Source organism: Hippoglossus stenolepis, chromosome 12 (assembly GCF_022539355.2).
Source record: "Hippoglossus stenolepis isolate QCI-W04-F060 chromosome 12, HSTE1.2, whole genome shotgun sequence".
In the NCBI taxonomy this organism is placed as follows: Eukaryota; Metazoa; Chordata; class Actinopteri; order Pleuronectiformes; family Pleuronectidae; genus Hippoglossus; species Hippoglossus stenolepis.
This window is the reverse complement of record NC_061494.1, coordinates 22,914,908-22,986,808: the sequence shown is the minus strand read 5'-3', so window position 1 is coordinate 22,986,808 and position 71,901 is coordinate 22,914,908. Positions and strand designations below refer to the sequence as shown.

General features: G+C 43.8%; 2 protein-coding genes across 3 annotated transcripts; one reads left to right on the top strand and one right to left on the bottom strand.

The window, feature by feature from the left end:
• The first annotated feature begins 6,650 nt into the window (after positions 1 to 6,650).
• LOC118119235 (protein FAM161A) lies at positions 6,651 to 9,736 on the top strand. Of its 2 annotated transcripts, none has more exons than XM_035172997.2 (4): positions 6,651 to 6,980; positions 7,724 to 8,001; positions 8,166 to 8,315; positions 8,691 to 9,736. In XM_035172997.2, the coding sequence occupies exons 1-4, from the start codon at positions 6,873 to 6,875 to the stop codon at positions 9,475 to 9,477; spliced, it is 1,323 nt and encodes a 440-aa protein (XP_035028888.2). In that variant the 5' UTR covers positions 6,651 to 6,872; the 3' UTR covers positions 9,478 to 9,736. The 2 variants fall into 2 exon arrangements, with proteins under 2 accessions (XP_035028888.2, XP_035028887.2); XM_035172996.2 differs by having other exon boundaries at positions 8,163 to 8,315.
• Positions 9,737 to 15,536: 5,800 nt separating this feature from the next.
• Positions 15,537 to 65,066, bottom strand: LOC118119526 (contactin-associated protein-like 4). The gene is made up of 25 exons (XM_047342476.1): positions 64,943 to 65,066; positions 64,443 to 64,773; positions 52,799 to 52,909; positions 46,593 to 46,786; positions 43,543 to 43,690; positions 40,730 to 40,933; positions 35,935 to 36,110; positions 35,171 to 35,317; positions 34,222 to 34,489; positions 33,625 to 33,771; positions 33,347 to 33,518; positions 29,785 to 29,891; positions 28,585 to 28,704; positions 28,282 to 28,482; positions 27,763 to 27,925; positions 26,945 to 27,072; positions 26,422 to 26,592; positions 24,841 to 25,059; positions 23,488 to 23,727; positions 22,680 to 22,907; positions 21,470 to 21,603; positions 20,785 to 20,872; positions 19,580 to 19,795; positions 18,037 to 18,108; positions 15,537 to 16,725 (listed from the first exon to the last, which is right to left on the bottom strand). Exons 2-25 carry the CDS (start codon positions 64,525 to 64,527, stop codon positions 16,526 to 16,528), a joined length of 3,939 nt encoding a protein of 1,312 aa, XP_047198432.1. The 5' UTR covers positions 64,528 to 64,773; positions 64,943 to 65,066; the 3' UTR covers positions 15,537 to 16,525.
• Between the last annotated feature and the right edge of the window lie 6,835 nt (positions 65,067 to 71,901).

Here is a 71,901-nt window from a genome sequence, read left to right as displayed (position 1 = left end):
GGATGGATCCAGTGGACGTCACATGTACGACATAATAAACCAAGGTTGATCTGATCAGTTAAAGTTTTGTTTTGTTACTAATGATCTTTGCATTAGAATTATTATTTCCCCTCGTGCATGTATTACTTCTCTGTTTGATCAGTGTTTCCCTCCAACTGCATCTGCAGCTGCATCTCTATAAGGTTATTTAACACCTGCTGCTTCCACCACAGACTGTGACAGTCCAATGATCCTCATCCAGCTTCCTCTTCTGATAAAAAGAAGCCTTTGGTATATACAGTATGTACCAAATATATATAACTGCTTCACTTTCACAGTGAGTTCACTTTTCCCTTGACTGTTAGTGGAGTTTTTTATGATTCACAGATGTTGAGGTTGGACATGAAAGTGGGTGAAGTTTGGTCGGAATGAACCTAATGTAGGTCAATGAAAACCGTGAAGCCACAAACATTCTTCACCGGCTCAAAGTAGGAATCACTTTGCTGATTCAAATCCTGTCGTTTAGTTTGGTTCAAAGATTCATAGTCACTGACTCACTTTTTGTCGACCTGAGTTAATTAATGTACTGTGATGATCATTCAGACTTTTCAGGAGGCTTTGGAGAAAACTAAACTTTAAGATGTTAGGTTTCCTGATGCTGTGAACGAAGAATTTCCTTCTGCGTTCTTCATACGTGAAAAAGTAAACTCACTTGTCTAGAATTCATGTCTGAAAATGGTTCTGGAGAAAGGAGAATACGCCCTAATATTCAGATTCAGTCCTGTAATGAAAGAATCCAGATCACAATCAGGACGTGCTTGGTTTTCAGTGAGTGCTGCAAGCAGAGGCTCTCTCTCCCTCTTCTCTTATCACTGGTTATATGTTCAAACCACCAACAGGGTTATGTTGGTTTTAGTGGAGCAGGCAAAAGGCATTGTGGGAAATGTGGCAAACAGCCACCGAGGCAAGAGATAAGCCAGAAAATGCAAATGGCTTGTTCCAAGAAGATTTCCTGTAATGCATTAACCATTAGAGGAAAACACAATGGAGTATCAGAGAATGTGTGTGCTATTTAATCAATAAACACACACCACACACACACACACACACCACACACACACACACACACACACACACACACACACACACACACACACGTATCTCCACCCTGACTTGAACAGTGTGTAGCTGAATGTGTGTGTCTTCATCCAGCAGGACGTCCTCACATGTCCCCTCCGGTACAGTTTGCCAGGGAAGGTCAGAGGGATCATGTTTCTAAACTTACTGTAGATTTTCCTCTCGGGGACTTTTTCAAAACAACGTCTCTCGCACACGTCACTCGTCAACTCTCCTGCAGCCTCACAGGCCGTTAGCGTTAGCGTTAAGATTAGCATCGGATCCTGTGGCCGAGCTGAATGTCACGTGATGTTTACGGAGCTAAAACACAGAGACAAGCGGAATAATTTCACATAACCTGATTACACAGGTGATTAGTTTCGTTTTTTGACGATGAATTCTTTAAATATTTAAAATGTTTTCTAAGGGAAGGGAAGGGGAAGTTTTCAGACACGTTGCACACACATGAGCTCTGTACGCTGCAAGTTCAACACTTCATTTGCTGCAACCAATAATGGAAAATAAATCTTTGTCGTCCACCTGTGCTGAAATGCGTCTTTGGCCGCAGAGCGGAACACATGGTGTGATAAGATGTGTGAAAACAAAAAGGCACATGACACAGACAGTTCACACATTCAGACAAAATCCCCCATGGCTGGAAAACACGAGATCAAATCAACAGATACAACAAATGAATGAGCCTGTAGTGGTACACGTCTGAAGTGTAACCATAGCATGTACATCAAAATGATTTGATTGGTGCTGAAGACAGAAGAAAAGATTATTTAAAGATGTTGGAGAAGCAAAGTGTGTGAAGGGTTTTTCAATGTAATTAAGTTTCTTGGGCTCTAATATCACCTTTTTCTGGAATTGATTTTCCAATCTGGACCAATCCAAGCTGCTCTCAGACATGTCCGGACATTTTTCTGGAATTTGCCAGCGGGGCCTCGTACCTTGAGAGACCAAAATGTCTGAGTCAGTTGCTCCGCATATTTTCCAGAACGTCTCCTGCCAGCCCCTTTGTTAAATGTCTCACTGAGCAGGTTCTGCAGGAAAAGGTCCACAGAATTCACAGAGAGCGAGTGGACGTGTCGATGACATTTCTAACAGATGCAAAAAGAATACAAATATCTCTAGAAAGAGAGGAGCCATACACGATTCAAGAGCTTTTTGCTATAAGGCTCAACACCAGCGTCAATGTGCTGTAAACCAAACCACGTCATTTAGTTTGATAATCTCCTGCCGTGTTCTTCACATGTTTATTCTTCAGGAATTAAAGTTCGTTTTCCAGACTCCAGATTCTGTCTCAGTTTAAATATTTCAGAATCATTCAGAGTCTTTTTCAGGGAGTCGTCTGACATATATTTTGAGGCTAAAACTCCGTGCACACCCTGACATTACACTGGTGTTTCTACCTTGTCTGAACACATTGCATCTCCTCTGTCTTTAGGGCGGGAGCCATGTTTGTGTGGGTCTTATATTTAGGCTGCCATCAGCCTCCCAGTCAAAGCCCAGGCTGTGCTGGAGAAGTGGTGAGAGGAAGTTAATGAGCGGGGCTTGTTGACGAGAGGGTGGGGCGGCCCTCCTGAAAACAAACAGGTCGGGAAGTGGAAGGTTTTTAGTCGAGCTGCTCCTGCTCCGTGTTTCCATCACACACACACACACACACACACCTCATGGTCTAACCCCTGGAGGTGATGTGAGGTGAGGGGGGGTTTCCTCCTGAACACAGGCCTCTGTGGTCGTGCTGCTTCTACGTAAAAGGGTTGTGGCTGTGAAGATCAAAGCTTATTGTAGCTTGCACAGAGAAAATAAATGAACTCAGCGGAACTTACAAAGCGACGCGACACGTCTGCAGCTAATGCAGAAGTTTCATATCTTCACTAGACTCAAGGAACAGAGATTAACGACACCACTGTCTGTGTGGAAATCATTCATTTCATCACTTGAGATTGTGGCAGATGCAAAAGACCAGAAATAGTTTTATTAAAGCACAAAGAACAAACCAGAAAAAGTGAAACACAGGGAACTGTGGGCTATTAAGAGACAAACAGCCGAAGCAGAGTGAGGAGCTCAGAGACTTTATGAGGAGGAGGAAGGTTCATTGACCTCAGGTGAGACACGTTGGAGAAGGTTCACACAATCTGGAGCTGGACAATCAGAAACAGACACAAACACATATTTAAAATAAGAAATAGACACAAAAGTGAAGAAGCTTCAACATTAATTCTCTGATGCTTTTTGTTATTTTTGAGCTATGGATAAAAAACATTCCAGATTATTTATGTAATTATAGTTTCAGCTTCACAAGAGTCTAGTTTATGCACATTAGAAGTGAGCAGGTTATTAAAGACACACGTTAAAAAGAGTTCAACGAATAAGAAAGAACATTTTAAGTTAAATGAAAAAGAACGTTTGTTGTTTTCTGGAGAATCTTTCAAACCTGAGAACAAACCACAAATATGACGTCATCTTTATGATCTGATTTCTTGGCTTTAACTCCGACCTTGGCCAGAACTTTCCAGGAGCCTTTATCAAATGGCTGTAATAACCATAAACTCGAGTGTGTTGATGTAAGTGTTGTGTCTTGTTTGTCGGCTGATTAATGAAGCAGCAGGTGGTTTGTGTGCGTTGGTCCTGAAGTGCCGCGGCCTGTTTCTGGATCTTCAATGCATTGCATCATATGAGTTTTGTTTTTTGAATTAAATGACGAACGCTGCAGATATCTGGATGTTTAGTAAACCCCAGGAAGCAGAACCAGGGCTTTGTGCCGCCGCTCTGTTTCTGTGCAGAACGGCCAAGCTTGTGATAACTGTTTACTCAGCCCCACTCCGACCGAACACTGCCACTATTCATCCCACGCCAACACACTGAGGAGCCCAGTGGAAAACTGGACACACACACACACACACACACACACACACACACACACACACACACACACAAGCAGGCAAACAGAAATATCAGAAATATGAATTTCACTGGAAACAATATGATGTAAACACAAAGATTTCAATGTATTGATGGACAATGAGCTGTTTCTCACTTGTGGACTGAACCATGTTGTCCTAACTGCAGCTCTGTGACCTGTCCAAGGTGTTTCCCTCTCTTCCCAGTGCATGCTGGGATATTGTTTATTCTGCCAGTGACTTCTAAACAAGTGTAATCTGTTGTAAAATTAAATTATCGCATGTATTTTGACAAAACAACATTGTTTTCTTTGTTTTAATCGAGTACAACAAATGTTTTCATGTTTAGCTCTCCCAGACACACACACACACACACACACACACACACACACACACAAAGGGGCGTCTGTGTGTACACGGGAGGAAGTGGAGGGAAAGTTCAACGAACTTTAAGAGCAAGGTGTTCTGAGAACTCGATTCCAGAAAAACAAGCGTGTGAGACGGACAAAAATAGAAACCTGTGAAACTTCTGCGTTAAAATATTCAACTTCAAGTTTAGATTGAAAATGTCTTAATGATCATTGCTCAGAATAATTTATGTCTGTTTAAAAACTAATGAAAAAGCTTCTATAACATCAGATACAAACTTAAACCTTTCAACATGACGTCGATAAAACAGGTGATTATAACAATATCACGTTGAAATGTACTTTTCATGTTTATTTTTGACAAACTGAAGAAGTTTCCTGTTTCCTCACGTGTTTGATAGAAATAGAACCAACAAGTACAGTGGCTCCATCTTGTGGACGGATGTTGTCTGTTCTGGTGTCAACTAGAAATGGAAGCTGCTTTCAATGAGACTTCAGATAAATCTTCAATAACAACAACAAAACATTCAATTCTAGAAAACCCCCGATCTGAATTCACAAGAAATTCAATATGAACTTAGAATTAGGAAAAAACATGAAAAAAACATTCACATTGTGGGTAAAATATTATGTTTGAGGTGAAAATTAAAGTACAAAAATATTGACAATTTTATTTGTAGTCATGAAAGATCTGATCTCAACACGTCAGCAGAGAAACATCTGGACAGGACTGAGCTACAGAAAAACAGATGAATAAATCCACCTATGTGACATTATGCATTTTACTAATATAAAAGCTGTGGTCTCTAACCTGAGGCTCAGGCCTTGTTGTAGGAAAGAAAGGAAACATCTGCTTTTTAGACACAAATCACACAAGGACAAGGAAATATCCATGTTTTTGGTTGAAGTACGAATAGTTCACGACACGTTCAGTAGGACGAGGACCTCTGATGAAAGGTCACAGGCAGATATTCCTCCGTTTCCCTGCTCTGCCTCCTGCTGCCTCTGTGTCTTAGGCAGATGGATGTGAGACGGAATAGGAGGAGACAGGAGACAGATGGGGAAACGTCCTGGTGGCACGAGGTGAGGACTCGTAGCGACAGGGGCTGACAAACCTGAGTAAACGGATTAAATCAGTTGGAAGTGCTCTCCCTCTCCAGCTTTATCCGAGCAATCCCCCCCAAAATCTCAGGGCTGAACTGAGGCCGGGCTTCATTTCACTGGAGCTCAGGCGTTAGCCACCACTCACAGATTAGCACGTGTGTTGTTGGTTGTTCACATTTTTCTCTATTTTGGTGTCATGCACACAGAAAAGCCCAAAACCCTCATGGGTGACTCCAAAAGTAAAACTGCAGCGGTCCATCAAATATCTTACAGCTCTGTCTAAAACAAAAATGTGGTTTTCTTTCTTTAGCATCGCAAATAAAATCTGCCGCAAATTTTTTTTCACAATCGTCCAATCGAATGAAATCAGCACAAAATGAGGATGTTTAAAAAGAATAAAATCCCTTATGTCAGTAAAACAAAATAATGATCCTCATTTCTGCCGAGCTCACACATCTATATCCTTTTAAATTGTTCTATATTCATACTGCTATAGCACCGGGTGGAGCAAATACAACAGTCTCCTTGAATCCAGGCAAGCTGCACCAGATTCTACACACTCATTATATCAGTCCCTGAAATTTGCCAGATTTGATTTTGATCAAGTTACATGAGATATTCCCTGGGAAAATTATGAGAAGCTCACAAAGTAAAATATGTCCGGTTGTTTTTGTGTCTTCTTGTTTACAACAAGCAAACACACAAACATGCAAAGCAACCAAAGAACTGGAGCGAGACTCATTCAACCACATTTAAATCCACCACATCCAGATTTATTTGGATCTGTTCCAAATTGCACACAGTCAGAAATATCAGATCTGTCCTGTAGTTTTCTATCTTACAAAGAAACAAATCATTAATCAAACTCACAGGGATGAGAACATGAACGTTTGCAGAGGTAATAAAATATTAGTAGGAAAAACAAATTTACATGAATCTACATATGTTGCAAAGTATTTCATATAACACACGAGTTAAACCTGGAGGTAACTCCTATGATTCTCTGTATTACACTGTGAATATTTGCACTTTGTTTTCCTGCTGCAGCCGTTTCCCCCTCAACAGGTGCAGGACTCAGTGGATCAGCCCTCGTGATGAGTTTAAGAAAGTTAATCTGTAAAACAGATTGTGAGCGTTCACACCGACTCACATTGAATCGTGTCTTTAGGTGAAAAGCCACTGGACCATATGGACCATCTGTCAGACAACTGAGGAATCACAACTCCTCCAGATGATAAGAGGATAACGCTCTCAGTCTGTTTGTGTGTCTGTCAGTGAAGTGTGTGTTAATCTGGTGTCCTGCACTGACTCGGAGGTGTTTCCTCTGCAGCACAGACTGAGGAGTCAGAGGAGGAGAAGCAGGAGCTCGACTGTTTTTAAATAACAAGTGAAGAAGATGTCAGTGATGCACCGATCAGCCTCTCTGGAAAACAAGGAGTCAACGTCTCTGCGTGGAGACGATGGAGACGTCTTCTTCATCAGAGACGAGGACTGCACCAGTGAGGTGAGACTGAAAAGACACAAAACTCTTCAAATATATAAACTACATCGTTATCGATATATGGATAAATATCAACAGCCTGTAATTCAGCATTGAAGAGATTTAATGAGAAGTGATCACTTCTGATTGTAGAAAACAATCCAACACTTCCTAACAATTCTTTATTGCATCTTGTACATTATTTATAATGTATTAGTTACATGCAGAAGTTGGAGAATTGAATAAGTTTACATGAATCCAAACTGTTTTGCAAGTTTTTGTATTTTCTCTCTCTCCTAAAGTCGGTGGTTCACATCATTTATAACCACGTGAAATAAAAGCATTGCATGTTGTGCACTGTAAGCCTGGTTTTAGTGAACTGTACTAACACATAAAGGAAATAATAATAACAGTAATACATATAGAAAAAGTTGTCTTTTAGTACTTTAATACTATATTATTTCCTGTAAGTATTAATTATTAAAACCTGGTTTGACATTTCTAATGTAGAAATATCTATGAAACCATTTATAACAATTAATTATCTTTCACATACTAACTGTTAATATAATAAAAGTTAAAATACAGCATCGTTATTTTTAAACATTTACCACAGTAAAACGAGATGTTACGAAACATGTTTTCACCCTTACAGCATTATACTATTACTTATAACTCATTTGTTAGGACTTTATGTTTTATTATGTTTCATTACTACTGACTGCATCCACCAGATGTCATGATGCTCCCACCTTCTCCCTCTTCAGGAGTACGAGCTGGACTCAGAGAGCAGCGAGGAGGCAAGAGGAGGAAGAGGAGTCCGCAGCTCCGTGTCCCTGGAGATCTACGGCCTGCAGAGGGAGCAGCAGGTTCACTTCTCCAACCTGGAGTACTACAGGAGGCTGGAGGAGCTGAAGAACACCCACCTGAGGAACATGGCCGAGCTGGAGAGGATGTACATCAGTCAGGGCCGAGAGTGGAGAGGAGAGGAGGAGGAGGGAGGAGGTCCGGCGACTGGGAGGAGAGAAGACAGACAGTCCTTCAGGTTAGATAAGATGATACATGAAGACAAAAACTAATTTGTTTGAGAAAATATCTTACATTGAAATTTGGTCAGTTTTCCAAAAAAATATAATATTTGTAATATATATATTTATGTTTAGATGGTTAAAAGTTGTCCCTGGTATCTCACCTGTGAACGTGCAGCAGCTGCCCGGCCAGGACCCTGCAGAGGATCAACTCTCAGGAGGAGCTGGACTTCCATGACACGTCGAGTGGCTCTGACCAATCAGAGGACAGCATCGGGGGGGTGGACACTCAGAGACGAATGTCCCCCGGCCAGGAGCGAACCTTCAGGAGGTCGGTGAAGAACATCAGCAGACGAGTTCATGAGTTAAAGTTCAATCTGGTTAAAGTTAAGGTCATAGAAAGAGAATCTGTTAGTCCTTTGTTAAAATAGTATAATAAAAGTCCCTCCGCTGAGGAGACAAATGATCTTAAATATCTTTTTGATTTGTCCTTCCTGAGGAAAGTGCTCCTCCTTCCTGACGGCAGGATGTTGAGGGTCTGCCAGGACGACCTTTGACCTCTGAATGGCTCTAACTTGATAAATTCAAGTTACTGTCCTTCGACAAAGACTATTGGCTCTAACTGTTGTTGTGGAAGCACAGAGGAGGAGGCAGAGAGGAAATGCTTCTGTGCCGTCTCATTTAATTCTCCTCTGTTTCCTCCCAGAGACGTCCTGCTGATCCCACAGGAAATGATGAACCAGAAGCACTTTCGGTTCCAGCCCAAGGCCTCGTGTCCTCAGCCGAGGGGACGACTGACCCATCGATCTGGGGTCAGAGCTCGGTCCAACTCGAAGGTCACCGTGCCCAAACCCTTCCAGATGATGCTGAGGGAGGAGGACCGCAAGAGGCACAAGGTGCGGACGCGCTCAGAGGTCGATCTGGAGAACACGCTGCTGAGACGGGAGCTGGAGGAGCTCAGAGAATGCCAGAAACAGTTCAGGGCATCACCTGCTCCAGCGCACATACACCTGCCTCGCTTTGAAATGACCGGCCGTCGCCTCACTCAGCGATCCATCCCACGCAGCAGCAGCAGTGATGACGTTCACCGTGACTCCAAAATCAACCAGGCCTCTGCTGCAGTCTCGCCACAGCCCTTCAATTTCCTGGAGAGGGAGCGGAGGAAGAGGGAGGCGAAGATTGTGGCAGAGCTGGGGAACGTTGGTCAGAGAGAGGAGCGGCAGGGCTTCAAGGCCAGGCCCATGCCCACCTCAGTGTACGGCACCAGACACAGAACCAGGTCCAGGACCTCAACCAGCCAGCCCCCGTCTCCTCGCTCACTGGAGGCCACCGAGGCCCAGAGGGATCCAAACTCCCACCTGGAGCAGGAGGTGCTTCGGTCCAAGTCAGACTCCTGCACTGACTCCTCCGAGCCTCAGAGATGTCCGACCTCCAGACCAGCGAAGAAGCAGATCCAGGTGTCCATCGAGATGGTGAGGGAGGGGGGGGAGTGACCCCCTCAAAGCTGCCGCCTGAAACATCTGCTCACATCTGCAGCCGGGCGGCCCAGAGCCGACGCTGCCTGACCAGAGTGACGGCATCAGACTGGGAGGGGTCGTTCAGGAAGCAGCAGAAAGGGAGAGAAGCTGTTTAGTGGTAGTTTTATTATTTCGTCTCTTTCTCTGTCATTGTAAACTAAACAGTTTTGCTTCATGCTAGAGCCCCCCCCCCCCTGTGTATATATCAGTACATCATTAAACACTGTATACGACAGAAAACTGGGTTTTAATGATTTCTCATCCAAACATTTTATCCTTTGTGGGTCACAGGGATCAGGGGAGAGGCCTGTGTGTGTGTGTGTGTGTGTGTGTGTGTGTGTGTGTGTGTGTGTGTGTGTGTGTGTGTGTGTGTGTGTGTGTGTGTGTGTCGCCAGCGTATCCCAGGGCCACCACACAGACACACAACCATTCACACTCACAGTCACATCTACTGGCAATTTAAAGTCTCCCATTAACACAAGCTGTTTGTGTTTCCAGCCGAAGAAAAACCACGCAGGCTCAGAAAGGCCGGCGTGCACCAAGCCACAGAAATCACCTCCTGCAACTTCACAAGGCGCTGAACACACACACACACACACACACACACACACACACACACACACACACACACACACACACACACACACACACACACACACACACACATAGATTGCACCTGTGTGGAAGTTGATTCTACTGTTAAGAGCGATTTACCATCTTAATTGAAGTCAATTAAAAAGGGGATCAGCCCAATCAGCCGTGTCACATCAACAGGGAATCCAGGATCTATATCAGCTTCTCGTAATTACAAGGCATCGATGTGAATCAGCGTGACTTCCTACATTCACGTGAAGAGGCTCAGCGGGCGAGAGGAGACGAAAGGAGGGAAACTGTGTTCAGCTGTGGGTTCAGATGAGAGGAAACGAGATCGTGTGATCTTCATCCAACCTGAGGGACAACTGGTCAAACCCAGGAGACAATACACACAGGAGGCAACGATCTGCATCTCGCACACAGACACACACACATTGAAACGTGAAAACTGCGGTGTAACACCAGGAGCTCATCCACAGCGTGTTCGTGTGTGGACGTGAACCATTTAATATGTGTATCACTCCTGTGTGAATCTGAGCTCGTGTTTCCGTGCGAGCTTTACGATGTGTTTGATCGTGGTTCTCTCCGAGCGTAGAGAAGCGCGTGAACAGGATAAACGTGGCGTTTGATGGGCGGCTGCCACATCTATTGATCTGCTGATTGGTTCTGAGGGTGGGATGTGATCCAAACAGGCTTTAACAGCAGCCTGCAGAGGATCCCGCTCAACTGCTGCTGCTGCCGTCGTCTTGTAAAACCCGACTAATTGGATTTCACTGGGAAACTTCAAACATATCAAAGCCTCTCCCATGTTTTCTGTGGGTTTTTATATTCAGTGTTGTGAAGTTAATTGCCATTGACTCAGAGAAATGCTCATTTCAGCTTTAATTAGCTGCTAATTGTAACATTCTGTACCGACGACACTCCGCCCAGCGGGCCAGGCTGCTTCGAGCGTCCCGGCTTCTGCAGCGGGCGAAGACGTGCTGGGGAAAATGTAAAGTGGTGATTTGATCCTCACGCTAATTGTGAGAACAGGTTTTCTAATATTTTGCAGAGATTGTTTCGTCAAAAACGACAGAGAGATCCTTACAGCACCATATGCTTTGTGCTTTACCGTCCCAGCCTCTTCTCGCTCGTTTAACTGGGTCCATGTGCTTCTTTCCAGCAAAGCACCGATTCACTGGGATTCACTTCCCACATCAACGAAACAGTCTCAAAGAGTTTGGGACGTGGCACCAGTTTATCTGTGTGAAAGTAAAAAGAGCCAGAATGTGTCCCCACAAATAAAATGTCTTTCTCAGAGAAAGGAGAAAAGCAGTGTGGAGTGATTAGTGCTGAGTGCAGGCAGATGTGTTTCCTGCAAGAGGAGGAGGAGGCGGACGAGGACCAGGTTTTCCTGATGTCTCCTCTGAGGGGGACACTTCATCTAAAGCTTCACACGCAGGAAAACTGAGGCTGTTTTACCTCCAGGCGTTCTGACGTGTCAATGAAGTGCCAAAAGCTGACAAATAAAAAGTTGTTTTCTGGATTTGCTGAAATCCGTCACTGTCCTGCAGAGTTCAAGTCTCTGGAAAACAATCATCCATCACTGCCTCGGCTCGCTGGATGCCTGCCTCTGACCTTGAGCCAAAAACAGCATTACTGATGTATTACAGCAACTGAGACTGAATAATTACACCGGAGAGGAGAGGACCTTTAGCTCGGGGTCCTGCTCGCTCATCCACGCACATAAATATGGATGGAGAGGTGTGAACTGACCACGGCCGCCACCGCAAAACAGATTAACTGTCAACAACACCGTGCAGGTGCTGATTATGTTTTTCTACGGAGCCATTTATAAAACAACATGAAAAACTGCTAATTGGAGCGTAGATACTTTCATTTGTTTTTATGGATTTAACTATTTATCACGATAATAAAATGTGAAAAGTGGAGAAAGTCATGTGAGTGACAGGTTCACAGATCAATGAAAGAAACACACAATCCCTCAGGAGACGCTGCAACGCTTTCTTTCAAGCAGCCAATACTCAAGTACGTGATATAATATGAAACTTTAGCTTTGATGCCATCACCCGGGTTCTGTTGTGTCTCAGTCTGTCGGCCGGGTCATGTTGTCTGTCGCCCAACGTCAGCTGGTGTTGGTCTCAGCTTTGATATAAAACAAATATCACATGATAATATAAAAGATGCAACACCTCTGTCCTTCTTTTGTCTTGTGGACAAAATGGACGAGAGCCTAAAGTTGTAAAATAGAAAATGTGGCCCGGATATGAACGTGTGACAGTTTGGACCAAATCTGTGCCAAACAAACGACGCTCTGTGGTCGAGGTGTTTAATTCATGATACAGAAACAGGAATCAAGCATCTTTGATTTAGTTGAATGAGATTTATCTGGTGTGATGTAGAACATAGAGAATCCACGTGCACAGGTCGTCACTACATCTTTTATAAATCTGTAGGGAAACTTTCACACGTCTCTGCTGAGCTGCGACAGGCAGTCGTACATGGAGAAGCTCATCTGGGTTTTATATAGATCCATTTAAAAATGCATTAATCATATTCCCCAGGTAACACCATCTCTTGAAAACGTGGCTCCATCTTTAATTCATAAGTTTTGCTCCCTGGTTTCTAACTTTGTGCTCACGTTGTCCTTTTGCAGAGCAGCAGTAACAAAAGTAATAGTTTTAATGCTTTAATTCACTCTTCAATGTGTTTGAGAGAACGAACAACAGCAAACAACAGATAAAAAGACGTCTTTTAAAATATTGCTGTGACCTCAGACTTATTATTCCAGTTCTGTAATATAGAAAGATAATGTTTGTTTGTAAGAAATTAATATTTCAATGCATCCAAATCCACTTAATGGATGAAAACAGGCTTTTTAAGTGATGGACTCTCCAGAGAGGTTGTGTTTAAAAGCCGTCCTCAAGAATTGTTATTATGGCTTTTACAGATTGTCTCCGCCTCCTCTGGGTGTGTTCACTCATCCGTTCTCCATCAGGCTGCTCAGTGTGATCTCAGTTAGTAACAGCTCCGTCCAACACTGTCAGTGAAACGGCTCTGACCTCGTGAATATTCCCTGTTGGGGATCATTGAAAAGCACAGGACTTTAAGAAGGGCCAGTTACATTAACCCTGAATAAGAAGAGTGTGTAAAAAGGAAGGAAAGTGTGAGGAAGCAAAGTGAAAGAGGACAAACAGAGTCCCAGCAGATATTAATTATGTATTAACGCAGAAGCTGCAGTTTCATTTCACTCTGAAAACAAACAAATGCAGCAGATGTAGAAGTTCAGAAATTCATCAGCAAATCCTGCAGGTTTGCTTCACGTTGATATCTGCATGTGTTCTCTGGAACTATCACAGTGTCGCTCTCCTGCTTTGAATGAAGTCGTATGAAAGGTAAAACCGTTTCTGTCTTTCCCCCCCGAGCGATATGCGACGGTGTGGGAGTTTGACCGGAGCAGTTGGCCCTGTGGCCTGTCGGCGGCTGACCCCTGACCCCTGCTCGCTGGCTGTCAGCCGGGCTGTTTAGCGGCCCCGGGAGCTCCGGGCGAGGCTGCTCAGACTGTGACACGGCAGCAGCACTCGGCTCAGACGTCTCTTAACATCAATAAATATCACATTCATATTCCGGACGCATTTGGCTGCGTGATTATGATGGATGCTCGGGCGATGCAGAGCCAGAGGTCTGAGCTGTTGTTTATGATCCTCCGGTGACTCGTGGAGCTGTTTGTGTTCGTGCCGCTGCGCTCTCATGAGATCTTTAATCAAATAGCAGGCGGCTTGTAATTGTCAGGACCACATAGTGTTTGTAAAGAAAACGCAGCGTCGCAGCAGCACAAAGCACAAAGCTCCACTTGTTCTGAACAGGGTGTGAAACTCAGTCCTGATGTGCTAGAAAGCTGCGAGATGCATACGTCCATGAACGTTAGGAGCAATGCGTCTTTCAGGTTTGTGTGGTCAGGAGAAAATCTTTATTCAACCAGAAGTATGTCTGTGCAATAACAACATGCCCTGGTTGAGGTGCACAACTGAAGATATGTCCCTCACATCTGCTAGTGGTCGCTAACATCTGCTAACATCTGCTAACATGTACTGGTGGTTGGCAACTTGACCAGAAGACCTTCAAACAAGGGATAATCACCATCTTGTTCTATTTCAACCTCAAATCTTCAGTCCTGCAATGTTCTCACATTTCTCTGAGACCAGAGTCTGAAGCTTTTCAACCCAAACCTGGTCCAGAGTCTTTTATTATGATTCAATCTTTCTTTCGTACCCTGAGAGACACAGTTCTTGATTGGTAGATACTCTATTCTGAAAACTGAAAAGGACGAAAATGTACTTTAAACTGGTGATTCCAATTAAAAGTAAATAACCCTACTGGTGCCTGCCCCCCCACACAGATCCTGTTTCACAGCCTCATAACGAGTCTCTCATCCCAAATGAAGCCCACGGTTCTGGTGTCTCTTCTCCCATTATGATCTAATTTTAATAAAATCATTTACGATGGCACACTGTCTCGGTCCAGGTTTTGTTAGACCAACATAATACTCATTTAATTGTCTGTGCTTCAGATGAGTGATGAGTGAAAACCACCTCGACTCGTGATCTGAGTCGTTCTCCTCTGTCGCGGCTGCAGCTCGTGTCCTTACAACAAGTCGTCTTGTCATTTTCCCCGATGAGCTGTGATTTGATGCACGGCTGCGTCCCTCTCTGTAAATAACACCTGCAGACAAGCACCCAGCGGCTGTCACCAGGATCACCACGGTCCTGTAGTGTGTGTGTGTGTGTGTGTGTGTGTGTGTGTGTGTGTGTGTGTGTGTGTGTGTCTGTTTGAGCCTAGCTCGGCCTCCAGCATCACGAAGCAGCAGCGGGAGAAGTTATCTCCTCTCTGCAGACAGATGCATATTAATATCCATCAGACATGACACACGGAGAACAAAGGACCGATCCACTGCCAACTTTTCACAGAAGGAACTTTACGCTGATTAGATTTGTTGTTTCAGCCTCATTTAGCAGAGAAATAATTCAATCAGACATCAAGTTCCTCAAATGACGACGTGGGAGTTTTTCTCAGATTAATAAGGATTTTCTCAGGCTGTCAAACAATAACACGAACTCTCTATATTTGAAATTTATTGTAAGTCTATTTAATTTATTGAATACTTGCTGTATCTTAAAGAGCTCCTGGTTATTACTGACGGCTCCCCTAATGTGAAGCCAAATCGTCTGGATCGCCATCTGGTGGCTGGCTGCAGCATTGCTCATAAACCCGGCCTCCTCCATGTTAGCGGATGGAACACGGACCAAACAAAAAAGTCAGAGTACACGTCAGATACATTTTTTTCAAAGATCACACAAATGTTTTGTGTTGGTTTTTCCAGTAAGTTTGGAAAAGCACAATTATAATTCAGGTCCAAGGAAATAAAACCACTCCAGAGAAAAAAAGATTGATCATTTTATTTTTTCACTGAAAAGAAAAGTGTTTGTTACTAAAATATCTGTACAAAATTAAACTGGAACTCATTGACACAACAGGAACGCTGCAGATCGTTGTGATGAAGAAGAGAAACCTCGACGGTGGGAAGCACGAAGATGGACGACAGCTAAAGCATCTCAATCGCCCCCTGGTGGCTGGCTTCTGTATAGGTCATAAAACCCGCCTCAGCCATGTTAGTGGATGGGACATGGACAGAAGTAAAAAGTCAAAGTCGCATTAAATGATTCAATGGCAACGTTTGTGTCCGGGTTATTTTAACTTCATTTCTTGATAGTGAGAGGAAGTAGAGATGTGTCGTCCATCTTTTTAAATGTTTATTTTGGGAATGACAAGACTGGAATTTTTTGTACCTGTCTCACAACCAAAAGAGAAACCAGGAAAAAGATATAAAGGGAAAGAAATATAAGTTTGGCTTCAAGGTGAGAGAAGATATTTGAGAAAATGAGAAATGTTCAATGTGAACGGATACGTTTGGATTTTTGCCCCAATTCATCCAACAAGTGCAAAGAGCATGAATAAAAAAACAAACTAAAGATGATAAACTATAAATTAAATCCTGCTTCAACTTCCGAACATCTGACAAACACTGAAAATATCAAACATTCATTATCTGTGTCAGAAAATGCTTTTAAAAGATCCCGGACCCACCAGAGCTGTTTCACACCAACGTCATTTAACAGTTTCAACATCTCAGTTACACAGAAAATTTATATAAAGTCATAATTTTTACACGTTTGTATATTTACAATTGTTCAACTCATGATATTCAACACTTTGACTTTTTGTGCGTCTATTTACAGTCTTTACAAAAATACAACCACAGACGCCTCCTGTTTGCTTCCTCACGTCTCGGGCTCAGTTTTTTAGTGCAAAGGACCGAAGCTTGACGAGGCGTCCCCGTCTCCGTCCGTCTCCTCGTCCTCCGACTCCGCAGCTAAATGAAATACTCCCTCTGGTTCTCACTGGGGATGTTGTGCGAGCTGGTCTGGCTGCTGAACGGCAGCTCGGGGCTGTCTTCAGGTTTGACTGTTTTTATTTCCTGGCTCTGACACGTCCCCCCCCGCCGCCCGTAGAGGAGTCTGGCCGTTACGGCTAACGCAGACACCGCGACAAAGATCACCACCGCTATCACACCTGCACAGAAGAGGAGGGAGACGTTACCGGAGCTCGGCAACGAGGACGTTGGACATCCTTCACAATTTAGATCAGTGTTCGTTAAAAAGCAAGAGAATCAAAACCATGACGGGACTTATTAAAGCCCAACCAACAGAAAGAAATCTCTCCTCAACCCCTCAGTAAACTCTCAGTCAACTACCAACACGGCACAGTTGGTTGCATTAGAAGTTAAAATGTAGCCGAGGAGGCATTGACAGTAATTAGAGCCTGAAGCAACACAACACAACTTCCTTTTAACCTTAAACCAGCAGCTTCACAGTGAGACGCTGAGTTCACTGACTTGGGACGAGGAGAATGTTTCCTCTCTCGTTCCCACTCCTCATCCTGAACGTCTGTTCCATGTAACTGTGAGTGGGTTCGATCTCCGGTGAGAGGAACTGACGGAGAGTCACAGCTTCGAGAGTCAGAATCAGGTCCAAGAGTGAAGCTGAACTGTAGATTAATTGTGTTATAATCTGTGGAAAGAAAACTTATCTCCTGTCTGCAGGAGTGTGTGTCTGTGTGTGTGTGTGTGTGGCATTTGAACTGTGTGTGCACAAAATGTTTTCAATGAGTTTAAACACGCGTCTCATGAACCCGAGACTGAATCAAACAAACACAAAGCAAACTTCAGCCCTGCTCAATTGAATGGGTTCTTCCCTGGCGTCTTTCTACCAAACAAACCAAACCCACCGACAAACGGACGGAGGTGAAAACATCGTGTGTCTGTAACTGTTCCCACTGAAGAAGATTACATCACCGTGGGACTTTGTAAAATGCTTGTTTTCAAACGGTGTAAATCAGAAGCCGAGAAGCCGATAGGAGGCCGAGCACCTGCTCCACACAACAAACTGGGAAGTGGCCAAACAGGTACAGAAAACAAATTGCTTCTGCTCCATCATTAGTGCTGCGGTCTGTTCACTCTCTGCAGGCTCCCAGGGCAATTCCAGCTATTAGAGGGTCTCTGCACCGACGTTAGCTAATAAAATAAATGGACGGTCTTTGTGCCTGGAGAATAACGTCATTTTTATTCCAATTAGTTGTGTTTGCTTTTGTGCGCTCAGACGCGGTCGTGCTGCGTGAGGGACGGCTCAGGGGCTTTTAAGGCTTTTCATTTACACAGCGTGCGGTTCAGCGTTTAGACGTTACTTCAGTGTGAGAAGTTCTCCTGCTCTCAGACGTAGGGAAAGAAAGAAAAGAAACGTAAGTTCAACTGAGTCTCAAACTTAAACTGAAACGTCCTCACTGCTTTCTCTGCGTGACTGATGATACCGGCGGTGCTGCAGTTACCTCCAATTAAAGCTGAGTCCGTCCTCATGGCGTTGACTAACGGCTGACCTGTCTCCACGGGTCCAGACTGACCTGCAGCACAGAGAGAGACAGACAGAAGACAAGGGAAACGAGGAGGTGAGAAAGGAAAAGACAAGAGGACGGAAACAATCCTGTGAGCTGCTTCTTCAGCTTCCTGAACAGAACCACGGCTCAGTTTGATCTGGACCAAAACCACCTTGAGGAACGTTTCACACCTGATATTTGGTTCAGTCCTTTTGGATCTAAAGCATCTGAGGTTTCTGACAAAATATGACTTTTACTATTCCCTGTCCACTTACTTCTTTATATTCTTTCTGCTACATCAACATCAAAACACCCACATTTGATAAAACTTAAGATTCAAGCGGCGCCGAGAGAGAAACCTATTGGTTTTCCTGTTGTTTCCCGACTTCCTTGTGTTTCCTGTTTGGCTCCAGTCTCTGTTTCCATGTTGTGTGTGAATGTTCTGGTTCTGCTCTTCCGCCTGAGCCCCTGCAGCTGATCATCTGAATCATTGCTGCGAGCCACTGCAGCGGAAAACCCCGGCTCTGGAACCTCAGTGGTCCAGATGCCTGAACCTCGTTGATTCTCAGCCTCAGGTCCACAACCTGCCACGTCCACGTGTCTGTCTGCTGCTGCCTGTTCAGATTGATGATTCCCAGTCTGCTCTGCGCTGCCAGCTGCAGCCCGGCGTCCCGCTCTGATGCCTGCAACACACTGACGTTCCCATCTCCCTATAAACCAGGTCCAACCCTCAACCCTCTCCTGCCAAACCACGACCAACTGGGACTCAGGCTGCAACCAACTGGCCTTTCTGGTCCTGGAGCTTTTGTTTTCCATGTTTGTCTGAGTTTGTCAGTCATTTATTGTGAAAATTAATGTCTGGAAACTTGCTTGAGGAAATTCATCAGTGTTTTTAAATCAAAGTTTTGATTTGAACATGCAGAAGAAAACTGCGGCATTTAGAAAACCAATTAAGTCAATGGGCTAAACACAGAAAACTTCCATCATGGTCCATTTAACAGCAGAGAGTTTTCTATGAGACACACGCTTGACATTGTAAAAGCCGACGAAAGACAAAAACTAAAACTTCTGACATTGCAGAGCTGAGCCTGAGCGTCGGAGACGTCCTGAACCTTTTACTGTGCAGACAAAACATCCACAAATATCTGTCCTACTGGTTTTAAAGTTGAAGTGAAATTTAAATCCTCTTCACTTGACTGATTATGAAGCTTCACACAACACAGTTCTTAAACCGAGCCTCTGGGAGATCTCTTCCCCTGACGCCAGTGGAGTGACGTTTGAGAGGCAGAATTATGACGAGACAAACTGTAAACGTTTGTGGAAAAAGGTCGAACAGCACCGTGAATGTTGAGTTTTTTAACAACTTCTTGTTCAATTTACTGTTAGCGTGCAGAATTTACTTTTCTTCTCGTGTTGGCGGCTAAAACCAAACATCTTCGGGTTCATCCTGAACTTTGGGCCGACTGCAGTCAGCAGGAAGAGCTAATTTCCCTCTGACCTGATTGGTGATGTGTGGTTTCTGCTGGATGGGGATTTGTTGAAGTGGAGCCGCAGATGGACGGGACCAGCGGGCCGGTGACCGTGACGGGGCTGGTGTCCGGGTGGAGCAGGGCGGCCTTCAGAGGGCTGATGGAGTTGAAGAGGACGGCGGAGAGGCAGCCGGTGAAACCCAGCGAGCCGAGCCGAGCCAGCTCCGGATCCATCTCCCCGGGGTCTGCAGAGAAAGACACAGCACATTGTGGATATAATATGCATGAAACATTTTGTACTTGTCTAATTTGACCTAAAAAAAGCCTCGTATCATTGGTTCAATCAAGAAACGCTGATGAGGACGGACTCGACGTTTTGCAGTGGCCGTGCTACACCCGGGTCAGGAAGTCCCAGCGCCTCTCGTCTCATTAACAACCTTTTTCTTAGTCTGTCTCCGAGGACACAATCCATAAAGAAAACACAACTAGGTCATGACAAAGTGAATTACGCTGCTGTCATGACTCCGCTACACATCAGATCTGTGTCACAGGCACAGCAGACGGTCAGGAAACAGGAGCACAGGTATAGAACTGTCTCACATGTTTTAAAATCAATTTCCAGGTTTAATACAGTAAATAATCAGTCTATCCTTCACACAGTCTTTAAATTTTGTATCAGAGCAACCTGAGGTATGTTCTTTACCATATCTGGCCAAACTTTAGAGTTCAAACACATATGGAAGTACGTGTATTTGTTCTGTAGCTATATCTAGAACAAATACAGTACCTGGTCTGTTAAGTTTGGCAAAGTTGTTGTATAAACATTATCTTTAAAGAAAGACCAGTCTGATAAAAGCAACAGTACAAGCTGTGTATAATGAGCCGTGTCCTTAACGTCGCCTCAGTGTTTAAACCAAGTGGTGCATGTGTTGCATAGACCTGGATATCAAGACCTTTTGTGGTCATATGACAGGAACGTCCAGTAAAACACCTTCTGTAAGAAATCCTGCGTTCGCTGTCAAATAGAAGCTTTGCATCTGTATTTGTGAAATATTGTTTCAAGGTCACGCAGAGCCCTGACAACATGGCCCCAGTGAAAAGCTGTGTCTCGTAATCTCATCCCGTTGTTTCCGTCAAAACAAATGTGTCGTGATTTGATGAATGAAAATCCAGATGGGTTCAGATCCCACTGCAGCTTGCAAAGTCCCCGGGCGTTCGATACCCTCTCACTCACGGTGCACTCTGCCAAGAGTCAGCAACCTGATGCCGTTGAATTCCACGTCAGACGTCAGGTTGAAGTCGTCTTCGGTGTCCTGGTCAATCTGAAGGACAAAGAACCCACATCACAGTTAGAAGCTCAGAACATAAAACTACACGACAGAAAACGATAATAATTTGAAAAAGAACCACATGTTTTAAGAGGTAAAATATACTTTAGTTTTTCTCCCCATGATTTTTAAACCACTGATTTAACCAAAAGTAAACATAAACAAAGATGGATAGAATCTCATGGTCTGGTGAGTGGACCTCAGATGAGAATAATGTGGATATAACAGTGTCCTGCTCCCTGATATTAGATGTTCAGAGGTCTTGAATGAGCTGCTGAGAACAGTTGTGTATCATCAGCGTACAACTGGAGCTTAAATGCAGATCATCTGTGAATCAGGTGCCTCGAGGTTACACTCTAACTCAGCCCAGCAGGAGAAGGAGCATGTGGAAAGTTTGGAGGAAAAATCTCCCTGAGAGTTTTGCCTGCAGCTCAGGCTTCATCATGTCTGAATGTTTCCTGCAGCTCGTCGCTGCCGTCTCCTCGTTGCTTCTCCTTCTGGTCGCTGGAGTTGACAGAAGCTGCTGAGAACGTCAGGCTGACTCATCTGAGCAGAACAGTGCAGCCTCTCGTGTGTACGTGTGTTTGTTACCTGCACAGAAACAGCATCTGCCCGTCTGCTGATAGTAACCGTGTGGAGATGCCCGTTGGCGAGGTTCCTCGCTTTGCTCCTCAGGATTTCTGCGTCTCTGCTGCTGTCGAGTCTGTAACGAACCTCCAGCTTCTCTGAACACACAACAATCAACAAAACATCACACTGGCTTTCTGATTAACAAATTAACCAAACATTTGTGTTGTTCACTGATTAAATACTGTAATTATCCACTTTTTAGTTTTCTGTAAAAAAAACCCACACCTGATTACATTTAGTAAAAGCAGAACTATTGAAATTGTCTTTCTTTGCTAAATTTGTCATCTATTGCCATCTATGTCAATAGAAATGTATATTAGTAAGTATTAATATGTATTAGGCGAAGTCTGGATGTTCCAGGTCAACAGCGGCTGAATAATAAACTGAAAAGAATTCAATATTTAGAAAATTAGGGCCAAATGCTGCCAATAACTCCGCAGAGAATCAAGTTAATTCATTCGATTTTCACGGGTGAGAGGGTTTCTGATGACTAATTCAAACGAGCAGATCTTGAATAACAGCCGTGAATGTGTGTGTTCTTCATGAGGCCACAGAGTAATCTGAACAGTACGGAGGAGATTGTTTGTATTGTTTGCATAATTCATCGTTTTTCATCCGTGCTAATTCTTTTTTTTTTTACCACTTAGCATTTGCAAGAGGAGGAGAGACAAAGCAGAGTGACACAGAACCGACAGATTCCACCGAGTGTCAGCGAACATGAAAGATGGAGAAAGACGGTGACGGCTCAAATTTCCACTTCTAAAAACACGTCTCTGTTTTCTAACTGAAGTCTTTATAGTTTCTGGAACAAGATTTGAACGGAGGACAACTTGTTTATAGCTGATTCGATCACAGCAGTCCTCCAGCTCTCAGATGAATTCATATTCATGTGAACCATAACCTTAAAAACTCACCACGGCAATAAAACTCCCTCAAGTCAAACTGAATATTTGTTCAACTTAAATGAACGAGGAAACAGTATAGTGGGCGTTTAACAGATGGAAAAAATATTTGCACAGTTACACGTCAATGCAATTCATAGATTGTGATTCTGTTTTGATTTGCTTTTGAATTTGCACTGGTTAAGAATATGCAGCTGTCATAATACTGACCTCTGGACAGGGACAAATAAGTGATTATTAAAATCACGACAGAGGTAAGTGGAGCTCACCGTGCTTGTCGAGCAGCAGAGCCAGGTACTCGCTGTGGGAGGAGCTGACGTAGAGCAGCAGCGACGGACTCTGGCTGGTCCTGAAGCTCAGGGAGATGTTCTCTGCTCTCAGGGTCACGTCGGAGTAGATGGAGGACGGCACGCCGCTGCTCCTGCTCGGCCCGGTCGCCGCCTGCTCCTTGAACGTGTAGCTGATGGAGGTGCCCGCCTTGAAGCTGGCTGAGACCTCTGCAGGGGGAGGTGATATCACAAAGTTTGAGCTCAAACTGGAGCAACAACCAGGTGCGTTTAAAGGGACTTGAACCGAACCCGAGAAACACGTGATACAAGAACACAAGGGCATTTTCTAACATGACAGCGAGTAATTTCTTACCCTTTTATCAGTATTTTCTCAAAAGAAATGTATATGTTTCTTATCATATATATGTTTAAAAACTAGATGGTTTAAAAAGCCTAAAGTACAATTGAAGAAAACCTCTGTTGTTATATGGATATTAACTCCAGTGTTTTCCTTCAGTTTAGCACAACACAAGTATTTTGTAACTCTGGTATGAATGAGAAAGTTGATGATTGATGCTTAAAGCAAACACTTCAAATCAGCCAATCACAAACTTTATAATTGAAGATAAACGTCTTATATCACAATTCCCCCCCCGATCAGGACGATTAGCAGCTGTGTAGAATAAGGATTTGATGTGTCGAGTGCACGGAGGTGTGTCGAGCAGCTGTACAGCGACAGGGCTGCTGATTGTTTCTGCACGTCCTCTCTCCACACTGGTTTATTTCCAGAGCCCCTTCAGACACGCACCTCGGTCGCAGAAGGCTCCGGTGTAGGCCGACGGGCCACAGCTGCAGGAGAAGCTGCTGGTTCTCTCCACGCAGCGGCCCTGGTTCTGGCACAGGGAGCCGTAGCTGCTGCAGTGGCCCGGACATCCCGCCTGAACCCCGGGGGTGATCCTGGCTCTCTGCTCCAGGTCCAGGGTGACGCCGTTCAGCTGCAGAGCACGGATACATCCCCGGAAGCCCTTCTGCCTGGACGCTGTGCCCCCTGAGGACACACAGGAAACAGCCTCGCTCTACAGTTTGGTCTGACAGGATCGATTCTGAATTGATTTGAGAAGTTAGAGCTATGGGATGTTTTTGTTGATAAATGACTTGAAGCAATGATTCTATTAACACTGAATTTTCAATCTCATTGATTAGTTGACTGATCATTTATGGAGCTAATTTCATTTCAGTCATTTCTGCAGGACACATACTTTTCTATCTTTTACCTCCAGATCATTGTGTGTCAGATTCTATATTATATCCACCAGACTTTCTATTCATTTCTGCAGGACGGTATGAAAACCAACCTTGACATTTTCATTACGTTGTGTATCCATCACAGTTATACACGAACATCAGCTCTGTTTTATTTCTCTTTCTGAGCTCCATTACTTTTGCATGGTAATGCAGTAACTTTATCAAAAATACACGATGTTCTCTGTGGCTGCTTATGCAACTTAAGCAGGTTTGAAGACTCTCTTCACTCCGTACATCACATCTGTAATCAAACTGCACAGAGACACAGACGGTATTTGATTTTAATATTTGCTCAACAACTTCCAGACACAACATCTGTCACCAGCCTCCTGCTGAATTATTCAAATGACCAGGTGATGAAATGCAGTGAAACACAAACTGGCCGGTGAGAAAGTTAAGGAGCCGCCTCTGCACCGTCTGCCTGGCGGCCGAGCACCATGCTGACTGTCCACATCTGGGAAGTTGACGGACTGTCAGTCTCTCTGACAGGTGGCTTGTCCTGCCTGTCCTGACTGGGACACTTATTTTCCCTCGTCTCCGGCTGAATTTAGACTCCTGAGATTATTGTTTTGTGACTTCTCGCATTACAACCTCCAACTCGGAGTCTCAGACTCGCCCGGGTAACAAGAACTGCTCTCGACTGATTGATTGAGTTTGAATATTGTGACAAGTTGTTCTGGAATTTGGAAATGTGAAGAAAAGTAATAACTGTGTGGCCAAAGACCTTGTCTGAATATTGCAAAGATATTCTTTCTATAATGATGTTGTAAAGGGCAGTTTTGAATTGCCTTTCATTTCTGAAACACAGACAGACACACACACAGACGCACACACACACACACACACAGACACACACCTATGAATAGTTGACTGTTCAGCTGCAGGTGAATGTGTCCGTCAGCAGGAGCCTCCTGAGCGGCAGCGGGGAGCTCGTCAAGGCGAAGCGTCGCCTCCTTGACGTTGCGCTCGGCTCGGATGCGATGCCACCTGTTGTCATCGAGGGGGAAGGCGGCCTTCACGCCGACCTCCAGCGGACCGTTACCCACGTCGAAGGAGAAGAGGACCTCAGTGGAGGCTGCAGCAGGAAGGAGGGAAGATCACGACTCAGTGGAAATAGTCGTCAACATCAACATCATATTATCAACTCATCATTTCTCTCTGCAGCCGTGTTCAACCCATAGACTGAATATAAAGATGGACCAAAGGGTGCAGTGTAGGTCACCAACCCTGCCTCCTCCATGTTAGCAGATGGGACATGGATGAAACTAAAATGATACCTAAAAGTCATAAATACAGTACGAACAAGCTCCTGTTGAATTTCTGAAAGCACACGATCCAGTTGTTGTAGCTGTTGTTCGTATCATCGTTTAAAACAAAACCTGCAGTATTTATTTACCAAACAAGAAAAGAAAAGCATTGAATATTGCATTTCATATCCAATTAAAATCTCCTAATGATATCATTCTGTCTGTACTTCAGAGATTGTTTCCTGCAAAGTGCCGCGTGCTCATTCTGCACCTGTTTGGTTTTCTCATTTGCTGCTCGACTATAAACGACCCTTTATGTTTCTATCTGTTTTCACCGAGGACTCTTATTCCCTGTAAGAGCTCCAGGAGACGATGAAGTGAGGAGCCGGTCGACACTGATGAGAAAACAATATATGTATATATATATATATATATATGTATATTCAGACTCAAGTAATTAATCATTAGAGCGAAGCAAACAAACATCAAACACCGACCAGCTCAGGAGGACGTCACACCAGAGAGCGGTTGTCATGGCAACGAGTTACAACGACGACTGGACAGCTGTAGATTTGACAACCATCAAAGATAAATATCTTCTTTAAGTCCTTTAACAGAAATCAGCAAAGCTCTGACATGTACTGACCGTGAGTGACATTGACTCAACACAATAAATCACTAACAAACGTCACCAGTTGAAGGTTGGAGACCAGACGGCTGCCCGGAGTTTAAACCCTGATTTTAAACCTTTGTATCTTGTGAGAAAATATATTGTCCGTCATAAAAACGTCCCGTTTCTATCAAGTTCAGCTCCAGTGTCACGCTGCATTACCTTTAGCAAGTCACATTAAATGATACAACACTTTCCTGTGGAGAGCTACAACAGCTCACGCCACGTGAAGGGCGATGAGCGGTGACGGTGCGACGATATCTCAACGGCAGAGAACTGTGGTAGTTATAAAGGAAATGTACTGCGGCAGGCGGGAACAATGACACTGCAGTGATTTCCCAGAGGAGGAAAAGGTATATTTCTTCTCTGGGTTTAAAGGATCTGAGGCGGAGCTTGAGGCAGGAGCGTCGCCCCCCCAGCTGAAACTGCAGCCACCACCATGATCCTTCCTTCCTCAGGTCGTGCTCCACATCTCAGCGCCGTCCGGATTAGACGTCTAACCTGAAAGCTTTTCACTTACAGCTGAGTTCGATCCGGATGAAGTCCTTGATGCCCAAGTTTTCCAGGAAGACGCCGGAGGATGAAGTGGTCTTAAAGAGGAAGGAGATGTCGGCGCTCAGCTCTCCGTGGAAGGTGGGAAAGTGGAGGTACGATGTCTCCTTGTCGAAGAAGGCAGCGTTCCAGACATTTTCTGAAAAAAGAAATAAAATAAAAGATAATATAAGAGTTTAGAAGAGGAAATGAGATCGAAATTTATCATTAAAATGTTGCAGACCATTGACTGTGAGTAAAGATGGACGAGATTAAGCCGAGATATCCGAACAAAATATCCCATATTGTGTCGATTACGTAATTTGGAGCCGTGTCCTTTCCACTAACAGGGAGGAGGCACCGCAGCCAGCCACCAGGGGGCGATTGAGACACTTTGGTGAGCCGTCATGTCGTCCATCTTTATATAGTCTACGAACATGACATACAACATGTGTCATTTAAAAACACACGCAGCCTACAGGGTGACAATGACGGCTCTGGACTGGACTTACTGTCTCCATGGCAACGGAGTGGTCCTACCCTGTAGGCGCCTTCCGAGCCGGGCCGGTGCACGTCGCCCAGAACCAGGGATCTGACGGGCAGGTTCTCCTTGTGGGTCAACAGGCCCGAGTCATTGGCCCTGGAAGGAAGAGGAAGGTCGAAGGAGGAGGAAACAGAAACATCAGGAGGAGAAACAGGAAGAAAAAAGATGAAGTTTCATCTTTAGCATAAGAAGGATGAGAGAGAGAGAGAGAGAGAGAGAGAGAGAGAGAGAGAGAGAGAGAGAGAGAGAGAGAGAGAGAGAGAGACAACAGAGAGAAAGAGAGAGAAAGAGAGAGAGAGAGAGAGAGAGAGAGAGAAAGAGAGAGAGAGAGAGAGAGAGAGAGAGAGAGAGAGAGAGAGAAAGAAGAGAGAGAGAGAGAGAGAGAGAGAGAGAGAGAGAGAGAGCGAGAGAGAGAGAGAGAGAGAGAGAGAGAGAGACAACAAGAGCGAGAGAGAGAGAGAGAGAGAGAGAGAATAATAAATAGTCTGATTATCGTTATCTTTGGTGACATGAGAGGAGGAAAAACAGGAAGAAGTCTGGAAATGAAAAGGGAAATTCATCAACACAAATAAAAGCAAACACAGAGGATGAATTATTAAAAACGTATTAAATATTGTTTACAGATTAAAGCGCGTCTCGTAAACAGGATCATTAGTAAACTCTACCTGCCCGTTAGGACGTTTAGTCGTCTACGACCTTATGAGTTAAACCAGGCAGGGCCAATGTGTCACATCATCATATTTCCAAATCACGTCATCTTCGTTGACATTAATAAATGAGCAGTACCAGTCAGTGCGGTCAGCGTCACAGTTGCAGTGGTGTTTGGGGTCGACACAGGTCTGACGCAGGCTGCAGGAGCAGCGCTGGCTGCCCGGGGGGGCTCCGGCCCAGTGGGTTTGTCTGTGACCTTCACCTGGACCCCCCACCCACCAGCTGAGAGGGGAGCCGTCTGGAACACACACACACACACACACACACACACACACACACACACACACACACACAGATTCATAAATCACAATCTGCCTCACAGGGCTTGACAATCTGTGCAAGGTTCGACATCCTCGGTCATTAATCCTCGAAAAATGCAGAAACCACAGGGAGTGGAGGGAACCCGCTTCCAGGACGGACAGAAGTCATTTTTTGTGATAATGTTTTTCGGACATTTTCACTCACTTTCCAGAAAGTAATTAATGGATATTGATGAAAAGAATCTGTCATATTTAGAGGACTAATATCTGAGTGTGTGCAATTTGGTGCAGAAATGAACATCAGGATCTTCCACGCGGTGTCACCGCTCCCGACCTGGTGCGTGGAGAAGACGTGACCTCCTGCAGTGGTAGGTCAGCTCCTGCTCGCAGTGCTCCGATTGGCCCACGACGGCGGCCAGCTGCTCGTCTTTGGCGGCGTACTCAAAGTGAGCCGAGTGCCGAGTCTTTCCCGGCGACGGTCGAACTCTGGTCAGCTCGGTGTTGTTGTGCTGAATCACCGTCCACGTCACGTCCTCTGGTGGGAGACAGAGAAAGCACTGATGAGAGAGAGAGAGAGAGAGAGAGAGAGAGGGGGAGAAGCTGGACACCAGTGTGTGTTGATGTGTCTGTCAGCCACCTGTCACATTGCAGTATATGAGCTGAGGTCCGATGGGGCCGCTGCCGTCCACATCGATGTAATAAGACCCCGACGTGTTGCCTTTGTGTTTGTACGCCTCACAGGACGGCTCGTGTATCGCTGAGGAGACACAGACAGACAGCGTCAGATTCCACTCTGTCTTTCCCGGAGAGACGGAGACATCTTGGGGACCAGCTGTTTGAATCATTCTAATCAAAACCAGGTCGTCTGACTGAGTAAAGGAGGAATCACAAGAGGAGGAGGTTATGTTTTCACCATATTTCCATGAAACTTGATGGAACATGGGTTGAGAAAACAGTTTGGCATGGATCTAGATTTTTGTTATCACTTTCTTTGACATTTTTGATGTTTTCACCAATTTCCCAGGGAGTAAGTCTTGGATGGATGAAACAGATTCAGGGGCCTGAGCCTCGGCTCTACTCTAGTTTTGTGTCTGTATTTGAAATGTTGTCCCCACCAGCACTTTGCATGTTCACTGCAAAGTGCTGCTGTTTTCTGAGGGAATTGCAGTCGAACTACAACAGATCAACACTGACCCTCGTCTCCACATTATCACACAACATGAATACAGAACACGGCACAAATCATTTTTGGGAAACAAAAAACAAAATCAAATCTTTAATCAGTGAAAGTGTGAAAACTTCATAAAAGTGGTTTACTGCTCAACCACAGATTCTGGACCAGACAAGTTTCAAGTGAATAAGTGACTCTAACAACTGTTGTGAAGCAACGAGCAACATATTGATCTTTCTTGAGCTTTTTAAAAATTCCCTCGTCCCATGTGCAGCGTCGACTGCAGAGTAAAACACTTCAGTTCCATCACCTCTGAATAATGAAGCTTGTGAAAACCTCTCGTGTGTAAGTCATTGTTTTGGCTGAAGACTGCAAAACTATATTTACTTTTCCAGTACAAAACGATATAACTCATGAAATCACTTTAATAACAGAGACTCCTCCTTCACCTTCTCCTCTTCCTCTCTTCCTCCTGCTCCTCCTCTAAATCCCTCTCTCTTTGCGTTTCCTCAGCAGCAGCAGCCACACACTGACGACTGCAGCAAAGAGCTTTGACCCTCAGCTCCACCAGCGTCCACAGGGACCTGACACTAATGCCTCATTAGAGGAAACACCTACACACCGTGCTTCTGATCTGTGAAGAAGAAGAAGAAGAAGTGCTCTTACAGCTGTGACAGGTTGCTCCACTGTAGCTGGTGCCGGAGCAGTTGCAGTGGAAGGTGCTCCACGACTGACTGCAGGAGCCACCGTGTTCACAGTGATTCGGGGAACACCTGAGAGAAGGAGACAGAAAAGAGAGGACAAGCTTCGACTCCGCTCCAATAATTTGCTGAAGTGGAAACTCACACTTTTTTTACAAACCCGAGGGAAAGTCTAGAATTACTGTCCCGCGAGTGTCTGCCTCCGGCAACCAGAACAGATTCAGTCTACATGAAGCCCGGGATCGAATGGCTGAACTTCTGGTCGGTGTATGACCCGCTTTACCTCCTGAGACACAGCCGCCAAAATGTGTGTTTTCAGAAGAGCCGTGGGCGAAATGAACACAAGGAGCCAGAGATCAAGACGCTCATCTCACAGATGTTTGTGAAAAGAGCAGGAAATCCAAACCAGAGAGTGCAAGTTACAGACATAACATAAAATATTACACAAAAATGACAAATTATAAGGTTCAGGTTGAGGTATAATTATGTGTCGTTACTGTAAAATAAGAGAAACTTCCTCTCAAAGTTTCCTGCTTTATCTTGGACTTCACCTCTGATCACTGTAGAGAAACGTACTCAATGTTAATCCACTGCCCTCAACTATAAACCTGACTTTTCACTGCCCTCTGTATTAACTATGGTCTGTTTATGGCTTTTATCACCTTAATAAAATGTCACCCATCGAGACTCTGTGGCTCTTTGTGTGTTTTTCTAATAGTTAAACGGCACAAAGGCATTTCAGACTTTGTCCACGGAGACATCTCTGCCTTTTCCTTTCAAGGACTTTGTTAATAATGATAATGAAAAGATAAAATAGCATCAACTCTTGTGCTTAATGGAGTTGAGTTATCAAAAACTGCAATTTGCATGGTGATCTTTGCGGTTTTCTCTGCTCGGAAATAGAAAGGGTTGATTTCATAAGAAGAGTTCTTCATTTCTTTGTCTTTCCCTCAGTCTACTCAGTTTTTATTGAAGCAAGTGCATGTGTGTGTGTGTGAAGAGAGAACTTCAAAATGTTCCCCTTGTCTGAAACATCCGTTCAACACGACTGAATAACGAAACTCTTACACATAGAAAAGATTTATCAGATTTTTCCAGATTTCTCTGGTGTTATTCTTTTGTATCCGAAACACCACACACTCTAAAACACGTTGGAGAAAACTCTGCTCCCGTTAACTCATATTTATTTTCCTTCAGCCTTGTGTCAGGATGGAGCTGGAGGGGCAAGCAACACAAGAAAAGAGGAGGAGGAGGAGGAGGAGGGAGGAGGAGGAGGAGGAGGAGGGGAAGACAAAATGATGGAGATACCATAGAGGAGAGGGAAATACAGGAAGGGGAAGTGAGGGTGAGAAAGGGAGTGGGTAACCACGTTAGTGAGGCTAAACGAGGTCGGCGATATGTGCAGAGAGACGGAAAGAGAGAAAAGAGAGAAAGAGAGAAAGAGAGAAAGAGAGAAAGAGAGAAAGAGAGAGAGCAGCGCAGCTTGTATGTTTAATCTTGTAGTCGGGGGGGAAATTCACTGCAGGAAAAGGCCTGACTCAGCAGACTTGTCAGACGGGAAACTTTGGTTTTTATCACCAATTTCTTTTTTGCATTCTCTTTGTTTTTCCTGAATATAAGTTAGAAATGGAGGCAGCTGCAGCTTTTCCATTAACTCCACTGCTTTTAATATATATTCAATGTAAATTCTGATGGTCCATTGTGGCCGTGTTTACCCGGAATTATTCATTTCGAGCAAAAGGGCAATGGGTTCATGGATGAATTCATATGAACGGTCATGCAGCACAGATTTCAGTTTACAGGAGGTTGGAGGTGAGCGGCTGGAGAAGTGAAAAAATCCAATTTTTCAACTCGATATTTCACTGAAAGAAAACCCGCTTGGTGGATTATATGTTTACCATTTAGCAACGGGCTTTAATCATTCGGAACAAAGGTCTAAGGTCAAGTTGCGAGAACGATGTGTTACAGTGGAGCTTGAATTCTCTGCATCACAGAGTCAGAGACTCATCACAGGTCATGGTTCCTTTATGATATTTGATGAAATGTCTGGAATATTGATTCTGTGCAATGGTGGAAATGTATTTTTCGATTGAGCGATAACTGTGGAGGGTCAGAAGAGTTTTATTCTCATGCATGTATGTATCCACCACTTCATATATAGATGAACTGCTAACTTCCTCCCACTGTGGAGAACTGAAACAAAAATATGCCAAATACGAACGCCACCATTTTATGGATTTGGAACCAGAGTAGTGATCGTGGTCAGTCTCAGCTGTCAATCACATCAACTCTTGACTTTGACTTTTGGGTATAATCGTCATATCCATCTTTATGCCTATGTCTATGGACGTGAAATATAGTCTGCATAAAACTACAGACTGACAAACAGCTGCTGGCAGACGACGTAGTGATGATGGACAAGGAGCAGAAGAGGGCAGTAATCACAGATGCAGAAATCAAGAAGAAGGAGTGAGAACGTGGGGCTGCAAGAAAAACTGGAACAGATGTGAAAGGTGAGGTCCAAACTGCTCCCAGTGGTAGTGGGAGCATTCAGGGCCAAACTGGGAGACTTCTGTTCTGTTGAACTGGAGCAAATAAACACAATGCAAAGATGGAAGTGATGATGACGACGACGATGATCATCTGGCAACAACTATTTGAAGCAGAAGCAGAAAGCGAAACCGGTCCAAATCTGAGATCTTTTTCTGCAAACATGCCAAATATCGCTCCGTCCACCGGCGGTAACTTTGAAACAACATCCTATAATTTCTCCGAACTCACAAACTGAGACAGAGCAGCAGTCAGAGCCAAGCAGAGGAAACACTGGAGGCAGAACCACGATTTGGCAGCAATCAGCAGAAGAGAAAAATTATGTTTTTCTTTGCGCTCATTTCACTCTGGTCCCTGCTGAACAATAACGCTAACTGTATGTTTGTGTTAGTGTGTGTGTGTGTGTGTGTGTGTGTGTGTGTGTGTGTGTGTGTGTGTGTGTGTGTGTGTGTGTGTGTGTGTGTGTGTGTGTGTGTGTGTGTGTGTGTGTGTGTGGCTCCTGGATAGTGAGTCCTCTCTCTAACCGTCCATACAAGAATCCCAGCTTCACACAAGTAAATCACATTTCCAAGAGCACATTACAGCCCAGGGAGAGAAGCTCCACCTCATGTGATGCTAAATGATGGAAAAACAATAATACTAATAATACCAGGACTGTTTTCCTGGTGAGAAAAAACATTTGGGGAAAACACTGGAAACTGTTGCAGTAATTCCCTCTGTGTCTAATAATCCATACGTAACCCAATTTCACAGGAAACCAGTCACGGAGCCTCCGGGGGAGATTAACAGGATTTACAACGAACAAGTGACAATGAAATTAAACATTTGAACAACATTGCTTCCTTCTTCTCTGTCAATGTCCTCTAACAAATAGTTAAGCACATTGAATAATCTGCATTTTCGTGCAGATTCGTTTCTGCCGAAAAGCAAAGCATCAGATTCTCTTGAAATAAACAAATGGTGTTCTGAGGTCGGACCTGTCAATGATGCCACACATGTCGACCTGCAGGTGACTGTAGTTTCCCAGCAGCCTCTGCTGCACCTTGATCAGATCCAGATGTTGGTTGTCCACGGTCAGCCGACGCATGCATCCCTGGAAAACCTTGAAGGGGTTCATGCACTCCTGGCTGCTGCCTTCAGAGGGACAACCTGCGCACGAGAGGAAAAGACACGACGCGAAGGACACGTGACACGAGGTTTCAAGTTTAAAACACCCCAACTCTGCATGTGTTCATTTCTTCATCCCTCTTCTTACCCCCGAAGAAGAGTTGAGCTGTGGTAACGACAAACGAGGGACTGGCCTGAGCAGCGGCTCCTTCGTCTCCGTCCACTGCGAGGGTCAGATGTCCTCGTCTGGAGGTCAGGACCACGGAGTGCCACTGACCGTCGTTCAGAGCTGAACCTGGAGACGCACACAGACACACACACCTTTCATCATCTGGGGCTGGATTCAATCATTTGACTCTGTGTCAGCTGCTAAACATCCTTCGTCTGTATCTGTCCACACAAAACACAGAATCACAACAAGACCCAAGATATTCATTCTTCAAGCACAAGTCAGTTACTTCTTTATAAAAGCTGGAGACAGTCGGTGTGGGTGAATTCAAGGATTCTTATTCGTCACATGCAAACAGACTCATGAGGTAAAACATGCAGTGAATTATAGTAATTTATGATGAACAGTATAGAAACAATAAAGATGATATTTAGAGTTTGAAGTGACCTGGAGTGAAAGTGACAGAAACAGCAGCGTGAGCAGAGACGCAAGAAAGTTCAGACAGAATTTAATCAAATAAGAAATAAGCATTAAAGAAAGTTCCCCTTTAAGTTGGAGGTCAGTGGTCGGACTGACCTGCGTCGAGCTCCAGCGGCGCCCTGCCGGGCTTGTGGGTCTGGAGGTGGAGCGCGGCTTTGCTCAGGTACAGCCAGACTGCACCCCCGTGGTTTGGGAGTTCAAAGGTCAGCAGCAGCCCGGCCTTGTTCCACGTCCGAAACTGAAGCCCCACCGTCAGCCCCGTCGATGACGCTGCGGCCGCCCTCGTTAACCAGAGGAAGCTCCGGGGGCCGGTGAACGTCACGGCGACGAAAATGGGTTCAGCACAGGAAAAGGTCACGTTGCCCTGAGATAGATGGAGGGAGGAGGAGGAGGAGGAGGAGGGGAGAGAGAAAATATTCTAGCATAAGAGGGAAAACACGATAAAGCATGAATATAAATTAATTTCCGAAGGGTGCGTGGCAGCGGGCTCACGCTCAGAGATCCAATCGGCAAGTCTCCTTAAAGAGCACGAGAGAATTACCATAGCGATAATAGCCGGGCTTAGAATAAGCACCAACAGTCAAACTGAAGGCCCCAATGTCACCCAACAGCTTTCTAAGGTCACGGAGGGAGGGTGACGAGTCGAGAGGCGGAGAGAGAGAGAGAGCGAGAAAATAAGGCGCCAATTAAATGACTGGGAGCAGTTGGCCGTCTCTGCGAGGGCTCATAGTTTGGAGAAGAGGTAATTACAGTAAATCCAGAGCCGGGGCAGCGACAGTGATATGTTACATCCCCGGTTCCCTCCGGGCGACGGTGAGTTTCTATTTCCAGTGGAGTGTGCAGCGCACAGACACATGATCAAATCTAAAAGCTCTTTGTGGAGTCGTTAAAGCGACGCAGGCTGAGGAAGGGAGATGCAGAGGTGTTGTGCATTAGCTTGACACAACACACACACACACACACACACACACACACACACACACACACACACTGTTTGCACTACAGTGTACACGTGGTGATATACGAACCCATACAAGCAGTTTACCTTCACAGCGACCCGCTGGTCCCTCTGTTGAGCGAGCTCCACCAGGTTCACGCCGTTGTAGATGAGGTTTTCCAAACAGCCGCAGAAATTTCGGTCCGACCCGAACGACCCGCGAGAGCCGAGGTCGTGGTCGGCGCCCACGCTCATCTGCACGGGAGAGACACGAGCACACGGGAAAAGATATGAGATAACTTTCTATAACATGGTGAAAAAGAAGGAACTATAATTTAACCACACTTTGGTTTGATTAATTTATAGAAATCAATTTATCTATTTATACTCAAAGCATAGTGCTGTGGATAAATATGCTGTCATGTTCCAAAATATGTTTCAAGGTGGGTTTCATTGGTTTCTGGATTTTAACTTTTACTCTCTTTGGTTTGTTGAGCATTTTGTCTTAAAGCCTGAAAAGTGCAATATACATAAAGTTTATTATTATTTTTATTATCATTAAAGGGGAACAGGTTTGACGTCTTAGTGCCTTTCTAGGTGTAATTCATTCCAATTGAATCATAGGTGCCCAAACTATTTTTAATATTTCAAATGAACTATGAAATATGCAATGCTAGTTTTAAGTATTCCAACTTCCCTGGACCTCATGTGCCCGTGCACCTCATTACACTTATCAATAGTTAAACTGCTCCTCATGAAGATAGAAGTACAAGTGCACACACACACACACACACACACACACACACACACACACACACACACACACACACACACACACACACACACACACACACACACACACACACACGCACCTGATCATGGTCCCAGTGGGCGAGTCCTGGAGGGATCTGCAGCCGCTCTGTGCTCTTGTCCACGGTGAAGTTGAGGTGATTGCTGTGATGCTCCACGGTGACCTGGTGCCAGTGCTGATCGTCTAACAGGCTGCCCAGAGACACCAGCTGCCGACCGGCTGCAGACGAGCTCCTGCCTGGAACAGAAGAGGAGGACGAGGAGGTGACGGCAGATAGAAGACGGGATGAGGAGAATCTGAAGGAGGAAGTTGACTCCTGTTTCACACACAGCTCCAGACCTCTAATTGTGTAGCTAATCCTGTTTGTTGTAACAGTTACCAGCCGAGTAAACAAGTAGGAGACGCAGTAACTCACTGAACTCTGCCATCTTTTCAATAATGTCATTTTACAATGGCTTTTACTTTGAAATTCTCCATCAGATTGTGCTGATATTGTCCGGGTGAGACTCTGAGCTGGTGAACTATCGATATCAAGTGTTTTCTTTCTTCTGGTTGTCTTGGCTGGACGACTTAAGAAATGTCTTTAAGTTTCCTGAATTCTGCTCTGACATCTTTAAATTTCAGAAATGCAGCATTTTCCTCCGTCTCCTTCGCTCAGTGGGAACAAAGTTAGCATCACATCCCAGTTTTCTCTTCATGAAACTGGTGTTTTTCTAGGTTTCTGACCTCTTTTTGAGGTTTCTAGTGGGAATCACATCTCAGAACCAAGTCAACACTCGCCGACCGAGACACAAGCATTAAGGTTTTCAGTTGAGGCGAAAATGGAGCTAAACGTCCTGAGTCATTAAATATGAATCAGAATCAGTTTAAAAGGAGACAACGTTGACTGCATGGGAAAAGAAAGAATGAGAGAGAGAGAGAGAGAGAGAGAGAGAGAGAGAGAGAGAGAGAGAGAGAGAGAGAGAGAGAGAGAGAGAGAGAGAGAGAGAGAGACGAGCAGAGGCCGAGTCACACGTGTTCGGTCATCAATCATCATTGATCCATCAGACAGACACTTGGCATCGCAGAGGGAGAAACCAGAGACAGACGGACGGAGAGGAGGACGGAGCGAAGCGTGGTCAATCATCATTGATCAGCACAATGATGGAGGACAGAGAGACGGAGACAAAGACAAAGTCAAGTGTGTTCAGTCATAAGACTGACGCTTCGTCCTAACTCTGTTTCCTAGAAATTACGTCGAGGTTCCACCGATGTTCAGCTGCAAATACGTTTAGAAAGAAACACAATTCAGTGCTTTGGTCCCAGGTTGTTTATCAATATGACAAAACACTGCAAGGTCACGCAACTTTGAGACAAACAATGAAATTCACTTGTTTCCCCACATCATTAGTTTTCTTATTATTATTAATAAGTTCTGATAAAGTTAAAAGTCCCTCCTGCCTCCAGCTGCAGAAGCTGTAGATGCACCAGATTAAAACTGCAGCCTGAGGGTTCGGACACGTCATCATTTAAAAATGCAAAATCTTCAATTCTTTTTTACCTTTATTACTCATATATTTCTTGCCCTGATTGTTATTATTCAAAATGAACAGTAGCCACAGCAACATCCTATTCTGCCATGAATACTCATGATTCTTGCTGTTTCAGTTTCTGGTGCACAAACAAGTCCACAAGTCAAGTGAAGAGAAAAATGTCTGATACGACATTATTCTAATCTTATTTTGTGTAATCTATATTTGTATAATTTGGGTAAGTGATGTAATGACCTCTAGGAGAGCAATGGAGCATCAATATGTGCTAAAAAAAAAAGGCGAGAGAAGAAGAACGGTAAATCTGAAAGAGCCGTGAAGAGTAAGTTTGAGAAATTAACTTTTCACAAAATGCTGCATTGATATCCGACATGTTCTGTCTTCATTTCTGGACATTGGGAGGAAGTGAAGTTGTTTATATATCTATAAATATATCTATTCTATATATACAGTTAATGTAGGGAAACATTCAACGTGTTTCTGAGTGTAAACAGAAGTTTTGCTGGTTTTACCTGAAGACTCCACAACTTTTAAATGGAAAGTTATAAAAACCAGTTGGTTGTAATAAGGTACAGATTACTTCTCACATTACAGATATGCAGAACGCTGAACCTCTTAAGGTGCATGTTTGTTCCCATTACATTAACTGGCTCAGTAGATCCATTACCCACAATGATAATGTTTGTTCCGTAAATGCTCTTCACGTCTTTAGTTGTTCCAAAAACTCTTTTTCTCTCTGTGATCTTCACGATCACCGAATGTTTCACTGATTCTCTCCAGGAACTTTTCCAAACCTTCCGGTGTTTTCTGACTCGAGAAGCCGCTGCAAGTTCCTCAAACCCTTTTAGCTTCGTACAGTTTGAGCTCCTGTGTCGGATCATTCCAGAAAGCCCCCCCCCCTCCCTCCCTCGAGGCAATATCACCTAATCATCATCTGTCTGCTGCTGCATTACAGCTCCTCGCTGCGACTCTGGATCTCATTTAGTTGGAAGACGTTGACGGCTCTTATCAGATGACAGACTGCCGTATTGTTTCAGCATTTTCATTACATTCTGCTCGGCTCGGATAATTGAAGCGGCCGCACGGCGCCAGTCAACACGAGTGTGACCTCTGACCCGGCTCACAACAAGTGCTCACTTTTCTGAGAGACTTTTGAAATGTCTAGTTCCCTCATTTGTCAGATTATCAGCAGGATTACACAAAAACTACTGAACCGATTTTCCTTTAAACTTGGCAGAAGGGTGAGTCGCGGCCCGAGGAAGAATCCAGTCACTTTTGGAGCTGGTTCAAGTCAGGTGGCAGACAGAGGAATTCCTTCAGCATATTTATCAGGAAGTTAGAAGAGATTAGATTGCAGAAAATGTTTGTTTACATGTATCTGATCACAATACGTGTAAATGCAATGTGGTGGTCAGCAATAGCGCAAGTATGTCGTCTCCAAGTGTCCTTCTAGTTTAGTTTCTTATTGTGGAATCAGTAGATAGATGTAAACTCTCACAGCCGCACACAGGACGCATGTTAACGGGTCTGTGCGTCCGCAGTGATTCAGCTGAGGGCTGTAAAAATTAAGCTCAGCTCGCTCTGCATGGCACAAGTGTGCAGCCGCTGGGATGAAGGCTAAGCTGTTTATTTACAACGCTGTCAGACGGAGCACTACCCAGAGACCTTCCTATAAATCACTGTGGATAGAGTAGAATAACAGGGTAAGTCAATACTGCAGCGCTGAACACAGCAGGGAGCCCGGCGTTCACCGTGACACCTGAGCCGAGCGACTGAATCCAGAATGAGTCATCGTCCACGTCCACACAGAATCTGTTTCCCACGCGGAACACGACTCCGACACGGGAAGTATTCAAGTGAGGAACATTTCATTATGTAGGGGCGTTAAAAACAAGAAATCAGTTATTTCAGTATTACGCAAAACTCTGCATTTTCTATTGAGAAAAACACCAACAAATAAAAGACAAAAACCAGTGTTTTTCTCGGTTCTGATGCTCTGTCTCACAGTCCAATGACGATGATGAAGGCTCCTGCCGGAATTGAACCTTTAGCCTGAGAACTTTTAATACGACCACAAATCAATCGTCTCCATTTCACCAGCTTCTACATGGAACCCTGAGCTTCACAGGCAGCAGCTCCCCGGCTCCCTGTGGGATAAACGTGAGACCTTGTCCTCAGGCCACGAGTTCAGCTCGAGGAGAAACTCAGGAGATCACATTCGCTCTGCATGCGAGGAAGAGGAGACCTCAACACGAGTTCACAGCCCTGGTTCACGTGCACACAGAGTCCTGCTCGGTGCAAAGATACTTTTTACGTCTTTAATCCTGAAATGAGCTCAAACAGAAAGTAACATGGACGTTAGCAAGGTAACGCTACACTTCAGGACTTCGCCTGATGAAGTTATATCTGGACTTATTGAGGGAAAAACCTTTAAGCTCTTTACCGTCTGCCTTTCTAACACGTTCATTATGTTTCCCCTCCAGAAGGAACAGGACTCGTGAACACTGATCCGAGCTGCGTCCATTTCACATGGAATAATCCAGCCCTGCACTCACATTGTGACGAGTGTGTGGCGACGACAACGTTTTAATAAGCCCGAGGATTCACTCCAGTGGTTTGAATGAGTCCTGAAGAACAGCGTGGGACTGTTTGGTGCCTAATTCTGCTGAATCTGGTCAATGCAACAAACAAACCAGTCATTAGTGTGGGTTGTTTGTTGTACGTTTGTTTTCAGGTGCACAACAGTATTACCTCTTTAGTGCCACAGAGCAAGGCACTGGAGTAATAAACTGCTAATGGGATTCTACACTGTGGTTTATTAATTATATGTAATAATATGTGCAGATGAAGTTAATTTTGTTCTTTTCTTCACATTACCAGTGAAATCCATGTTGGCCAAGATGGGATTCTTTAATTTTCTTGCAGGCATGAATCGTTATTTTTCATTAAATTCAAGTTTCAATTTGTAAAACACACATTGTAGTTAATGAGGTTCTTTACAAAATCTAAAAACTTCATAGTAGTGAATGTCCTTTATTACTTGCTGACAATGTGATTTTTTTGTTTTTGTTTTTACTCAATAGAAGTGTTGTGTTGTGCTGCAGAAAACCTCACACCTTCTGCATGTAGCACTGACTCTGTGTGGGATGTTCTGATCTGAGATAAGCCTGAAGGCGACGCCCTGTCAGGGTCCTGTTTCCAGACTTTGGAAAGTTCCCCTCAGCGTGAACTGAATGTGTAAAAGTTATTTAACCCTTCAGCTCCCAAACAGGTGCTGAGGCTTCAGCTGGAAAGTTTCCTCCAGAACAAAGTATTTCAGACTTTCACCTTTCCGCAGGACGAGCAGCAGCTTTCCCTCCTCCAGCTCCAGCGTGAGGCTGCGCTCGCTCCGACCCGCCGCACGAAGCAGCGTCCCAGAATTCCTCAGGGTTTTGAACTTCAGAGAGATGCTCTCCCTGGTCGTCGGCCTCGGCCTGGGACTCAGCTTGAAGAGGAGGCTGCTGTGGCCGTCGAAGCTCACCACGTCAGAGTCTGGAAAACAACAAGTACACACTTCACTCACACACTCAAAACAATAAACTCCTATTAGGCACAGTGAAAATAATCCTTAACTATTTGTAGACTTTCTAATTTATGATATCAGGACCTCATATTTCTATGGACAAAGATGAATGGCTGCTTCAGTGACCTCAGGGCAGGTTATACTTTACAATATTGAAGATTGTTGTCACTTTGGTTTGTTGCACAAAGGAAAGACACCTAAAAGTGAATATATGCAGATAAAACAAATCACAGATTGACAAATAAGATCATCTTAAATAGTTTTTGGGAAGATGATGAGGAAGGTGTGAGTTTTAATTGGTAGATGTAAGAAGACAAGTTAAAATCAAACCCACGATTCACAGTTTCTCACATTGTGCAGATACGTATGTCGTCTACATCTGTGTTCAGAGTTTCTTCACCACCACAGAAATACGTCGAGCCCAGTAAGAACCACGTGAGGTAAATGTCACGCAGGTTGTTGAAAAGGTAATTCACCAAAAAAAGTTTCGATTCTCCCGCGTCCTTGAAGATCTGCAAAGTTATTCTCTCTCACAATTTATGCTTCTTCTGGAAACACATCTATTTAAATCTCTTCTCTAATCCGTCTCCCCCCCAGAGGAGCTGTCAGAGAACTGAGATCCAACGCTCCCACTGATTTGATCATAAATAATTTCTCTGCACCTTCAACTTAACAAACAAATGAATTCTGAAAACATTCTGGATTCTTCTGCAAAAAAGAATAAAGTGGATAAAATGCAGGATTCTTCTTCCCGAGTTTGACTGATTTATAAACAAACTCCTTTTTCACTGAACCTTTATCTGCACCAGGAAACATGAACAACTCTTCTGATCATGAATGTACATTTAATAAAGAATGAACAACTTTTTTAATGATCTAAAAACCTTTTTAACTTTAATAAAAAACAATGCAATCTACTGAACAGTACACCTCCATTATCTTCCTCTGTTATTCTGCTCATCAAGACTCATAAAACACCGTTTGATCAGATTTTTGTTTAGACGCATGAACCACACACAGATGAAATTAGATGAGTCCTGAGCTAAATGCAAACGTTCTGTAGAGAAGCTGGCGTCTGAACACGAGACGTTAACTGCGTCTTTCTTGTCACTCCTAAGAAAATTACACTTTACTGTAATGGTGAGTGTGTCTGTGCCGACGCTACAAATCTTCCACCTACGCTGTCGCCGTTGAAGCATCAAATGAGAAATGTCATCCGGAGCGTTCGGTGCGTGTGCCGCCGCTGACAGCGACGCTGGGAAACCACGCAAACCCAACATTTTAATTATACAAAAGTCAAAGCTTTGGAAGTTTCTCTCTGCTTCTTCACCTTTCGGATGCAACGCTGAAGTGTTGCCGGCGTCCTCGGAGTCTAATTAAATCCCATTTTCTTTGAGCTGTTAAATCAAACCGAACCAACATAGACGCTCAGACATTTGTTCCCGAGCTCACTCCTTCAAACGATAATAGATTCTCTCACAACAGTTTCCTTTTATACACAAGATATTTTCAAATTAATTTTTTAAAATTTCACTTCATTTGCTCGACAACTCTGTGGAAACACTGTCTGGGGGCAAGGAACTGATTAACTTTTCACACTGGAGTCGACTCCTCGCTGATATTTTTACTTCTTAATTCATGTGATGAAACCGTCTCTGCCAAGCGGCGAGCTTTCTGTTTCGGTCATGGCCACAGCTGGTGCGTCCTCTCCTGCCTCCTCCTCACTCACGTCTCCTCTCCTCAGCCCTGATCTGCTGCCTCCGTCGAACCTGCTCTCATCTCCTATTTGTTTGGATATAATGTGTTTCCATCAGGGTTGGAAAGAAAGTTGGACTCAGGTGGACACACTGCAAGTTTCCCCATTGTGGGACGAATAAAGGATTATCTTATCTTATCTTATCTTAAAGTTACTGCATTACATTTTAAAAGAGGGGAGGGAAGTGCTAAATATTGTTATATGCTGAGAATAATGATATATATTAAAACATCTTAAAGGCACCATCGGTATTTCATGTCATATATATATTTATACACCTTTATCTATTATTTTGCCGCCTGTGCTTCAGCTGATAATTGTTAATTCATAAAGTAATATTAAGCTAAATAAATCAAACATTTTTAAAGATTCAACAGAGTAATAAAGCAGCGGAAAGGTAAAGATGTATAAACAACATTAACTCCGCAGCAGCTGCAGCCACAAATCACAGACTAAATGCTACGTGGCTAAGTGAGGCAGCAGCTGTCCACGTTTCTCATCCTTAACAAGAAGCTATTAGTTAAGTGCACATGTCTGAAAGTCACTCTGTGAGTCTCAGGAAAAAGTTGTGTGCACGTGCAACTAGTTATTTGATGCTAAAACGGGGGGGAAACGTCGTGATTGACAGCCGACCTGGGACCTCAATACCACAGCTGCACACCAGAATCACCTGTGATGGGATATTTCAGTCATTTCAGCAGGAGGAAGTGGAGAGGCCGTCTTTACACACAGTCTAGAGTTTGTCCTCACGTGTAAATTAACACAACCAGTCCACTCAGGTTCATATTAAGAAACATGTGTAGAGAGAACTGAAGAACTGACTGTAGGGACATCCGTACGTCTCCAGCCGGAGTCCGATCCGTCCGTTAGGGTTCCAGTCCAGAGGGACGAGGCGGACGTAGCGAGCGATGACCGGATGCTGGAGCTTGTGCTGAACCACACTGTCTGCGTTACTGTTTCCTGGAAAGGCCTGAGAAATAAAAACACACGCAGGTTACCTGGAGAACACACCTGTCCATCGTGAGACACCACAAAGACAACAACACAAAGAGGACAACACAAACACGCCCTGTGGATCCTCACTGGAGTCGAGCTCGGCCCTAAACCAGAGAACATGTTCCTGCGTCTGTTCATCGGAGCTGAACTGAAATCCCCTCGGCGCCGGTGAGAAGTGATACGTCTGATTTTCCTCTTAATGAAGGAATATTGTGGAGATAGGTTCACGTTCCCGGTGAACGGTTTCTCAATCAGGTAGAAAATTAGATTTGTGAAGCACTAGGTTTAGTTTTATAGGTTTGAGACGTTCTGGTAAACACTCGGTCCACAGAGAATAACATTTATTAACCTCTGTGATCCAGGAACAATCTATCTGGAATTTTCTTATTTATTTTACCTTTAAGTTGGATTTGCTCTGAAGCCTGTTTATCAGATCTCTTTATAAATCACAAACATTTCATCTGTGAGAAAATTCATTTGGTTTTCATGTTGTTCTGCTTCTTTTCAACTTTTGTCTTTGCTCCTCAAACTGTATTCTACTGTTTCATCATTTAGTTTTAAATATATATTAAAATACATTCAACCTTATATTCAATTTGCAGGATTTCAGGACAGTTGAGGCCGATGCACATCAACAGTGACGCACAAAAAACGGCGAATAATTCAGAGGTGAATTTGACGTTTGACTATTCAGATTAACAGCGACGCAACATCGTCAATAAATTATATAAAAATTAATCGTGCCTCAGGAGGAGAACGTTGGCATCAACATCAAGCGACGATCATCTGGTCCTTGATAAAAAGAAACCAGATGAAATAAAAGGCTGATATTGAAGTTGGTGAGTTTCACTGGTTGGTTTTCGGAGCTTGAACGGATCCACGGCCGCTTCAGTGGATGAAGAACAGATGGAACCAACATCCCACTTCTCTCCTGAGGGTTTCCTTTGACGAAGGTCCCGTTGTGTCGCCTGTTGCTTGATCGTAATGAGTTTAAAAGTTAGAACATGAGCTCAGATAAGAGGACGTTGGTGCTGCTGCACAGAAGAGCGGCACTTCTCAAGCTCATCTGCATATTTGCCTGTGACACCTTCCTCTGAGCTGTAATTTGACTTATTTAAGTAAAACATCCTCATCTGAAGCGTAGAATTCTGTGTTACACTAATCTGACGCCTTTGAAACGCTGAGCCTGTCAGAGTAACTCCACATAGGACCTGAGTCGACGTATTAAATCCTTCAAAGGGAGACTTCGATTACAAAGAGAGAGCATCGTCCAGGAAGAGTCGAATCATATTTAATCATATTTTAATCATATTTTTTGTCAGACTTTCTAAAAGACCTGGACACACCAACATTTTTACAGCAAGATCGAGTAGTGAAGATAATCTTTGTCCGACATTAGCGGATGAAGAGCAAGCGGTCTTGAGTGATGACCTTTGAGGAGACGCAGGGGCAGAGAGTCCAAACAGAGGAAGCTGCCGTGGTTTATTAGCTCTGTTGCACCGATCGCTTTTATCGAGCCCCTCTGTCGGAGAATAAACGACCTCACGAAGGAGGAGCAGCGCTCTGCAGACAGTTATGAGACAGGAATCAATGATACAAATACATCTTACAACGGAGAGAGGGAAATTGAGATGTGGTGTGACGGCTGCATTAAGCAACAACGACTTCATCCGTCTATTTATTGGTTCTGGTACAATTGAAATTACTGATAACCCAAGAAAACGGCTGCTAAACCCTAAACTTGGGTTAATGCACAGAAATATGCAGCATCAAGTCTGAAGCTGCTGTTCTAAGGTTAAAAAGTTGCATAGTGTTGTTTTAAACTAGTTTTAAAAGGCACAGACAAAGTCATCTCTCCTGAAATTATGAAAACTTATTTTTACTTGAAGTTGTTGTGGTCTTCCAGGCCTCATTGCTCAGATTAAGACGCTGATTGAGAAAACCTATAAAACTAATTACTTGTTTTAAAACACTCTCACTAAAGGTCCATGAGAGTGAATCCCACGTGTGTCAGCTCAGACTTCACAGCTTCAGTTTCTAGCTGTCGTCAAAGAGCCTGTATTTGCATTTCAGGATGACACTCAGCAGAATGTGTGCCTTTGCTATAGGGAATCCTGTGATGTAGTTCCAATCCCTTTACCTCCATTAACACTTAGGCAGATATTCCCTGGTCAGAGGAGTGTACGCTCCCACCCCCATCTGCCCATTCACATCCTTTGTAGCAGATGTGAGGAGAGGAGATGGAAACTGGGCGAAGGAGAGGAAGCATTACTCAGTAACTCTGGCCTGTGAGCTTGAAGGAAGGAGAGCGGTCTGGGAGGGATTGTGACTGATGGAGCCGCTCGGCAGTCAACTCCGTTCCCCCGAAAGCCGTAATAAACCAGGCTGACTAATATGTGGAGCTTCACAGGGACTTTTGAGACATGCTGCGGGTTCATCCCGATTTATGCTGACTGTGTGAAATCAACAAGCTTTTAAGCCGTGAGAAGCTGGTTCCTGTTCTGTGTCGGAGGAAGTGTCGGGCTGACATTAGATTAACCCTCACGGTGAGAGTCTTACCTCCCGGTTTGTCACAGCTTCACTGGAACAGGGAGAACTTTCTGTCTTCAGCAGTGAGTGCGAGGAAACGCTGGACTGACTCCAGCACGATGGGTGAGAGAGACACCCAGGTAAAACAATAAAACATGTAAGAAGAATCGCATGAGTGAATGAGACGCTAGTTCCTTTAAATGTTCAATTCCAGCTCAAACTGTTCAGGTGATTTGTCTGCGATGAAAAGACAGTTTGAGGAATCGAGGCGCGACTTTGCTTCGACTTCCTTCAAAAGAACATTATTGCTTAACAGTGGCTTCAACATAAACTCAGTATGAACTCACCCATATATTGTCCTCCTGTCGATACTGCTTCCAGTTGTGTCCCGTGTCACTGAACATCAGCAGGTAGGCTGTCAGCCAATCGGAGCTTCCATAGCGACCTTGCGTGGCAACGGCGGTGATTTCTGTGCGTCGCCCGAGGTCGACCTCCAACCACTGATACCGGTCGGAACTCAGAGGAGACCAACCTCCAGCGCCTGGAAGAGAGAAACACACGTATGAACTGTAGGAAGAATTAAGTCTTCAGTTTTCTTAATAAAGGAGGAAATAGAATAAGTTCAAACATCTCACCAAACTCTGAACTCTATGAAAATATCCGCTGACCCTTTTGAAAAGCCAACACTGCATGAGCAGGGACAAAAAGAGCTTTCAGACAAATCCACACAGAGTTTTTCGTTTGTCTCTTACAAGAAGACAAATCTCACTATCTGACGTCTTTCATCAGACACAGAACCTCTACACGGTTCCTCGGCCCCCGAGCGAGGAGGCTTCATCAACGTCTTCCTCTGATGTTTAATTCGCAGCAGTCAAAAGGGTTTAATCTGTAGCTCAGGGACCGTTCTGCACATAATACTGAGCCGAGCCGAGCCGAGCCGCAGCTGCGGCCGAGGAGTCGCTGGTGGACACCGCGAGCCTTATGCAATATTAAAAGTAGCCGGTTCATTGCAGACCTTCATATAATCTGAGTAGCAGGGCAGAGGACCATAAAATGAAGACTCTTTAAATAATTAAAACACCACAAGGTGTGTGTATTTGTGTGCTTGTGAAAGTGCTGAGTCAGACCAAAGGGACATTTTGCTGCCAGAGCGTCGTCTTATACGCATGCGTGTGCACTTCTATGCTTCATGTGCTTTCCCTGGACCCTGAGACCAGTGGTTTGACTCTTATTTTACATTCTCTTCCTGTAAAGTGAATTAAATCCTTTAATTTCCCACAACGTAGAGTAAAGGTGTAGAGTGTAGCACGATGGAGGATGTGCACGAGCACGAGGGCAGCACGACTCACATGTCTTGGTTTGATGGAAACCTGACGAAGGCGATAACCTTGTTTGGACGTATCAAACGTAGAATTTGAGAAGAAGAAGAAGAAGAAGAAGAAGAAGAAGAAGAAGAAGAAGAGAGCACGTTTGTTAAACCTCGAGGAAACAAGAAAACTCAATGGGGCATCCGTCCTCCTCCATGTTAGCATACGGAACTGGGGCCATGCTAAAGAGTTGGTTTTAATTTGTCATTTGATGCTATGAAAACAAGGGAAAATGTCCTGAATGGTCGAGAGTCTGAACCAGTGGGACCTTGGTTCTGAGGCTCCGACCCAATGGGAGATTGTAGAAACATGTCGTCCGTCTTTATTTACAGTCTATGGTTTGAACGCCTATCCCCAACCATTTCCCCCATGGTGCATCTCTTCACCACCACCACCACCACCACCGTCTCCTCCTGGACGCGTATCAGTGCCGCTGTTATCTTGAGTCCTGGGCACTGGGAGAAACAAGCTGGGAACACGCCTGCTGCAGAAGGATGTAATTGGTCATCACACAGATAGGAGTATCGTTATGATAGCAATGAGTTATAACCCATAATTCACACTGATAACACAGCAGCTGAGATGTGTGTTTAATTTTAGACGATTGCTCACTTCTGACTCCGAGGACATATCTAATTAATAAGTACAACCACAGACTGTAATCAGTGTCACCATTTTGTCGCAGCAATTTCTTTTTTTGCTGACAACCAGAGATTAGAAATTCAAAATATACGTCTCCCTTTTTAAAAAAAAACGAACTTTTAAATCCGGGCTCGCTGCCAGTTTGAGTCACTCGGTATCAGCGGAGGCTGAGAAACGACCCTCGGGAAAAAAGAAAAAAGTTAAATGAAAATCACTTTGGTGGTTTTTTTCCTCAGTTTCTTCTCAACAGGAGCGAGAAGTTTCAACGTTTCCACCGAGAAGAACGACGCAGGAAATCACACTTGTTACTACAGCACAGATAGAGATGAGCTTTCTGAACCCAATCTCACCCAAATCTGCTCCCCGCAGGACAATGTGATGCAATGTCTTCTGCACATTTTCAGAAGTTAGAAGCAGGTAAATCGAGAGGTCTCTGATATCAACTGGAGACGCAGCTCTAAGCCTGTAAACACACGAGGTGGCCACGAGCAGCAGGTCACTAACAAAGTGTCCGTCAGGAACACGCCGCTATTCTGACAGGAAGGAAGACGAGAGACAGACGGACACGTTCTGTCAGCATCACAACGTTAAAATGGACAAATTGATATAGATATTCCCCCGCGCGCTGCATTTAAAACTCCATTATAGAACAGAAACATGTTCATTAAGCACCAGGAGAATATGACGCTGTGTAGGGATTTCATTCATCAAGGAAATTGCCAACAGGCGGGAAATGTGCACAAGAGTGAGTGTGACAGTATCTGCACTTAATTACTGCTTTGGCTTTGCGGTCGATGGTTTATTTCTGCTTGATAAGCGTTTTATAGTGGGGAGCAGATTTTATTTATTCACGGCTCGACTTTCAGCGGCCTCCTCCATTCAGATAATTAACAGCGTTTGTTTGTCAGTTTAATTAATGTATTATAATATAATGATTAATGTCGAAACTGCTGTACAGATTAAAAAAGGTTGTGGTACGGGTCAGGGAGGAATCTATAAAATGTTGGTGCCGATCTGGATCAGGGGGCGAAGCCAGGATCATATTTTCTCACTTTCCTAAACATTGTGAGAGGTTTTTCAACATTTTCATTGATTTACCGGAGAATAATTGATGGGTCTTGATAAAAAATATTTTTGAGTGGGTCCATTTAGGTGCAGATCCAGATAAAAAATCCAGATCTAGTGAATCTAAATGTGGTTTCATGAGGTGTAACTATAAGTATTTGCTCCACTGAGCGCCGTCGCTGTTAAAAGCACATAAATTGTTTAAACGCAGCTTTGACAGAGGAAGAGAAACACGCATCTTGTGTTTGATAAGCTCTTAATGAGTAATGCATTTTTAATGGAGTACGTCCCCGACCTCCACTCTATGAATTTGCATTCTTCACAAAGCTCCTGTACATTGACGCACAGGCTAATGGAGCACGGGCTGAAGACTTTACTGCAGAGTGCGCGTGTGGAGGAAGAAATAACCTCTCGATGCGTCTCTCAAACGCAGCGGCGTGTTGTGCTGCGCCCGTCTCTGCTCATTTTGTTTGCAAATTAACTCTGAATGAAGAGGCTCCTCTGAGAACGAGCGCAGAGGATGAGGAGCATTAGCAGCAGCTGGAAGAGGCATAAATGAGCGGGGGTTTGATTTCTACAAAGAACAGCTGGGACTCAGTAATTAAAGCAGTTTCTTTCCATCAATGAAGCGTTTCGTTATATTGTGGTTTCCTCCTGAACTGTGTGTGTGTGTGTGTGTGTGTGTGTGTGTGTGTGTGTGTGTGTGTGTGTGTGTGTGCGGTTGCTTTTCAAATTGGATTTATTGAGCAGTCTACTTCAAATCTAATTCAGTTCCAATCTCAGGCAGAGGATTAATAAGGCAGTTGTAACCTGTGAGGGTTTTATTGTTAACAAGGAATTATTGACAAGGCTCCTGATGAGTTCAAGACCTGAAGCTTCACGGATATGAAGCAGAGTCAGGTTGTGTTTCAGGGAGCATTCACGTTTCATCTCAAGGGGGGGGGTTGGACACTCTGCATGCAAATCAGCTGCATGTTTGTATACATATTAATAGTAATGAACTTTATTTATACAGTACTTTTCATATGAAATGCAGCTCGAAGTGCGTCACAACAATGAATTTCTATAAAAGATACTGAGATGGAAATAAAACCCAGTAAGTTACATGTGAGCTAAATGAATGAATAGTTTTCTGGCAGAGGAATAAACCTGTGTTTTAATTTACAATCACCTTTTCTTTGTTTGTGAGCCAGAACAACATCAGAATCACATCTTGTTTCATCTCTTTATCTCATTTCTCTCTGCTTTAGCTGTACAAGAGAAACCTTTTGTCATTCACATGCATCTGATCTTTCTTCAGAAGCCTCTGATTCTTCTTTTTACGCCGATCAAACTGCGATCGGTAAACACACGCGGGGAGCTGACTGCAGTGAGGGAGCACAGCGGGTGAGCCTGCTCACAGCTTTCGCCATCAAACGCACCGAGGAAACATCAACTTGTGGGCTGCGCTTCCCGCCGCCTCCCAGGTGGAGAGAATCACTCACATCCTCAGTTCTGTCGCAGACAAGGACGCCGCAGTGCTTCTCTGCCTCAGGATGTCGTCTCCTCACACCACAACTCTTTTCTCACACCGTCACTGTACCAGCACACAAGTTTATATACTTTCTAAACTTACTTGTGACTTATTTTTGTGATTATTTAGCTAAATGGGTCATTTGTTCCCAGCACATCAACCCCTCCGTCAGTGCCAATCAGCAAAAGTTCTGGAATCTCGTTGTCTGTCCGAGCTGACGTCTTCTTTGACGTCTTCGTGTCGTCGTTTTTCATCCTGAGCGTTTTAGACATTTAGACTCTCACGTTCAGCCCCTCCTGATGATTAAAGGAGATTATCTGCAGTTCAGTGCATGTTTAAAAGAAGCTAACTCACTTAAACCCAAAGCAAAACGAAAACAAAAGGTTCTCTCCTCTCGCTTTGTTTGTTAATTTAATCATTTCCCCTATGAGACGTGTACGAGTTGGTCTGAATCAAACCGCCATTCGTGTTTGAGGTTGTGTGCCGTGTGTCCTGCATGGAAGCGAATCACGAGCTGAGTCCATCGGACCAGAAGCAGCATCCTTTCTCTGCACAACTGGTGAAAACATCCGAGATATGAGAACAAAAAAGCAGCCACAAGAACAGAGGACATGAACGCTGAGATTATTTATTGATGAGAAGCTGCTAAATTTTATATGTGGATACTGGGGAGTAGTGCTGAGGGAGACAGGGAGGAGCTGAGAGATCACACCGAGGCTCCGCTGACATGTAACAGGCCGGAGGGATTGTTTCTTACCAGCAGAAACACCCAGCTGCTTGATGATCCGTCAAACACTATGATGTCGCGCTAATCCTTTTGCTTTCCTTGCCTTTATCTATTTTCTGACAGCGACAGTGGAAAGAAACAGGGAAAGCGGGGGGGGGAGATGACATGCAGCAACGGGCGCAGGCTGGATTCAAACCTGCGCAGTTTTAGGAAAGAAGAATGGCAACAACACAAACCTCCAACAAGGCCGAACAGTCGCCTTAGTTTTAAACCACCTGCACAAACAGTCATAGATATCAGTTCCCTAATGTGCCAGATTCTTTTCATTAAGATCCATGAATTATTACCTGGGAAATAGGTGAAAAATTAAAACAAAAATCAATAAAACGCTCTTGCAATGACAAAGAAAGTCAAAACACACTCCTGGATCAAACCCAGGATTTAATGGCTCCTTCCTTGGCGTCCGTTGAGTAGTGTTAGCGTAATTCTGCTAACAACCAAACAAACAAACAAACCAATAAGCCACTGGTCAGGGTTGAAAACATCCAGCTGAGCTACTGGTGCATCGCAATCTCATTTTTTAATTTCCAATTTCCCAAAAATGCTAAACCTGACTGTCAGTATGAACTCTCCAAACAAAGTATTGCACTTCAGCATCCTGAGGTTCACAGGAGACACACGTGCAGAACTCTACACTCCACTAGTGAAGCCTCTCCGGTGCCCTGGTTGTTTTGTGAAGCTCAGATTGTGTGAACATGAACTTCCATATCTATAAATATGGAGAGTACAGCTGGTAAAGGTCGTCTCCAAGTAAAGCAAAAGAATAATATCCACCTGATTTTTAAAAAAATTATTCCAAAAACAAACACACAGAAACTCATCCCTATAGCAAGTAGCCTCCTTATTTCTGTCGACTGTTCCCTGTCATTTCACCGTGTTCATATAAAAAGCATTGTGCGTTTTAATTGCTCTTCGCAGCAGTAAGAAGTTCAACACTGTCCAGAGCTGTTGGCAATATATTCCACTAATGTATTTATAAATTTAATGAGCAAAATGACGTTGTGTGAAATGTGTTGCCTTTATAATATCAACACAATTTGCCATTGCCAGCTAAAAAGCAGACTAATCACATGTCCTGGTAGAACAGTTGAGGCAGAGCCCCCCCTGCTGTGATACATGTATAAGCTGGTTTGTGTTGAGCATCATTAATGAGAGTGTGTGACGGTCGTTGACACTCACCCTCTCTCCGGTTCAGCTTCGCGAAGCCTGGTCCGTGGCTGGCAGACAGAAGTGAGGAGCTCCTGAAGGACGATGGGAGCAGATTGGACACCAGCGAACTGTGACACACATCTGTCAATCACAGACAAACAGATGTTGTTAGTGTTGTTGTTGTTGTTCCTTGCAAATCAGTTGTCTCACAATCACAATGCTCTCTTCGATTTCAATGTTAAAATCATCAATATCTAAGGCAAACTACTGCACATTTCCTTTGCTTTTGTAAATGTATTATGAAAACATTTGAACTTTGCATTGGTGCGGGTGGTTTGTTGAAAAGAGGAAGACGAGGTTTGGCTCATGTTTCTCTCAGAGCCTCGTGTACTCCAGAGATAAGATACTCTGTGAAATGAAATTAATATCTTTGCTTTGTTTGGTTGAGATTTCATCAGACGTGACCCCGAGTGCTTTGATATTGGATTTCTAAACATTAAAGGAACTTACACAGAGAATTTTTCATGGGAATTTGATCTGACTGTTCATTGTCGTCTCTACAAAAATCTTGAATACTATCAATGTATAAATAATCATAGATGGACTAAGAAATATGTGTCGCTTCTTTTAAAGTTTACATAGCAGAGTCAGCCTTAAATAGTCAATTTCAGGCTATAAAAAGGAAAACATGAATTATTATTAAAGACTACGTAAAGAAGAAGTGAAGATTACGTTAAATATTAGTTTAAGTTAGTTTAGTAATTTTCTAATCTGGTTTTAAATAAATTTGATGCTTTTAAAACAGGGGTGAAACCTCGTGATTGACAGCTAAGTCTGTGATTGGCAGAGCGTCAGCATCACTACTACACAGCGTCACATGACATCACCAGTGCAAGATGGCGGCGCCTGAATCCTGAATATTTTCCTATTCAACATTCTGCAGAAGCCTTTCAGAGGCACACACAGGACTCAGTGTTACGGCTGCTTATGGGATGTCAGCCCATTCGCCTTCGGCCCAAACAGAGATATTCTCTTTCCCACCCGCTCTCACAGTCAAAGCTCTGCAGGTTTTCTCAGTGCACATCCATGCAACATCATCCATCCAGCACAGCAAGCTTCTCTTGTACACTCTCATTCGTCTGTCACTCAATCAACAGGATGGAATCAAGCGGGTGCTGAGCACGATGTGGACGCCGAGGTCTGTTTGTGCCCTCGAACATGAACCTTCATCCTCAAACAGCAAACCTCACTCTACATTTTATAACAAGAAGAACCAAAACCTGACGTTGTGTATTTGTTCTGCTAATGTGACGGGCGGTTTCATGTGTGTGTATGTTATGAATTATTCCCTTTTCCCTGCTGGATTCAGCCATGAAAGTTTAAATATATATACGGATAAAAGAGAAGGAGAGCGAGGGAGCAGCATAAATAGTTCATGTGCTGTACATTTGCATTCTTGGTATTTGGACGACGTCCAGAGTCGCCTCAGAGGAAGATACCAGAGCACTTCCAGGAGCTGCATGAAGAAATGAAAGCAATAATAAAAATAATAATACCACGATCTGTAATTAAGATCATGAAAGCAGCGGAAGCGCCGCCATGGGTGGAAAAACAATAATTAAGCCGTGAATGTTGCCTCCCCCCTCCTCGAGGTCTCTGTACTCTCAGGAGAATATGTGCAGCACACACCTCGCACTGAATTTCACTTCCTCACATTGTTGTACAGCACATGGACAAAGTAACTCGCTTAGCCCGAGATGTCGGTGCTAATTACCACCGCCGAGGAGATTCTGTTTTCATTACGGCCGCTTGGTCTGTCTCTCAGCACGATTACAAACACTCCACCGGTTTCTAGAGTTGGGGTATGACCCAAGGGATGGATCCAGGATTTGTTGTTTTCCACTTTCGTTAACTTTCCAAATGCCCTTTATGTAATTGATTCGGAGAAAAACAGAAAGACAACTGATGCTTTGATTGATGGTTTTTGGAGACATCAGTCGTCTGACATTAACGTGTCGCTCATTTGACGTGGTGTCGTTTATTAAACCTCATTGCATCACACTGGTCTGTGCTTTGGGCTGTGACCTGTCTCCCTCCCTCCCAGCGAGCCTCCCTGTCTGGAGAAAGAAGCAGTCGTCTGTCTCAGGTTCAGGAAATGGAAGCTGGAAAACAATGTTTTCAACCCATCACCTGTCAGTCATCAACGTACCTGACATTTATGTTTTTTCTGACTCTAGTCTGGAACTTCGGAAACTTGTCTAGTCAGAAATTGGCAGCTCGATGTACAGTTTGTGCAAAATGTACAGTATGTATATGTTCACAGTGGATTCAGTGTATATTTAGTTTTTATGTTGGTTTCAAGTAATTTGAAATGACAGTAGCAAGATTTTATTTTACAAAAGCTAAGAACTATTCACCTGTCAAGTCAAAGAATGAGAAATATTAAGTATTTCATCCATTTATTTAAAAGCACTCATTCATTCATTTTAAAATATCACATGAAAATAGATTTTTCATGATCAGGATTATCTCTACATTAAAGCCTTAGGAATATTAATATACATAATGAAGTTCCAAATCTCACCAGATTCAACACTGCACTTCCTTGGGCCCTTTACTATACACATGCTAAGTGTGAAGCTGATAAGACGATTGGTTCTCCAGATAAACGAGCCACATACAGACGATAAACCTGAAGTTATGGCTGCTTGTGAAAGATGAACAGTGGTGACATCATATTTTGACACAAATGAATAAAAATGGATATAATCAGAAATGCATATGGGAAGATCACAGACTAAACACTGGATCACAGAGAAACAGAAACAAAGACAGAGACAAGCTCAAGGTCCTGATCACGTCCCTGTGAGGTGCACAGATTATAAATCCACGGAGCTCTGTAGTGTCCTCTCCTGGTCGGAGGTCCTGACCCGGTGGACGCTGGAGAATCTTAACTTCCTAAGTGTCCACGCACCGTGTAGGAAGTCACCAGGGGGAAGTAGAGACTCCACGGAGCTGCTCTCGTGTTCACTGATGCACGTCCCACTGAGAGCGAACTCACCACCTCACCCACGTTTAATGTAGGACAAGGGCATTGAAACATCAGCAGCAGCTCGGAGAGAGCACAAGCTGTGAGAGGTTTCTGTTTCCGACTCCTCCACTAGATTATGGATTCACGTTTAAGTTCCGGGCAGGAGGTCAAGAGTGCTCCATTCCCCACAACTGTTTTCACTATTCACTATTTGACCCTTTAGAAACGCTTCGTCAAGCTGTTTACTGCCATCAACACTGAGCCGTTTGTTTTATTATAGAAATAACCAGAATACAGGAGAGAGTAGTGAGTAGTGGGAAAACTCAGCTAATTGACCCTTTTCACCGCAGCCATCTTCACCTGAAACAGGTAAACACGTCTCTGTCCTGTCTTGACCTGCGTACGCGCCCGTTGAGCGTCTGTGGATCAACGTGTCAGGGAGCGAGAACCACAGACAGAACACATCTGACACTCAAGCCCTTATGGAGAAGTGGAACAAGCTTCCAGGTCACAAAGGTGTAAAGCAAACTTTGAGCTGCTTCACTTCAACTCTATATACAAACCACGTGTTTATCATCGTACAGGAAACCATTAGGAATCATATGTCTATACCGTTAGTTATCAAACACTAAAATATGAAACGCTGCTTGTGTATTTCTGCTCAGATCGCTCAGCTCTGTTCCACATTCTGCTCTGTCACGATGTGCCAGGTCCAACTTTCATCCCTTTCTGCACAGGCAGAAGAGTGAAGCCCCCGTGGCTGCAGAGCTGGAAAGGTTAGAGGATCTGGCTCATGAAGAGAAAGTCACAGACTTTAATCACCGACCTGGCAGGAGAAACACAATTAACACTGTGCCCTTGAATGTCACATTTTCCATGTTGGAATAAACAGAACAAAATGAGTGAGAATGAGTTGGTGCTTCAGTGGAAGAACTTTCTGGACATTCATAAATATTCATCATCTGAAAGACATTTTAATCATTCAAACGTCGAGTCCGCTGCATTATTTGTTAGGACGTCTTCAAAACAGCTGGTTGCTGCTGGTTAATGACCAAACACATGATGATTCGTCGCAGCAGTGGACTCGAACAAAGACGTGAAAAAGGCTCCGGGCTCTTTCATTCACTCGAATCAAACAGTGTCCAGCAAGAACAAGGAAAATCATATTTCAAAACTGAGTTTAACAACAGGTGGCAAATGATTTCATGCTCACACTGCAGCAGCAGCAGAAGAAGAAAACAACAACACGGAGACGACTGCACCTCTGTTCTCGTGCTGCTTCCATCTTGACGCCATCTGGTCTTTGTACAATCCAGGTTTTGTTCACTTATTTACCATTCGCTGTTACTACAGTGACTGAATTATACATACACATCAGTGTGTGTGTGTGTGTGTGTGTGTGTGTGTGTGTGTGTGTGTGTGTGTGCAGGTCAGTGACACGTGAGCGTTTCAGCTGCAGTCACACTTCAGTATGACTTCGCTTCACAGGAAACCTTAACACACAATCGCCTGTTGAGAAGTTCCTGCGCAGACGAGCAGCTTCTCCCTCTGCTTTGTTATTCTATTGATTTACCAAACAGTTATTCTAATAGATCAGCGTGAAGCTACTGATCAGCACTTCCAGCGCTGGCAGACTTTCAGTATCCCACACAAACACATTTCAGAAGTGGCCTGCTGACAACGAGCAAACGGAACCTGCTCTTTCTTTATCAAGGACAGACGATTAGAGCTGAACCTGCTGATTTCTTTAAAGTATAGGTCTTTCTCAAAGTCCAGTGTTCTCTACAACCTGGGAGCACGTTCTCCACTAGAATGGTTCCCAGTAGAGTGGATGCCTCCGCCAGGGAAACTAGATCCAGACTTTTATTTGGATCTGCACCAAATGATTCACATTCAGAAATATCAGTCCCCTTAAAAGATCCATGAATTATTCCCCGAGGAATCAACTAAAATGCGAAAAACTTCAACTGCACCCCCTCGACCACAAAGATCTGTGTGTCATCACTGTTGTCATGGGGATTCTTATATTCATCATATGAAGATTTATTTAGTATTTTTCTTAATATTGCCGGATGCAAGGGGAGTTTTGATGCTAAATTATCTCAGTGGATGGATTTGTAGCTCTGACAGATTTTTTTTAATATTGTAATGTTTGCACTCAGTGTGAATGAAACAGGAAAAAATGAAGCCAAAATATCTCGGATACGGGGGCGGCCATCTTGTGCTGTTGACGTCATTTGAAACCAGAGTCTGTTTTCCTATCGCGAGTCAGTCTCCGCTGTCAATCACGAACTTATCAGAAACATTTGAACCCCTAACCCTAACCCAACACTTGAACAAACATCAGTGTGATAAGAACGACCTATTTGCTGTACCAGCCCGCTAACATGGAGGAGGCGGGGTTTATTACCCATACTGCAGCCCAGCAGGGGGCGATCAGGTATCTACAGTAGGTCATTTCCCCCCCAAAATCGAGTTTTAACGAATTTGACTTGACGTGCATTCACGCACACAATCAGACGAAGTTGAACACCGGACCTTCATTGCTTCTTCTCGTCTCTGCCGCCGCCTCCACTGAACGAAAAACACTTCCTTGCACCGGCTCTCAGATGCTTTGCTGTCATTGGTCGCATTGACTTCTTCGCGTCCTCCATCTTTCACGCAAAACAACATAACATTACTGACTTACGTTACTGGTAGCTGATAGTGAGCGCCCTCTGCTGGATGAAGAGTCAAACTACGGTCCGATGCACTTCTAGCCTTCATCTGCAGTTTTTACACCAGTATTATTAGTATATTCACGATGTGGGGCAACGTGAGGTTTCTCAACTGTGACCCGTGGATTTGTCTGAATCCCCGACAGCTTCACGGCCGCTGGTCCACAACTGACCCGGATTTATGTTCCAGAAAAACCAGGTCCAGTGGGAGAAGGTTTCAGGAACACGAGAGGAAATGCAGGTTTTCTCTTCCACCTCATTACCTGAGTCATTACGCTGCTCGTCAGACACCGTGTCTCTGTTGCATCTTAAAGTTTTGCCATCGACTTTATCTTCCTCCTGCGTTTGTTCAATGCCGGCTACGGTCTTTAATACCAATCACTCTTCTCACCGGTTGCATTTACCTACGAGACATCGCATCGGATCTAATTATCCCTGGTGGCGGTTTATGGTGAGAGAAGGAGCAGCTGGTGGTTTTACAGTTTAAAGAAATGCAGAGACAGCTCCAGTTTGTAGAGGTCTTGTTGAGTTATGCTCCTCCAGACGCCTCAGAAGTCCCACAACTGCAGAATATCATATAATATATAATAGAGTCGCCTGCTGGATTGTGAAAAGCACCATCCGGGCTCTGTTCTTCTAAACGTTGAGATTTATCGACTTCAGCTGCATTGAGTGAACGTGTTACACCCGAGACAGAGGCAATAAATAACAAGTCATTTAAATGTGGTGTTGAAAAGAATAAACACTGAGCACAGAAGGAACATGTTCATTAATCAGAAGAGAAAACACACAGATAGAAGTCAGTCAGGGACTAATCTTAGAGCCAATCAGCAATTGATCTTCATCCTCATCATCATCATCACGACCTTCCTTCTGATTAACATCTTCATCTGAGACAAACTTCTTTATCATCTCTTTTTCTTTATAATTTAGTTTTATTTTTGTCCCCGTCTTCTTCTTCACCATCATCTTACTCGTCATCATCACCGCCTTCTTTTTCTTGCTCATATCTTCATCTCATTCTTCGTCACCAACTTCAAGTCTACTCATCTTTTTAATCGACATCTTCTTCTTCATCCTCATTATCTTCAGTGGGAGAGTTGTTGCTCTTCATCATCACTGACATCTTCATATGAGTGTACTCTGTCTTTGTCATCATCTTCACCTTCATCTTCCTAATCATCATCATCATATTCATCCTGTTGTCCTTCATCATCTCCTCAGTCTACTTCTTACTCTTCATCATCATCATCATTCTCTCATCTTCTTTTCATTATCCTCTTCATAATCATAATCATTAACATCATCATATTCTTTTTCAATCTTCTCCCGCATCGTTATCGTAATCTTCTTCACCATTAACACCATTAACACCATCATCTCCTTCATCTGTCCTCTGGCTCGAATCCATTAGGAGGAGCATGAATTTAAAGTAATAACAATTTCGTCCTTTCAGTCTCACTTTGAAGCCGGTGGTTTCTCCTCCCTCCTCCTTCAGGCAGTGGGACCATCCTGAGATTCTCCCTCCGTGCTCAGGAACACCCGTGTTTTATTCAGTGCAGCGTAGGAACCTCCGTGTGTGACAGAGCGCGCTGACCTCTGCAGAATCTGACAGATTTCTGAACAAACTACAAGTCATCTGAGGTGATGACAGGTCCATGTGATGTATGGGTGTGTGTTTAGTGAGCCGGGGCTCCAGCGGGGGGCGGCCTTGAGCAAATATCAATGCGTCACAAACGCAGATGGATGGACTTCAGGCTTCTGTCAGTTTTATCACTTAACTACTTGTCCCAGGGTTAATAAATCTGGATTCCTGACTGACGGCTCCTCGTTTCCCCCGGCGGCCGCTGCTGCTGCCGTGACGCAGCCCTGACTTCATCGGGTCGCGTTCAGGGCTTCTTCTTCTCCTCCGTGAGCACACATTTTCATAAATGACACTAAAGAAGAAATATGAGAGGGGCTTTCCCCTCAGCCTCCTTTCACTTCTCTCATCTCCGCTGTCACAAACTCCAGTTCCTCATGAATCATACACCACAGTGGAATTTTGCAGGGAAATGCATAATTCATCCAGACTAATGAGATTACAGGCACATGTTTGTTTCTCTCTAAACATCCAGCTCGTTGGAAATTACCAAAATTATACTTTGGAGGAAATTGTCATCACAGACAAAACTGCAGCTCCATTGCCAGAATTATTCATGTTTTATGCTTTTATAAAAATGTGTTTTCACCATTGGTGGTTTTTGATTGTTGATGATTCTTCTCAGTGGAGAAGGTTGAAATTCAAAACACAAGATTAACTTAAAGATCTAAAGAAGGCAACAAACATGTCATAATAAAGAATCCTGTGCAGGTTGATTGACAGGAAGCAGATCTAAACCAAACTATCTTAAAACCTTATGATGATGGAACTGATTCATCCTTTGAGTTTAATTTTCACTCCAAATGAGCATGAACGGCATCGAATATAATCTTCTGAAGGGAGAACAACAAGTGAAGCTTTGTGTGTGTGTGTGTGTGTGTGTGTGTGTGTGTGTGTGTGTGTGTGCGCTGACACCAGCAGATGAAAACGGTCCAGCACAAACTTCTAAGTTCTTTTATGACCCATTAATAATCCTGCCGCCAATATTTCATCATAGTCTCCTCCGTCTTATTTCTGCAAGACTGCATGATCATGTTAAAAGTAATGGAACAATGATAATTCATTGATTCATTCTTTTCTCACGAGGAGCACAGACCACACACACACACACACACACACACACACACACACACACACACACACACACACACACACACACACACACACACACACACACACACACACACACACACACACACACACAGGAACTTATGCAACTATACTGGACACACGGAGAAAATTCACTGTAATCTAATGCATCCTCCACTGTGTGTGTGTGTGTGTGTGTGTGTGTGTGTGTGTGTGTGTGTGTGTGTGTGTGTGTGTGTGTGTGTGTTTGAGCAGATGTAAACAGCAGCATGTATTTCACAGAAAGCAGGAGGAACCAGAAGGAAACCACCAAGAACTAGAATAAACAATGATTCCAGCTGCATTAACCTCAGCAGCTTAATGAGCCGTGAACCATCTCCTCCCTGCACCTGCTCCACTCTCCCACAGCCGTAACGTCACCACACAACATGTCTGCACTGGTTAAGTTAACGCTCGTTGGGAGTTTGTCAGCTCCCTAACGAGCTCTCACAAGACCACATTCTGACAGCGACAACGTTACAGAGGCCAAGCGGTGGCGAGTGAGCACTTTGCACCGGTGCCACACGGCCGGCTTGTTGAATAATTCAGCCACGGTGCCACCGAAAGGTGAATGGATAACATGCCAAGTCGTCGTTTTTTTTTTTGCTGTTTGTGCGTTTAACACTTAACTCCGAACCCCTCCCCCAGTCCCCTGCACCCCCACCCACAGCTGCACGAAACAACACATGCATTGAAAGACACGCAAAAAGCTTAAAATGCATAGACATGACAGGCGTCTAATCTATACACAATCAGATGATATGTTTTGTATTTTTATACTTTCTCTGCAGAATCTAATTGCAGGAATAAGCAGGTGTACACAAGTGCTCCTGAAATACTTCATACATTTCTCTGAGGATGAATATTTCCTAAGAGGATTCCTGGATTCGCCCCAAAACTCTGTTGCCACCCACCGAGCAGCATTATTGTCTGTTCCCATATTTTTTATGTTTGTCCTGATCCAACATTTTCTTTTATTAAATTGTCTGAGTGCTTCTATGCTCTCATCCAGCTCCACCTCCACATGATCTAATGTGCAGTGACATCTCTTTGTCTTTCGTGAGGACAGAGACGACCGACCTGCCACAGAACCACCTCTCCACCCACCACACAGTGCGCTGCTGCTGCTTCAGGGCTGAGCGCACTGTGCCCTCGCCCAACGTTTTTATGTCCTCTGCTCATTTTGACTAATAGCTGGTGAGAGCCCTTCTACCTGTGGCATCGGCACTAAAACAAAGTCAAACAACATGTGGAGAGAGGCCCGGGCATCTGAGTGGATGACGTACTGTTAGTTTGCTCTCAGAGGCACAGGAAAGGGTTTCAAACACCACTTATTGATTTGAGAGAGACAGCAGCATTGTCTTTTCTTTCCGTTTCGGTCTCTGGCTTTCTGCTGAGTCCAAACCCATTTCCTTCAGGCTCAACAAATCTTTATCTCTCTTATTCTACTCTTTCAGAGCCTATAGTGCTGGTGCGTGTCTCCAGCAGCTGTTGCCTGTGCAGGGAAATATAGACCCGCTGTGGTAATGTACCATTTCTCAGTTCCCTCTGTGCTCACACCGAATCCCTCAGTGGGGTTTGATTCTCTCAAATGGTAAATAAATGTGCCCACAGATGGTGATTCAATGGCTCCTGCAGCCCCGAAGGAAGAACCGTATAGATAATGGATGGACGTTGATCCAAAATACAATTTAATGCAGCATCAGTCTCATGCTACATCAACATTTATCCTCAATCACCCACTTTATTGAGCCGTGTTAGCTGCGTTTCCACTGGCACGTGTAAACAGCTCCTACATGCACATCAGAGTCTGATCGACACGTCGGTGAGTTGCTTGGAATGATGTGACCTGTGCTAATCGACTTCATTGACGAGTGCATCTCAATTTCAAGACATGTGACTCCTGAAATTAACCGTGATTCGCTGGAATATTTGCGGGGAAAGGCAAACTGCATCATGGGAAAGGTTCGTTTTGTCATCGCTCTTCGGCTGCAGAAAGTTTTTTAAAGTAACGTTTCAGACGACGGCTGACGATCTCAGCGACGGGAGCGAGACGGAAGCAGGTTAGAGCAAAGTTTCATCGACGAAAACAACGATGAGGAAGATTTAGACCCAGACAGGGTTCTGTTGGACCAAGACTCGGTCGGTGAGAAGACATGTTTGAGGAGGAGGAAGAAGTGGGAATCTTGAGTTTGCCGGCTTTGTTGAAATTTATAAAAACGACAATGATTAGCAATGAAAGCCAAATGATTAAACCAATATTATTTGGCTGAGAAATTAAAGTTTTTGTAAACGTTGGCAGTTCTGACAGCTCCTCAGGAAACCCTCAGGGTCATTTACAAACAATGCTTGGGTTTCATATGTTTTAATTCAAGCTCGGGATGACTAGCTGCACCTGGGAGGAGCTTATGGTGAAGCCGTATCTGACTCGTTCTGCAAAGTCCAACATGGACACATGTTATCACCGTCTGCACAGCCCTGCAATATGTGTAATATATACATTTGAAGTCCAGACTACGGACTGAATCTCTTTTTGTTCGTCCTCCTCTGACCACGGCACCGGAAAAGAAGACAAAACAAGATGCAGCTCAACCCAAGCGTAAACCATAACTCAGAATTTATGTGCAAAATCACACCAATCATCAGAGAAACTGAATTCAAACGGGAAAGATGAAGAAGTTAACATGAAACACAAAAGAATAAAGAAAAATCAAGTCAACAAAGAAAAACCTGCTCTGTTATTTGACTGGAGAAAGGACGTGCACAGTTTTTCTCCTCCTGTGAACTTTAATTTGCAACCTGACTTCTGCAGCTTGCTGAGCCTCTGAGTGCCTTGCTCAAAGGCAACTGCCTAATAAGCCTTTAATTCAGTTTCTCCAGCCACATGCTTCCTACACTGGCTCCAACAGACTCTTTAACGTGTGGTTTAAAGGAAATCTGTGCATATAAAGTACAGAAAAGAAATCCATATAAATATATTTCTGCATAAATCTTGCTTTTCAAACATGCTGCTCCTGAACTTCAGACTTGCACCTTGCAGAGACAAGTGAGCCAGACTTTTTCAAAACATTTGACATGAATGAAAACTGAACAGCAGCAGTTCCACTTCTCAGATCGCTGCCGTCACCCAGAACAAAAACACCTCCCAGCACTCACCTCCTCCTGTCGCCCCGCAGGAGCACAGAAGAACCAGGGCGAGCCGGGGGATAATTCCTCGCACTTTTTTACTCCAGAGATCCATGATGAAGTTGAAGGGATGCTGCAGAAGAGCCCGTCAAGTGATGGAGGGAGACCGGCTGCCTCTCCTCTCCTCTCCTCGCTGCTCCCACTCCTCCTCCTCCTCCTCTTCTTTCTCCTCCACACGCTCACACTTCCCAGGTTCCTGATGAATCTTCTCACTTCTGGGTGCACAGCGCTCAGCAGCGTCCGCCCGGCTCCAACGGCGAAGACAGCAGAGGCACGCGGCTGCTTTCTGTGTGGCTGCTCTCTGCAGAGTGGAGGGATGGAAGAGGGAGAGGGAGACAGAGGGAGAGAGGGAGGGAGAGAGGGAGAAGGAGAGAGAGAGAGAGAGGGAGGGGAGCTTTCACTACTGCCTCTGCTCCAGTGAAAGGTACTTTAGTCATTAAAAGCACTTGATCCTTCAGCTGAAAACCCACTGCAGGCGACACTGCTCCGTCCCGACTCCTCTCAGGTCCCATCAGACTCCAGGCTCGGTGTCTTTGTCATCGTTCAGGTCCGCTGCTCACGGCTCAGAGTCACACAGCAAATCCATTGAACGCAGCCTCACTGAGAGAGAATACAGGAATTAAAGTGTCTATCCAAAATTTTATTATAGATTCTTTTACTCTGTACTGTTGTCGGATTTCATTTTTAGAGATTATTTTACTGATTTAGAACAGAAATAAAAAAGAGTTCCATCCATTCCCTGGGACGGAAATGTGGTGAAACTGCCAATGTTCAATAAGTGAAAATGAAATTAGCATCTATTATTCAAGACGTGAGCAGGAAGCGGAAAATAAAACATTGTAGTGGAAATGAATACTGAGCAGATACAGACGACAAAAACAGGCTCAACAAGAGGAACAGCACCTTTTACTAATTCCTAAATAAACCTAGAACAAACTCTGCCAAGGAGGTTTGATCTGAACCGAGAAGCAAACCCAGGAATTATTAATTATTAATCTTGATTCAATTCACAGAGTAAAAACCTCTAACAATTTAAACTTCTTTATCCTGATCCATCAATAAAGTGAACTGCATTTAATAGATTCTTAATTAACGTCATCCCCACGTCAGGGAGCTGAAGTCTGAGTCATCACAGGGACATATACGAGTTGTGGTTTGAAAACAAAATACTGAAAAATACTTTCATGAAATATTAAATATAACAATTATAAATAATGTGTGAGCTCTTTAATTTGTTCTGAAGCTGCATTTGAAATACATGTGCACCTGTTCAACCGACCAGCCGCTGCAACAAAGTGGAGGGTTTCCTGGATGTGTTGGATGGGATCGTCTCTACCCCCCCCATCTGAGACTGTCCACGGCCCAGTGCGATCTATCGTCCTCCCACAGTGAAACCTCCATCACAGCAGTGGGCGAGCTGCTCCCCAGTAGAGGGCTGCACCATTTGTCTGTCTGCCCTGTTTGAATTCAGGCAAGTTTACTGGTGCACGAGAGACAGAGAAAAACAAAACACACACTGTTCTTACAATGAAATCGTTTTTTATGATCTGTATTTTATACTCCTGTGTGATTCCTTGCCATCCGAGTGAATGTCTTTAAATCATTTTATTTAAGGAGTTATTTGCTTTATTTAGTTTCTCTCTAGAATATCATAAATCCATCTATTCATTGTCTGCTGTTTATCAGAGCTCGGGTTGCACAGGTATCCAGGACGTCCCTTCATGTCCAGCTCTTCCTGGGGGAAACCCAGCGTCCCCTGGACAGATGAGATATGTTCTCCCTGGATTCTTCTCCCAGTTCAACTCCAAGTTCTCTGCAGACGTCTGAACTTCTCACCCCGTCTCTAAGGATGAGCCCGGCCACCCGACGGAGAAATAGTAATCAGGACCTTGTTCTTTCAGACTCTCCCCAGAGCTCCAGGGTTGGAACGTAGATCCACTGGTCAATCTGACGCTGCACCGACCCACCGGACATATCCTTAAACTAAATGTTTGAATGTCTCGGTCAGAGGTGACACTGTCAACTGGGTTTAATGTTTTTATCCAACTCACAAAACCCAAAGATTTTCTGTTTACTATCAGATTCCAGTCAGAAAATCAAGCTCTAATTTCACTTCCAGTTCCGGCTGAAGTCTTTCAGCTGAAACACGTGTTAGTCTGGAGATCTCAAGGCTTTTCTTTATATTTCAGACTCAGCGTGTGGATTATTTTCTTTCTTGTCTGCTCTTGCTTTGGGCCTCGACTCCAAAATGCACTTTTGTTCAAAAACTTGTTTTCATTTGCTCAAAGGCTTTTTTGTTTCTTGATTTTGATTTAGCATATGACCTTGTTTCTTTTCCCATTAATATTGACAAACTTACAGCAAACACAGAAATCTGCTCAACGTATTTAAGCCCCTTTGGTATCAAACCTCTGCTTTGGTTGAGCCTGTTTACTTGTTTCTTAACCAAAAGCCGATATAAAGAGATATAAAATGATTTGTTTAATAATGTGTTGGATAAAAAAAAATGGTGAGACAACCAGAGGAAATTAAAAGACAAGTTAAAAGCCAGGAAATATTGTGAAAATGTTTAAACTCAATACATCTATTTAAAGGAAAGTAACTTAAAGGATAAGAAATACACGTACAACATGAAAACGACAAAAAGAACAGATATTCTGTTATATATTTGTGTGTGTGTGTGTGTTCGATATATAACTTATGTTGTGGGGACCCTACATCTGTTAACTCACCCACATTACAGTGACTTGTCTTCCTTGTGGGGGCCGGAGGGAAGTCCTCATTACATTTTAAGCTGAAGACATATTTTAAGGTTAAGTGTTAGATTATTAAATGGTTAAGTTTATAATATGTCTCAAATAGATGGTTGTAAATGAATGTAATGTCCTCTGAAGTCATTGAGACACATTTGAAAACCACCACACAACGTGACAGAAGTCATTTATTTTCCTTCGTCTTATTTAAACGCTGCGTAAATATCTCTTGTTCTTTTAACCAAAGCAGGAGAACATGCTGAGGAGTTCATCAGTTTAATCACAGCTGATGTTACGACTCCGGGATCTCGTCCTGCTTGTTTTATCTGCTGAGACGACTTTACCGAGCAGCTACACGGCGATGTTGGACACATAGAGAGGCCGGACGAGGACGGCCTGCGAATGAGGGAGGTTTGTGTGTGGAGGGGGAGCAGCTGACGTCCAGACAGACGATGTCCAGACAGACGGACGCTGCCGTGTTGTACTGGAGTTTTTGTTTGAAACACTGAGCGTCTGGAAGGTGGAGACAAAAAGAAAAAAGTAAAAACAACCTTTTGCTGTTTGGGCCAACCTCTTGAGGGATTGTTACCGTTTCAAAAACTCTTCTTCTCCTTCTATCTCCGATTAGACGATTGTCAATGCGGCTGTAGATTCAAACTGACAGTGAATATTTGCACGGGCAACATTTACTCAGCGTTTGCAAACAGGTCTGTGTCAACTGATTCGCTTGCATCCAGATTTAAATATCTCAACTACAACTGACTGGATTGTCGGGGAAGTTAGAACCAACTTTCAATTATCTCCAGATAATCCCTTGTATCAATTTATGGGGATCTCCTGCTTTTCATCTAGCGCCATCATGAGGTCAGACTATCAAATCATCCTGTCGGCCGTACATCACCATTTTTTAAAATTTGATATATTTTTCTTTTAAATGTCATTTTAACATGTTCTTAAAATCAGTTGTCATATATGAATTAGATCTTAACATGTTTTTATTTGTATCTATATTGTATTTAAAGTAATGTTAGGATTTTGTTACAGTTTTAAGGAGGATCACACTTACAAAAAACAGACTTACATGCAAATAGGTTGAAAAACCTGAGGGACCGACAGGAAGTCGAGCAAAACTCAGGAAGTCCATCCAGACTCAGGTAATTCCAAAGTAAGACACGAGAAGTAAACCAAACAGAAACATGGGGAAACTTCAGGGAACAGAACAAACTGAGACGCATCAGGGTTCGAACAGGTGATCACAGGGGCAGGAAGTAACCTGAGGGCAGGAAGTAAAACTACTGACACCTGGGGGAAGTAGCTACAAAATAAAACAGGAAGTAATGCAGGAAGTCCAGGAAGTGACACGGGGGAACTGATCAGGACATGATTTGCAGAAAAGGCTGCAGGAAAATCTGCTGCTGTGTCCGTGGCTGTTGATCCTGAGTCTACTTTAAAGATGCATACATACACCTGGAGTTCTGAGTTTTGCTTTCAAACAATTACAACCTACTCAACACCAGACGTATTTCTGATATGCTGCAAGTTTCAAAAAAAGCTTTCCTCCAGTTTTTCCACTAAAAAGTGTCAAAATAGAAAAATAATTACAGAGGAACATCCATCTCTCGCTAAATCTTCCTGACGACCAAAAACTTTACTGAAGTAGTTTTATTTATTGTTATGAATTTAAGTTCTTCAAACAAAAGTCACTTCTAATCCAGTCATGACGCTTGACAACGACAAGAAAGTCAAATCTCCGAGTCCAGCTGTTGTGCAGAGGTTTACTTTGTTCAGTTTTATTTAATCTGTTGGTGATGAACTCATTTTCCTTGTTTTTAAATGAAATACACGTTGTTGTTTTTTTGCTCTCACATTGTGTGTTTATTCTAATTTGTCACTTTGCTGTGCAGCTGCATTCGAGCCCCTCTGCCGCCTCCTGCCAGGCCTCGTTTTGTGTAACTCATTTTTATTTTGCATACTGAACGAAGCAGCCAATGACTGATGCACCCCCACTTTACATTCACAACACCTGCTGCTGCCGGCTGTGTCGGAGCTTTTGGCTCTAAGACCCTGAGTCTAACAACAAATAAATATGGAAAAACTGAATGTGTAAACAATTTGGCTTTAATAAAAATCCTAATCAGTTTTCTGTTGTGAGGGAAAGGGTTTGGGTCGAGAGAGACGTGCACAATGTGTCACTGTCTCTCTCTGAACATCAGATTTTACAGTTTTTATACTTTTCTTGACGCTACTCAGATGTGAACAGCGACGTCTTTTAAACCTGGCGTCATCCGACCTGAAGATTCAACCGTTAAAACCCTGTGAAGGAGCTTATTGACATTGAGGAACATTTGTCTTGTCCTCCCTCTATTCTTAACTAAATCATCAACAATTTGAAATACAACTCCACTCTTTTTATTTTTATTTTTAGAGGTGATACACACTTTCCAACATTTCCATCTCCAGCCTCCTAAAGCAAAGTGAGATGCTCGTGCTCGGTGCTCGGTCCTCTTGAATATGAATGAAAGATCCTGGTGCAACCTGCAGACGGACTTGTTTACCAGAGGTCCCTGCACAGCGCAGACATGCTTTGTTTACTCGGCCGCCCGAGGCATTAACCTTCCACAGATCGACCTCCTCTTGCAGTGTAGAAGCTGGACTGTGTGTTTTTTAACCAGATGCACAGCAACATGACAAACAGCAGAGCTCCTCTACATAAAGACTTCCACTTTATGCGCAGCACAGAACTGGCTTTGTTTCATTATTGACTCCATCTCTTTTACTTATTGGCCACAAGATGAATAGTTATGATGTTATTGATGAAAAGGAGACGTTCACAGTCCTGCTCTCTACCTTTTAAAAAATCCATCAACAGCCCCTCCACCAGATCACTGTGGGTATCATCAGATTCTGAACTTGGTGCATCAGAGGAGTGAGTGTGTGATGAAGTGCTGCACTTACATCTGTCTTGAAAAGTGGGCGAACCAGGGGAAGCACTGGAGAGGTTGAGGTTAGTGGAACAGACGGCAGCCGGGTGCTGGGTTCGGGTGAAGTTGATGAAAACTCTGTGAAACCACTGAAGCAGTGGACGGCAACATGAGCTCCCTGGAGATTTAAAAGAATTTTGAGCAGGCAAAAACACTTTGTAATGATTCAAATACTAGTAGAGATAATATTTGTATGCAATAAAACACAAATCGTTTTTCGTAAAACTTGTGAACTTATATAAATATACAAAACAATGTACCACCTTCATAATCTCCTGAAAAGTTTTGTCTCAATTAAGTTGCATTTCTTTTTGTTCTGGCTTTTTGAAAGTAAGTTGATTAATGTTCGAGTTTAGAACCAGAAGCAGCGAATCACAACGAACCAAAGATGTAAACAACATTTGTCTGTCACACGGATGTAACACTTGATTCTCGCGGCTCTGACTCTTTGACTAACTCATTCCATGACTAACTAACTTCCTCTCATCGTGACCGAACGTGTGACGGCTTTGCTCTGCTCTTACATTTCCCTGCAGACAGATGACAGCTGATTTCTCCTCCGTGGTTCTGACCTGGGCGAGCAGCGGGGGGGAGTGAGTGTTGTGTCCATTGCCGTTCTGTGGGCCCTTAGGCAGAGCTCGTCTTTTTGTTTTTTGGGCTCGGTGCTGTGGGGGTATTGACGGGGTTGTGAAGCGTGATATTGGTTGCAGGTCTTCGCTCCAGGACGCCTCGGAGCCCTAACGATCTCGAAGCATCGCTGACCCGACTGCAGAGACTGACAGGAGCTGCTCAGCTGGAAGAAAAGGCCGCTGTGGGCTGTGACTCTCACCAGTTAGACACTGGGAGGACGGTAAACATGCTGTCACAACACAGATTAACAAAAATGGGGCACAAGTACTTACCCAACCACACACACAGAACTCTAAATCATGAAATAAGTCAACTTGCCTAAAGAAGTTTTAGATTTAGCGTCAAATTATAATTAAAATACTCCATGTAAACCAATTCATAACTAGAACATTACTTCAAAATGTAAAAACATGATTGAATTTACCTGTCAGGTCCCAACAGGCTTGGTTCGGGTCTTCAGTCGTCTTCAGTCGTCCAGGTATCAGTTCATTATTCCTTTCTAATATGTTGAGCTGTATTTTACATTTAAATTTTGAATCTTTATAAACAACAGAATACATTGTAAACTGATAATATGCTGCATAGATATTCTATCATTTGAGTTCAAACAACAACATTACAAAGACTGATTTGAACTTTTCAGATCAGTTTTCTCCCTGATGTGTGTTTGCACAAATCAAAACCGAGAGAAAAATGTGCAGAAAAAAAATATCTTTTGATAAACATGAGATCGATTTTTCTGTTTTCTCGCCCCAGCGACTGACTCACTTTGCATTTTAAAGCCATTTTGAATCAGATTTTTCAAACAGTGGAACAAACTTTCAGACGTCTCTTCAGTTTTCATGTGTTTATTCCAGCTGCATCTCAAACACTGTCTACACTCTGCTGTGGTGTTTCAGTTCCATATTCTGAATATGAACAGAGAGAATCACTCTCTCTGTTAACAACATTTCAGTTGATGTGTAAATCAGTCGGAGCCGTGACCTCTGACCTCTGCAGCCGCTTTATTCTGCGTGTAATCATTCTATGAATTTGACCCCTCACAGATTTCTCTCTTTCTTCCCT

What these genes read in the sequence shown, in the direction of transcription:
- LOC118119235 (XM_035172996.2), top strand. Translation starts at nt 6,873, where the DNA reads ATGTCAGTGATGCACCGATCAGCCTCTCTGGAAAACAAGGAGTCAACG. An exon ending in GAAGACAGACAGTCCTTCAG is followed by an intron (nt 8,002 to 8,162) that starts GTTAGATAAGAT and finishes GTGAACGTGCAG; the next exon opens with CAGCTGCCCGGCCAGGACCC. An exon ending in CAGGAGCGAACCTTCAGGAG is followed by an intron (nt 8,316 to 8,690) that starts GTCGGTGAAGAA and finishes GTTTCCTCCCAG; the next exon opens with AGACGTCCTGCTGATCCCAC.
- LOC118119526 (XM_047342476.1), bottom strand. Translation starts at nt 64,527, where the DNA reads ATGGATCTCTGGAGTAAAAAAGTGCGAGGAATTATCCCCCGGCTCGCC. An exon ending in ACTCCGTTGCCATGGAGACA is followed by an intron (nt 26,593 to 26,944) that starts GTAAGTCCAGTC and finishes TTCTTTTTTCAG; the next exon opens with AAAATGTCTGGAACGCTGCC. An exon ending in GACTCTTGGCAGAGTGCACC is followed by an intron (nt 19,796 to 20,784) that starts GTGAGTGAGAGG and finishes CTTTCTCTGCAG; the next exon opens with ACCCCGGGGAGATGGATCCG.